This window comes from Haemorhous mexicanus, chromosome 6, assembly GCF_027477595.1.
Source record: "Haemorhous mexicanus isolate bHaeMex1 chromosome 6, bHaeMex1.pri, whole genome shotgun sequence".
Taxonomy (NCBI): domain Eukaryota; kingdom Metazoa; phylum Chordata; class Aves; order Passeriformes; family Fringillidae; genus Haemorhous; species Haemorhous mexicanus.
This window is the reverse complement of record NC_082346.1, coordinates 60,774,753-60,834,105: the sequence shown is the minus strand read 5'-3', so window position 1 is coordinate 60,834,105 and position 59,353 is coordinate 60,774,753. Positions and strand designations below refer to the sequence as shown.

The 59,353-nt window shown below is 40.2% G+C and overlaps 1 protein-coding gene across 2 annotated transcripts; it reads left to right on the top strand.

The window, feature by feature from the left end:
* The first annotated feature begins 16,852 nt into the window (after window positions 1–16,852).
* On the top strand, window positions 16,853–51,537 carry PPM1A (protein phosphatase, Mg2+/Mn2+ dependent 1A). Of its 2 annotated transcripts, none has more exons than XM_059850532.1 (6): window positions 16,853–17,168; window positions 31,128–31,979; window positions 33,700–33,817; window positions 38,813–38,921; window positions 41,554–41,611; window positions 43,879–51,537. In XM_059850532.1, the coding sequence occupies exons 2-6, from the start codon at window positions 31,146–31,148 to the stop codon at window positions 43,924–43,926; spliced, it is 1,167 nt and encodes a 388-aa protein (XP_059706515.1). In that variant the 5' UTR covers window positions 16,853–17,168; window positions 31,128–31,145; the 3' UTR covers window positions 43,927–51,537. The 2 variants fall into 2 exon arrangements, with proteins under 2 accessions (XP_059706515.1, XP_059706517.1); XM_059850534.1 differs by having other exon boundaries at window positions 16,856–17,168; window positions 43,951–51,537.
* The last annotated feature ends 7,816 nt before the right edge of the window (window positions 51,538–59,353 follow it).

The window sequence follows — 59,353 nt, the reverse complement described above, 5'->3', positions numbered from 1 at the left end:
CTGTGGCTGCCCCATCCCTGGCAGTGTTCCAGTCCAGGTTGGATGGGGCCTGGAGCAACCTGGGATAGTGGAAGCTGTCCCTGCCCATGGCAGCAGGGCTGGAACAAGATGATCTGTGAGGTCTCTTTCAACCCAAATTGTTCTGTGATTCTGTGAAAAGGGTAACCCACAGTAATTCCTGGCTCCTCACCAGATATGACACAAATGCATGCAGAGTTTATGTGGGACAGGACATACATCCTGTTCCCAAAATCTCACAGGCTCAGGCCCCTGATCTGTCAGCAGATGCAGCACAGGATGGCTCTTTACCACACGCAGCTGCTCAGTCTCTTCCAGCTCCACCAGCGAGCAAAGAATTCATGAATCACCTCCTGAATTACCATAAAATTTGCATTACAGCTTTTTGAGGCAAAACACAGCCCTGGTCTACCTTTGAACCTTTGGGCTCCTACTGATTTTTCAGCAAATCAGTCCAAAAACCTACTTCATACGACAAGGGAAATGTGACAGAAAATAAAAATACACCATCAACATACTTTGTTTCTGTAAATACCCCCAGTCATCAACCATGTCCAAATTAATAACTGTAACTTAAATGGTTGTGGTAATTCAGAATAGAAACAGGCCTCTGAAGGTTATAAAGGAATTCACAGAACTGTGAATGTTCACAGTTACACAGTTATAGGTAACAGCAATTCTTTATATTCCTCTGTTTTCTCCTGTTTTACTGAGTTGAGAACTATTTATCTTGTGTTAATGTAATTCACAGTGCAATGGAACCTTAATGTCTTAGAAAATACAAATAATATAAATAAATAGCAAGTAATTAAATTGTTTTCTTGTCTCATTTCCTACTTGTGCTAAATGCAGGGGGTGCACACATAACCGTGGAGCTTTGAGCCCAACACACCCAAACAGGCAGTATAAAGCTGGAAAAGGATGTAAACTGCAGCTGCACAATGTATTCCCAGTGGGGGTTTTCCCAGCTATCCCCAAAGACACAGGAATGCAGCAGCTGGGGCTGAGCACAGAAAAGATGAGTAGGAGAAACTCACAAGCATCTTGTGATTGGTTAGTGGTGAGAATTTATTGTGTTAACTCTGTGCTTCAACCCTTCTTTTACAACAAAGCTGAGTAAAATATATTTCTCTTGTTAAAAAAAAAAAAAAAGGTTAAATCAGGGAGGTTTTGTGCATTTGTACACCTGCACAATCTCCATCAGTTGAGATTTTATGTCCTGCCCTGAGATAGGCATGAAGTTCGTGCTTGGTGCCAACCTGAGCTTGGGAAGGAGAGCACTCAGAAAACTTAAAATGTCCTTTAGAAGGTAATGTCCATTCTTGCTGTTTTACAATTTATAAAAAGTAAATACACTCATCTTGTTAGTATGGTGTTAATGATATGTTAGTATGGTGTTAATGATAGGTAAATACATCTCAAGGTTACCCAGAGAAACTTTGGCTGCTCCATTCTTGGAAGTCTCCCAAGCTAGGTTGGGAGAATTCTTAAGGAATTGTTGGGAAAATTTTTAAGGAATTTTCTATTCAAGTCTATTCTATGAATTCTGAAAGGATCACATCATAGTGGAGCCCTTGGATTTGACCAACATCTTCGTTTCCAAGGAAGACCCAAAAAAAATTTCTCCTTGTAATGCCTGAACTTAGTTTCCACATGAGAAGCTAATTTTCACTTTGAAGAGGCCATCACTGCTAACAGCTTTTAAAAGTCAACCAAAGTCAACCTGATCATCAGCAGCACGAGTGACAGCTCTGCTGCACTTTGCCCCGTGGCTGATGCAGATGGCACTTTGGAGTTCAGCAAACACATTCTGATATCTGCACAATGCGCTTAACTCCAGCTGGGAAGTGCAAGAGCCAATGTAGAGCTGGAGTGCAAGGCCCTGAAAACAAAATCACAAGCAGTTACTGATGTGGGAGGTCACAGTCTTGCCCCACACCCTCTGTGAGCCTTGCTGAGGTTCCCCTGTTGTGTCGGTGGCAGCAGACACCAAGTCAATTAAACTCAGCACATAATACGATAACGAGCCTTCTTCTCAAGAGTTACACAAATTATATTGACACACTTAGTGTAAATAAAAGCAAGATAAGCTGCCTTCTGTCTCTAAAGCAATATGGCAGAAATATAGATTTGATTGGATTGCTCTTTCTACCTTTTTATTTTCTCCAGCTGTGCACTGTGGAGGAGACTTTGTGCAGAAGTAGAACTGGGGGATGGAAGGACTGAGAGCTGTCCTGCAGAGAAGTACTTGGGGATACTGATGGGTGAAAAATTGGACATGAGCCAGCAATATGATCTAGCAGCCCGCATTTTCCACCTCAGCTTTGCACTGGTGAGACGGAAGGTTTGTGTCCTGCTATGGATTTTTGGGACAAAAGAGGTGTAGACCTATTGGAGGAGGGCCATGAAAATGATCAGTGAGCTGGGGCACCTCTCCTATGGCAAAAGGCTGAAGGAGTTGCAGTTGCTCACCTGGGAGGAAAGAAGGCTCCATGGAGAATTTATTGTGGCCTGTTAATATATAAAGGGACTTCTAAGAAACACAAAGGTTACAAAAGATGTAGTGACAGGACAAGGGGCAACAGTTTTAAACTGAAAGAGGGCAGGGTTAGATTAGATATTAAGAAGAAATTCTTCCTTGTGAGGATGATGAGGTTGCACAGAGAAGCTGTGACTGCTTCTGCTTTGGAAGTATTCCAGGCCAGGTAGGACCAACCTGCTCTGGTGGAAGGTGTCCCTGCCCATGGCAGGGGTTGAAATGAGATGGTCATTCAGGTCCATTCCAAACCAACCATTCAGTGATTCCATAAAACGAGTAAATTTGCACAGATTTATGGGTGAAGTGCTTCCTCTTGGAATGTTCTCAAGGTGGGCCTCACGTGACTTGCTGCCAGCCCTGCTAATACTGTGACAGCATGGGTGTGAGTATTTTCCACAGTGCTGTGATGCAATTTCTTTGATCCACATTAGAGTGAATAAAGCTCCAGAGCAATTACCTGAGATTATTTCAGTGTCTGTGTAAAACATAGATTTGAAAAACGCTCTTACTTCACTCAATTATTTATGAGAATACAATAACACTAAAATGAACAGCAGTAAGTAGAGCATCCTCTTCCTCTATTTTCTCTTTCACCATGACCAAAACAGAATATAGGGAGAAAAGCTCTTTGCTTTTTTTAGGAAAACAAAACTTTAGGGAGGATCTGTCATAAAATGAATGCAAGTGAAGTAAGGCCATATCTCCATCCTATCTGCTTCAGAATGTAATCTGTGCTGTATGGTTTAGTGTTGCCTGAAGAGGAGACAAGCAAACACACATCCAGGCAAAGACAGTCCCATGTAAATGTAACAGAGTGCCAAAAATACTTCTTACATACATCTGTCTGATCAGACAATGGATATGTACCTTCCCTCTGTTGATTTTATTTTATTTCTTGTTTAACCACAAATTACTATTTCAGAAAATGTCATCTCTTTTGTAATGGCATTTACTGAAAACCTAAAACTGTATCCTAGGTAAGAATCATCCATTTGAGCCCTTTAAATGTGACAATCATTGTGATCTGATGTTGATTCAAGGAACAATTCTGCTGGCACTATGTCAATGAAATTTTTCCTCTTGCTTACAAACATCACAAGCTCCTCTGCTTTCTGCATCCAAGTTACCTTCTGGAGTTCAAGTCTCTGAGGTTTTCAGCACTTAAGCCTCTGCTTTCCTATCTCCCCTAATTCCCTCTCATTTCAGCTTTTAGCAGCATGTTGTTCCACCCTCATGTTTTTTCACACATAGCCCCTTCTGCCCTTTCTCAGGCAATTTAGAGACTTGAAGAAAATAACTCCCATCCTTTCTTCCCTCCAATCATTCCTTAATTTTGCTTATGACTTGCATCCATTTCATTTCACTTTGTTTAGTTAAACTTTTGTGTGCCAGTTCCCATCAATTTAAAACTTGAAGTTTAATTCTAATTACCACAGAATTATAGAATGGTTTGGGTTGGAAAGGACTTTAAAGATCACCCAGTTCCAACCCCTCTGCTATGGACAGGGACACCTTCCATTATGCCAGGTTGCTCCAAGCCCCATCCAGCCTAGCTTGGGGGACTTCCAGGGATGGGACAGCCACAGCTTCTCTGGGCACCCTGTGCCAGGGCCTCACCACCCTCACAGGGAAGAATTTCTTCCTAAATTCTAATCTAACCTCAGTCAGTTTAAAGCCATCCCCCTTTATCCCGTCATTTCAGGCCCTTGCCCGAAGTTCCTCTCCAGCTCTCTTGGAGCCTCTTTAGGCACTGGAAGGTTCCCTAAGGACTCCCTGAAGCCTTCCCTTCTCCAGGCTGAACAATTAGGACAAGATGAAATACTGTGTCCTCTATCCATTGGTAAAACAGTAAATACAGCTGTGAGCCACTGTTTTATAGTTCAACACAGCCTGTTCCCAAGCAGTAGATGGTAAACTAGAGACATTGCACTTTTTTTTGCCAGAGTAAGCTGCATCTGTACCAGTCAGTCAGACAGGGCCAGGGTGTGGAGTTGTACACTGTCATATGGTCATCCACACTTTCAGTCTCTTTCTGAGGTTCCTGGTATGGCTTTGCACACAAGCACTGTCCCCAGGAATGTGGGGTATGTCTGAGGGACATCAGCTGCACACACAAGCCAGGTGAGTCCAGCTGATCTCAGTACTAGAAAGCTCAAAGATTGCTTTACTTGCTAGCAAAGATGGAGCAAAGGTGATTACACAAGTCTTTGCAGCTATTTAGATAAGTGAAGTGTAAGTGTGAGTAAATCATTCTCTCCTCCTCTCTCCTCCTTACACTTCACTATTTGCTCCCTGAGGAAAAAAAAATGGAAAAATATATACAAAAATGTCTTATAATAATAGAGCGACACAGAAGAATACAAAACAGCAATATAAAATACATAGTGCTTATTCAGAGAGCCAGGACAAAAATAGAAGCATCTTCAGGCACAGAAGATGATTCCTGGGTGTTGGTCAGTGACTTTTTGTGGCATACCCTGGGCAGGATTTGCTCAGTATAAGAAGCAAGAGCCATTTTCCACCTTGTACCTGGTGTGACACTTGTGTTTGAAGCAGTAAAACTCTGCAGTGATCCCAGCCACCTGCAGCTCCACTTGGCCCTGCCCTTCTTCCCAATTTCACATCCATGACTTTTCAATTTGATTATAAACTGCTTGGCTTTGGGTTTTGTTTGCAAAGTGCTCTGTGAGCATTCACTGACACCTGCATTAACTGTATTTGTTTAAAACAGGCACATTACTTTTAAAGGACAACGTTTGCCTCCAGACAAAGAACTCCTGCACATCAAGTCTCCCCCCCAACCCAACAGGATATTTTATTGTGACTGAAGGGATCCAGATGTGTCCTTCACATAAGGGTGAACTCTAGTCAGGTCTGCCTGAGACCTGCACATTCCTCCAGACCACTCTATTTTGACTTCTCTTCCTGTTTATTGACATTAAAAGCACTTTTACTCAGAGAAATAATAAAAAGAGAAATCCAGAAAAACTTCAGCCTTGTTTGCAGGAGATGGGCCATCTATATGAAGATAAGATTTGTTTATTATGAAGGGACAGTGATGGAACCCAGAGTTCTTGAGTCATATTATCCATTTCCTTTTCATAACACACCTTTTTTAGTTTACATTAGGGGTGTGACTAAATCACCTGTGTTTATTTAAATAACAGAAATAGAGAACATGTTCAGGTAAATTGAAGAAAACCCCATTTGATGATAATAGCATTTTGTTTGTGTGACATTACTTCCACATAATTCTTTCTGATTATTCAAAAGAAACACTAGAAGAAGTCAAGATAGAAGTTGTTGATTCTGTTTTGCTTTAAAGGAACGGCTTTCTTGCTTTCTTGCTACAGACCAAACCATCTTCTCATGGTGAAGAGGCAGACAATATCACTGTTATTTACACTCTGATTCTTAGATCCCTGCTTTGTGTCTATCAGCTTGCAGGGGTTTTTCCAAGGTCACCAAATTTAATGAAAAGGTTTGTGTTCCCTTTCCACATCTGGAATTTTATATATGTATGTATCTCTACATACGTGTATATATACAATATTTATTCCATTTAAATCTGCTGTGATGACTCTAGAAGGTTTTTTTCCTATGTGGGCTCTCTCAGTGCAGTAGAACTGAAAGGATTATTTAAAGGGAACAGGGAAAACTTTCTCTCTTGCAGCATTGAATATTGTGAGTGAGGGGCAGGAGGAGGAAAAGGAGTACTTCCAAAAGGCTGATTCTGCAGAGTTTTACCTCACTGAAAAAAACTCCACCATGGGAGTGGCTAGGGGACATAAATTGGGAGCCTGCTCTGAATCTTTCACTGAAAGATTTTTTCTTCCTCCATCTCCTGACACAGAGGTAACTTAAGGAATAGCTTGTGGAGGGAATGTCTTCCAAAAAAAGATATTTCAAGGAATCAGTACTTTAGTAGCTGTTAGCCAATGATGGAATCATATAATTAAAATTTCTTTCCTAATTGCCAATTTTTTTTTCCTTAATAATTAGTACTACTTTTTGGACAGCCTCTTAATAGTGCAGTTTTCCTAAGACAGCTACTGTCCCTTCCTTTTCATAGGTGTATTCTGCTTTGGTTTTAATAGAGAACTAAAATAAAGTGGGGCTGTTTTGGGTTTTTTAACTAATATTGTTCACAACTCCAGCACAAATCTGGGATGGGCTTTGCTCTCTGGCTTAGGCCCCCTCTGCTGGTCTTCCCAAAGCAAAACACAAAATACCAGGGATTTTTCATTACCAACGAACCTTTTTAAGAGAAAATTCCAGATTTCTCTTTCTTAACCTTTTACTATCAGAGATTAAATCACAAGGAAGATCAGCTTTGGGGCTGTGAACTCAGCATAGGGGCAGTTTTTAAAGTGAATTCAAGAAAATAATTGCATAATCAAGCATGTGAACCTGTGGAATTTCTCAGGCAAAAAGTCCAAAAGTGAACATGGCCTAAAAAGCTGATCCCAGCCTGATCTGGCTCTTAGCAGCACCCTGTGATTGGCATTTTAATGAAGATATTGTATAAGGAGCTCGAGAAGCATAGGCTGCTGGGGATGGGGTTTTTCTGTGTATCTCAGCTAACAAAATCCAGAGGCTTCAGTCCTGCTCAGACAGCACATATTTGAAGGAGATCAACAGGTAAGGAGGTGGCTAAATATTAGCACCCATTCCAGCAACACTGTAAAACAGAGATCTGATTATCTGGGGAAATCCCTGGATGCCAGAGAAGTGAATTAAAGCACAGTGCTTTCTTAACCAGGTGAAGGACAGGACATGCTGGCATTGGGAAAAGGGAAGTTTGGTGCACCTGATATTCCAGGAGTTCCTTTCTGCTACCCAAAACTAAGAAAAAGAAGCCCCAAGACTGCTCTAACTAATACCAACACCTAAAAATGTTTCCTGCATTGCCCAGGATCAGGCAGAAAAGGGTGGTAGCACAGGTGTCAACCCAGAGATGTTCAGGAGAGTCACAAAAGACAATAATGGTTTATTTTGCATGGGTTTGCAGGATTTTTAATTAGGTTAAAAAGCATTTCACATGTTACAGCAACAGGCAAGGTTCTGGCCACGTGTATTTAAGTCAAAGCTCTTTAAGCAGCCTCCCTTTACCTGCCCTGGGTAAGTAAATTCATGAATGTTCTGGAGAAAGTGCAGTGGAGGCCAACAAAGGTGGAGAGAGACTTAGAGAGCTGTCATTGCTCAGCTGTAAGGGCAGAAGGATAAGGGAAGGTTTTATTGCTGCCTTCAATCACAGACTCTTTTCAGAGATACACAGTCATAAGAGACAACACAAATTATAACACAGGAAATTCTGGTGGGAAACAAAAACAAGTGCTCAGTCAGGTGAGATTTCCATTCTCAAAGATATTTGGGTTGGATATCAGGAAAAGGTTCTTCATCCAGAGGGTGGCTGGCACTGGAACAGGCTCCCCAGGGCAGTGGTCACAGCACCAAGGCTGACAGAGCTGAAGGAGGGTTTGGACCATGCTCTCAGGCACAGGGTGGGATTCCTGGGGTTGTTCTGTGCAGGGTCAGGATCTGGATTCCATGATCCTTCCAACTCAGGATACACCAAGACTCTATGGCTCAGCTGGACAAAAACCTAAGCAACTCCTCATTGGGCCTGCTTTGAGCCAGGAATTGAACCAGGTGACTCCAGAAGTTCCTTCCAACCTGAAATATTCCATGATTTTATGGTAAGTGACTACTGGATCATTAATCCAGCTTAACCTGATGGAAGTTACTTTGACAGTTCTAATGAGTGAATTAGAAATTTAAACCAATTCCAGACTTGCTGAAGTCAGTGGGAATCTTGAGCTTAACTTGAAAGGCACTGGATCAACTTCAATGCTTTTAGGATTCATGTTCAAAAAAGATACCAAACTTTGGTTTTATAGGTGACACAAAAATTGCCTTTTTTTTTTAAACTATGAGTTTCTCAATAGGTTGTCTCTGCAGTTAGATGAGAACTGCTCTCTTTGGAGTAGTCACAAATCCTGCCAGAAGGTCACCAGCAGAGCAGGAGTTTGCTCAGTGTTCTGGGGGGGGTGTAACTCCACTTTTCAGTTTGCACTTGCAGGAAAATTCCCATTTGCCAGGTGTTATTGGTAATGAGCCTCTTGTCTAACGTGGGTTCAGCTCAGTTCAACTGCTGCTTTCATGTTGAAATACTGTCTATAATAATTGAAATTTATGTCATAGAATGGCAATTCTGTGACCTCTGTAGAGTGAGCTAATGGTTCCAATCCTGCTTTCAGCAGACTGCTGTGAATTAGCATGGCCACTGCTTTCCCTTTTTCACCTCATCATTTTTCTTTGTAAGACAAGCTTTTTCCCTCTTCCTTCCTTATCTTGTCTCTTACAAGGGATCCTATTATTTATCTTCAACATGAAACAGAGGAAAGCAACACAAGGGAGTAATTACAACACAATAAATGTCAAGTACTAGCCAATTATTTTGATAATTCCTATGAAGGTGAAAAATGAAAAAAAGGCCAATGACTTTATAAAAATATAGTGAATGCCTTTACACACACAAAGAGAATGGAAACATAGATTTATCTTAATAAATAAGGGAGTCATATACTACAAAGAAAGAAAACAAGCAAGGAAACAAACTTGTTTCAAATCCTTAAAAGAAATCACATTCACAATCCCTCAAGAAGTAGCTGTCCTAATCCCTTGGATTAACTGAAATTTCCTGAGAAGGAAGGATACTTTTCTGGTTAGGGTGGAGACTTGGATTATCTCCAAATAGCATCCATGTTTTGAGTAATCCTCTGATATGAAGCTGCACCTTAAATGTTCTCCAAAAGAATGTATGCTAATGTAATCTGTAATACAGATCTTCCTTTCCTGATACCTCTGGGTTTAAAATGCACAACCAGCACTTTCTTTTCATATTGGCCCCTGTTGTTTTGCTGATATTTTGTTATGCACCATCCCAAACAAAACAGAACACCGGCACTGCAGGGTGAGGGTTGTCATAAAATGCTAAAAATCCAAATGCTAAAAATCCAAATTGCTGCTTGTTTTGCTTTCCTAAGAAAGCCAACACGTGGAACTTGTGATCTCATATCCATTTTTACCATGTCCCTTATGCCAGCAAACATGAAACAATGTCTTTACTTCTTAGTCATACCCCTTCAGCACCTATGTAATGAAACTAAATTTAAACTTTGGTTATCCTGTCAAATAAAAAAAGGCATGGCTGGCAAAAATCCAGCTCCAGACCAGGATTATCCTGTAAATCTTGGACTCTCCAGAATCCTTGGTATTGCAGAAAACTTATTTTGCAAAATACTGAGTAATGTTTAAATTTTAAACATCTCCCTGCCTTGGTTATTTGACTCAGACATGTTGCTTTTAGCTTAATTTAACTGTTTAATTGGCACAAAAAAAAGTCATCTGCTCAGCTGTGTCCCAGCTAACATCTTGTTAAAACAGACAACTGATTAAACACATTTATGTGAATGAACGTAGCAAAGCATAAGTTGTGTACAAAGAAGATGACTACACATTGAAAGAAGACAAGGACTGGCAAGACAAAAGGGAAAAAAAGGGTGTTTACAGAATATAAATCTTATCCTTTCATCCAAACTAATCTCCCTCACATCTGGAAATTTCAGTCTTTTTCAAATTTTAGAGTCTCTTGCCTGGATGTTAATAATCATAAACCCCCTAAGAGCATCATAAGACTCTCGATGACTCAGGATGAAGTATTCTTACGCATCGTCAGTCTCTCATGTAATTTCAGCTGTGATTGCTAAGCTAATTCTTAGGTTAAACACCCGGCAATTGTGGGCAGGCCCATTACAATTGGCTGGCTAAGAGCAGTTTTTACAGCGCGCTAATGACTGGGGGATTGATCCTGCCACGCCGAGGTCAGTGGCAGCTTTGTCACCGGCCTCCCTGCACGGACCAAGAGCAAACAAAACCAGCAACTTCTCTCACATTTTAAAAAGAGAAGAGAGTCTAATAAACAGAATAGGTGAAAGCCTGGCTGATAAAGTATTCTGGGTGTTCTCCACTTCGCAGCTTGTCTTGTAGCAAAAGAAGGTCTTGTCAAGAGAATCAGACTTTGAGAAATGGAATACCAAGACACAGGCATTTCTTGGTGTCCAGTGATGAAGATTAAATGAATTGTACCCCTCCATGCTGCAAGGAACTGTGGAAGGTATCCCTGCTGGAGTCCTGGTGTGTTCTAATCTGCCCCAGCCTTTTAAATACTTCAAATCAACTTATGCTGTCTCTTAATGTGGCTTTAAGCTGATTGATGGTTTCTGTGCTGCGGAGAAGCACAGATGGTCCCAAAGAGACCATATGTATTGTACTGCTGAGAAACTGGTGGAGAGCTCAGGGACAGGGGCCAAAATGCATTGGCGTAGCCAGGCAAGCCTTGCCAGCACTTCTTCAGCCATCAAACACGGTCATTTTGTCCCTTTTTCCATAACAAGTTCAGGACACACAGGCTTTGTAGCAAGGCTTTTCCATTTCAATTACCAAGACAGCAGAGATTCTAAAGGGAGGGGGGAAAATCACTGTTTAAATGTTTTTCTTCTTTCCCCTCATTTTTCATTTTCTTTAAAATTCCTGTAGACTATATTGACATTCTTTTTTAATTTCCCCATGTCACAGGAAAAGCAAATTTTCCTAGCCACTGGGTCTTCAGTGACATTTTGCTACAGATAGAAGGAACCATGTGAAATGCAGGTGTTTTGCAGATGAGCTCTGAAAACCTTGATAAACTGCATTTCTCTTCCTGAGCTGCCTGGATTTTTGTCATCTTTGGGCTTTTGAAGAAATTGGGAGATGCCATGCTTTTCCAATATTTCATATACAAAAAAGAGAAAAATGTAGGGATGACCCTTCTCCAATATTTTAGAATATTATTAATATTTGTATATACTTATTTATATTCATGGTAAATAGATTACCTTTATTCTCCTTTTAAACATTTATTAATTTATAATATATATTTTATATGCTTACATTTCATATGCTTTATTTTGTATTATGTTTATATTTATTATGCTTTATATTTTTATTGTGCTTATTTTTACAAGCTTTGTAATTTAATTATGCTTCTACATTGAATATCTTTTATATTAATTTTCAGCATAAAAGGATTTTGCTTCTGTTGGTATTTTGGTCTTTACTGTGCTTTGCTTTTGCTGATTTTCTTGAATTATAGGTTACTTCCATCAGCAAATTCTCCCTGGAAAAATAAAACTCATGACTGAGCATCACTTGCTTTCTCTTACAGCTAAAATAAGAAAACCACATTATGATGCCCTAATGATTTTGTACCTAATTTTGTAGTTTGAAAATTACCAGCATTTGGTTTTTAAATGAGGTCATAACTGTTGTTTTTTAAAGCGATCAGCAGAGCATGGATCCTGGTCTCAGAGGCAACAAAGTATGGCAGGTTGGGAAGCACTTTTCAAAAGTCCAGCAGAAAGGGAATTAAAACAAAAGTGCTGCAATTCAGGAATGCAGAATGTTTGTATGTGATGACCAAAATCTTTGTGACATCCTTCAGATAAATTCAGGTTGAATGCAGGATACACCCTAGGTGTGTGCTTTTGATGATTTAAACATCATGTGATTATTAATCATCACCACAGTGCCAGCATTTTATGGAGTTCCCAAAGGCACAGCTGTCTGAGCAGATCCCTACAGGTGTCATCACACCAGAGTGCTGCAGGAATAGCACCAGGAAGATGGAAAGCCTGCAGGGTAACCATCCATCTGGCTGTGAGATACCAAAAATAGGTGCAGCCCCCTGGAGAAGGGATGGGCAGGGCATCAGTACTTCCCAAGCCAAGCATGAAGTTATGGCAACATCCCACATATCCCTTTTTCCACATATCCCACATATCCCACATATTACAGGTCCCACATATCATTAATATGAAGATTGTTGTAGATAACCTCTAAGTATCTCTAAGGTCTAAGGTAATTAATTAATTAAATCTATCTAAAAATTAAGTATCTAGTCTAAGTAGTCATCTCAGCTTCTTCTGAACTCACAGAAACTACAGAAGAGAAAAAAGTCACCCTCAAAGGACTCACCCAGCCTGCTCCAGGCACTGACAAAAACATGACAGTAATGATCACTTGTCTCCTTCCACCAAACCAAGGCAACCTGGACAACAGCTTGATTATACATCTAATATTTAGATGAGGATTACCTGTGATACAAATCCTTTTCCAAACAAAACACCACAGTTTACCAACTTTTTAGGCTGTAGAGTAACTTGGAATGTATTATCTCCCACCTACATGAGATATTCATGGTAGACCATAAAAGAGAGGAGGAACAGGGACAGTAAGTAAGGGAAGCTGAAATGAAGGTTTCAGATGAGAGAAGTTCAGTTTTTTTCTCTGAGTAGTCAAGAAATCTAAATGGTGCAATACAACAGTTCACAGTTACAACAGTGATACTCCACCTCTACTCTGCCCTAGTGAGGCCACATGTAGAGCCCTGGGTTCAATTCTGGTCTCCTCAGATCAAGAAAGACAAAGAGATACTGGAGAGGGTCCAGCAGAGGCCACCAAGATGATCAAGAGTCTGGAGCATCCCTCTTATGAGGAGAGATGAGGGAGCTGGGCCTGTTTAGTCCAGAGGAGACTGGGAAGGCATCTCATCAATTCATACAAATATCTCAACAGTGGATGCCATGAGGAGGGTACCAGATTCTTTTTGGTGGTGCCCAGAGACAGGATGAGGAGAAAAGATCATGAACTAAAACACGGCAAGGCTTACTACCACACAAGGAAGAACTTCTCATGTTGACAATGGCAGAGAACTGGAACAAGCTGCCCGGGAAGGTTGTGGAGTCTCCCTCTCTGGAGACATTCCAACCCACCTGGATGCATTCCTGTGTCACTGCTCCAGGTGACCCTGCCTTGGCAGGAGGCTGGACTGGGTGATCTCCAGAGGTTCTTTCCAACCTGGCTGTTCTGTGATTCTGTAATCCTGTGATTCTGTGATATTGGTATTAAAAGTCCCTGTTTGAGGCAAACACAGACAGAACTGTCATACTTCATGATATACCTTACAATAAAAGAAGTTTAATCACTGGTATTAAACAGGAATAGTTAAAAGGGCTGTTGGGCAATCCAGCATGCAGAGATTACAGCAGGCTCATACAGAACATGGCCCCTGCAATGGAAGCTGATTCCAAAGTGCAGATCCATTGCCATGTGACCCCAGCAGCAACTGCGGCCCCATTTTCTCTTTTTATGGGAAATGATGTCACTGGGAACAGCTTCATCGGGCCAAGTGTGGAATTTTCTAAATTGAGTTTTAATGAATAGACAGGACAAAGTCATCCTCCTGCCTGCAATAACTGAGTGTGCACTGGTGACAAAAAGCTGTGTATTTAGATACAAAGGGGTTTATATTTTTTTCCATAAATACTCTTGGCAATTACCATCCTTCTAAAGACTTTTAAAAAGCTGTTACAGGAAACAGAATTAAAACTGCCCAAAATAATAATTCTAAAAATAGGCTGGGGAGCAGCATATCATTTTAAATATGACTATAATGCTAAAAGAATTTTCTTGTTCCAAACAGTGAAATATGATTCTCCTTAATAACTCATAAATGGTTTCTGATACAGAGTTGAGTTTCACAATGGTTCTTGTTACTGTGGTGCTAATGAGTGTGGTGACTACAGGTCCCAACCATCTGTATCACAAGTTGGTGTACAGCTAAAGAGAAAATAAATAGTTGTACACTGGGAGATGTAGTCTTATCAACTACAAATACATTTAGTAGAGGGATATTATATACACAGCTGTTTTATCCTAATTAAAAGTGATGCTTGAATTTCTTGTAAATATTTATTACCATTGACAGTGCAACAGCCCAAGCAAATCTAGGGAGCTAAATAAAAGTAATGCTTTAAGAAAATATTGTAGTAATTTGACTTAGTCCAATTTCCCCTGAAAAATGTATAAATAGCAAATGAGAGCAGCAAACTCTCTGCTGTCATTACATTCTTGCAGCTTAAAATGAGGGCATCGCCAAAAAGATACAGGGCCATGTTTTTATTCAGTTTTGTTTTTTAAAAAAGCACTCAAAACACGGATGTAGGTAACATGGAATCTAAATGAAATCCATGATTCTATATAATTTGAAGTGCTAGGAGAGTTTTATTAAAGTGGAAAAGAGGGGTGAAAAGTTAAATGGCGAGGGTAAAGAAATATGTCACATGTCTGCAGGAACAACTCTGTAATCTTGGGAAGAGAAGGATTAGGGCTTGCATTTAAATGTCTCTACAGGTCTGTTTCCATCAACAAATTTTATTGAATTTAACTATAAAGACCTGAAATTTCTAAACTAAAAGCCCTTAATAGTTACCAGAACATTGAGCAGGACTGAGCAGTGCTCAGCATCGTGATAAAGATTACAATTAAGCTGAATACAGGGAGATTGGGTCCAAACATTCCATCCAGCCACAGGATTCTGCAATCCTACCAAAACATGGCCAGTTCATCTAACACAGGAAAGCCATAGAGCAATGAGGTTTGGTTGTATTTTGCACAGCTCTTCTATGTCTCTGGGCAGGCTTTTGCTGTAAACTGCCCTCAGTCACTAATGAACTGCACTAATGGTTGCCGACAGTGGGAACACAACCTGCAATTGGAGGCCTCTCTGAACACTCAATTTAGGAATGCTTTGGTTTGGAAAGGACCTTAAAGACCATCTAGTTCCAACCTCCTGTCATGAGCATGGACCTTCCAATACACCAGGTTTCTTCAAGCCCTGTCCAGTCTGGTCCAGGACACTTCCAGGGATGGGGCAGCCACAGCTTCTGTGGGCAGCCTGTGCCAAGGCCTCACCACCCTCACAATAAAGAATTTCTTCATAATTTCCAATCTAAAACTACTCTCAGTTTAAAGCCATTAACATAGGTCTGTTTGCTGTGATTACTGTTAAAGATGGAAACTATCTAGACAACCTTGCCAAGCACCTATTTCACCTTTCCCAGTCCTCAGCACCTCTGCCTCTGTATTCAATTTCTTCTTCACATCCTCAAAGCTACCGTGCTTTCCTGATCCTCCCTTTGAAGCACTGCCGGTGCCCACTCCACCTCAGAAATCCCCAGCCACAAAGTTTAACCCTGGCTGGCTGCAATCAGCCATTCCTCCCAGAATCACCCCCCTCCCATCACAGCCTCCTTGAGCGTCCTCCTCTCCTCCTTGAGACAAAAGAGAGATTTGTCTAAAAGCTTCTCCTCTCAATTTGCTCCCCGCAGGCTGATGGGGGAGTCGCTTCATGAACACACTCCCATGTCTTTTGTCCACAGGCCAGCCTTCATCAAAGGGGGCTGAAACCCGTGGGATTATTAAACCCATTATGAGTTCATTACTGGTAATCCGCTGCTGATTTTGCCAGCGGTTGTTCTTCCAACGGGAAATCCTGCGGGGCTCCGATTCAGGCGAGTGTGAGTCCCTCAGGAGCAGAGGACAGAGTCACAGGCTGTGCCAGGTTGGACTGGAGGGATTTCTTCACATAAAGGGTGATTAGACATTGGAAGGGGCTGCCCAGGGAGGTGATGGAATCGTTAGGGAACGACTGGACATGGCACTCAGTGCCATGGTCTGCTTGATACGGTGGTGTTCGACTCGATGATCCCAGAGATCTTTTCCAACCCAAATGATTCCGTGATCCAGGGAGACGAGGCTGATCCCGCCAGCGCCTCGGGATCCACTGTACGCTCCATCGTCCTCAGGTGGGCTGAGCTGCCTCCGCCACCGCACCGAGACCGGGATCCGGACTGGAATCGGAACAGGACCGGGATGGAGATGTGTATCGGGATGTGGATCGAGATTTGGATCACGACTGGGATCGCGATTTGGATCGGGATGGGGAACACCCGCCCGGGCTCTCACGCCAGCCTCATCCCCTCAGGGCCAGGGGCGGGGCCGATGACGTCACCGCCCCGCGCGGCGCGGCGCGGGACCCGGGGCGGAGGGTGATGTAATACCCGTAACGGCCCTGCTCCGTCCGACATCCGGGTACCCTGCCGGGGTGCTGCTTTTTTTTTTTTCCCTTTTTTTTTTTTTTAGCTCTCTCTTTTTTTAATCTGAAAAACTCCATTTGACGCTTTTTTGGGTGTTTTAATTATTAGATTTTTTTAAATTTTTTTTTTAACGGGGGAGGGGAGGCGGCGAGGAGGGAAAGGGCGCGGGGGCGCGCGCGCGCGCTCCCGCCTCCCCTCCCCTGCGGCGTGCGCGCCTGCGCAGAGGGGCGGCGGCGGCAGCGCAGTGCGAGTGTGTCCGTGTGTCCGCCCGTCCGTCCGTCCGTCCGCGGCCGGCGCTCCGCGCAGCGCTGCGCGGGTGGGCGCGGAGCAGCTCCGGCGGGGGACGGAGACGGGGGGGGCCGGCGGCGGCGGCGGCGGAGGGGGCGAGATGAGCGCTGGGCTCCCCCTGGGCACAGAGCCGCCCTGTGAATGAGCTGAGGCGAGGCCGCCAGCCGGGTGCCCCCCTCCTTCTCCTCCTCCTCCTTGTCCCCCCCTCCTTCCCCTTCTCCCCCGCGCACCGCCGGGAGCGCGGCCCTGCCCGCACAGCCGGCGCCGACGCCGCGGCCGGGGGGGTAAGTGGCGCTGCGCAGTGCGGGGCCGGGGCGGGGTGAGGGGGCGGCGGGGCCGGGGCGCTGCGGGGCCCCGGGGCCTGTAAACAACCGGGGGCGGCGGAGCGCGGAGAGCGCGGGAGCTCGGCGCCGTCCCCGGCGGCACAGCTGGGAGCGGGTCGGGCGGCCGCAGGGAGGGAGGGAAGGAGATGGATGGGGAAGGGGACGGGGGCAGCGATCCCGCTGGGATGCCGCTGCCGGGAGCCCCCTGCGCAGCCCCTGCATTGCAGGCGCCCGCTGAGGGTGGGGGTGTCCCCGCAGCCCCCCGGGCACGGCGGGAGGACGGTGAGCAGCGGGGTCTGGGCCTGGCTCAGGTAGGAGCAGCAGCTTTCCCTTTCTCCCTGCCCCCTCCTTTCCTCGCCCGGAGTTCATTTAATAAAGGCTATAAACAGCCTCCTCTCCCATCGCTACCCTGACGCTCGGGGCACGGCACTGACTGGGGGGGGGAAAGTTGAAAAAAAAGAAAAAACAACAACACGCATCTATTTATAAAGCACCCCACCCTGGCGAGGGTCGGAGCATCAAGCGCTCCTCACATAGTGACATTGTGAGGCAGCGGGCGCTTTCCCTTGCCAACGCCTTTCGGGCGTTTAAAGTTTGTGAGAGATTTCGGTGCCTTTGAAAACAATGTCGTGAGCAAAGGTTGCGCTGACGATCTGTGATCTGTCAAGGCGTGCGTGGTAAAAGTCCGTGGAAGAAAATGCTGTCCTCGGTGAGAAAGTTGTGCGGTGATGTGCTGGGTAATTGGGCTTGCTTGTGAAATGCCAGAGGTTCTGAGCATAGGTCTAACCTTTTTGTTATATTAGATTGTGTTCTAGTAGCTGTGATACAACAGCTAGAGGTTGACAGTTTCAGGAGAATTGATTTTGCAGACATCTGTTCGATATGTATTTGTATTTATTTGGTACGATTAAAATATTTCTTAGTGTTGCCATGTGGATGGCAAAATTTTGTGGGTACAGAGCTAATGTTTAAGTTTACAGCAGCACTTGGGAAAAACTAAATTTTTTGAAGCTATATCATCTGTCAAATGGGAAAGTGCTGTGCACTGGGGTGGCCCCTGTGGTAACCTTAAAGGTCCTTAAGGTATTTCATCCAAAGGAAACTTTTATTTTTATTTTCTTAAGCAGACGTCAGTTTTAGGTCATAATAGCAGTAGCTGGAAAGAAGGTAGGTGATATATTTTGCTTAGATTGTGATATTTAGCATCAGAGTAAGCAGAATCAATTTATGAAGTAGAAGTTCTAACTCTTGTGATTCTAAGAAATTAATTTCCAAATATGAGCTCTTGTAGCACTTTCCTGAGTTGTTTGAGTGATTAGGTGGCTGAAGCAGGTTTTGTGAAGTACTGGTGGAATTAAGGCTGGATGGCTGCTCTTACTCAGGACCCTGAGTGAGATGCCAAATGACCAAGAATTTGGTCAATTCTTTTGCAATTTGTAGCCACATTTCTTCTTTGATAGCTTCCCATCTGTTGCTGTTCACATTTTCTTCTGTGAATAATATCAGAGAAAACGTGGGCCGTGGAAGTTTTGCACTCTACCTATCCAATCACAGCAGTGTTCAAAGGGAAGGTGTTAAAGGACCACAGCTTGCATTGGTGCACCAGCATTAGCTGCTCCTAAAGTTTTCACTCCAGGCCTTTCTGGGTCTCCCTTTTGTATATGAGATGGGCTAAAAGCCTTGCTGATGCATCATGCCAGATATTAATGTTTTCCTCACAGAGATCTTTGTTAAAATCCTCAGATAAACATGGAGAGAGTTTATCTGTCCTCTTGCTCTCCTCTGGCATAGCTATGTTCTCTCATATACAAGTATGGCCTAGCTCTGGTTTACAGGTCTGTTCCTCTGCTTGATGGTTGTCAGGTAAATCTCTCCCCTGGAGGTACAGTAGAAAACTATTCCTGTTTTCCAAGTATTTCTTTAACTGTCTCTAGGTATGCTTGGGATACTTTTGTTGAAAGTGAGGAGAGATGGAAATGCCAAATGACTGGCGAAGCTTGCAGGTCCAAACAAGCAGAACTCAGAGCAATTTGAATTGAAGCAGAATACTAAAAACTTGGGTTTGGTTGGTTTTTTTTTTCTATAAAATCGTGCTGGTTGCTTCTTATCTGGAGTGCAGCTTATACAGTGGAGTTGAGTCATTCTTGCTGAGGTAGCATTTTGAGAACTGTCGTTAAAATGCTTAGATATTTAACTCTGGCACAGTATAATTTGCAAACTTATGTAACTGGTATGTTTTTGAATGCAGCTGTCAATAAGAGATCTTATTGCACTTTTTTTTAGTGGAACTAGAGAATCTAAAGCAGCCGCTTTTACAAAATGACCTAAATATAAATTATTTAAGAAGAGCATATTTCTTACAAAAATGTTGACATTGCTACTGGCTTAATTTTTATGTGTTCAGGTCAATTCTGATGTACAAAATATTACGTAATTGTCTAAGCAGAACGGCATTGCAATTAAGGGATGGAATGATGCAGCTTGTGCTAATAAATAAACAAGGTTTAGAATGGGAAGTACTGTAAGATAACTGTTTTCATTTTGTCTCTGCAACCCAGAGACATTTTAAGGACTTGAATAGTAGTAATGTTTGAAGTCAAGACAGTAGTGGTTTATCATAGTTAAACCTGAGCCAAACTGCATTTATTCTTACTGTGGCATGTGGATCTTTGTCAGTTTTGCTCCTCTTTTCTCATAAATCGCACTTGACTTTTAGTTTTTTATTTAAAAAATTGATATATTGTCAGTTTCAATCTAAATGATGCAACTTGTAGTCTCATTTGTTCTTTTGGAAATTAATCTCTTTTTGGCTAATACTTGATTGCTGAACGCTTACTGATCTCTGTAGTTTTAATCACATAATCCAAATTTCAGTTTAGAATAGTAGGTTAAGAAATAAACTTCTGTAAAATTTACACATGCTTAACTACAATCCTCTTCGTTGAATGAATGGCAAATGGAAAGTATCAAGTCTGTGTATACAATATGTAATCCCTGAAAAAATGACAGTGTTCTTAGGATATTTAGAAGATCCAGAGAATGTGCATAAATGTACATTTTATAGTATTTTATGTACATTCCATTCACCAGTGCTAAAAAATACTTTTAAGGGTGGATTCATACATTTGAGCCATGATGTGGTTCAGATCACAGTGGAGATAACATTTCCTACTTGGAGCTTCTTTATGTTGCTCTCTGCCTGTGAAGGAACAATTTAGCATTTAATAAGATTTAATATTTCTAGAGTAAATCACTTGACTCTTAAAACTGGGAGGAATGTTTAGGCCAAGGGAATTGTGATCAGGGCAGGAGGAGAAAGCAAGGGTGATACCATGGGAGTGAATAGGCTGATTTTTGTTCCTGGGTAGAGGCAGTAACCACTGGGTGTTCCTGGTGTTAAGCTACTGCTGCAAGGTCTGCTTTTCTATATTTGTGTGCTAAACTCTGGTCTGTGTTAAACCACAAACTGAGTTACAGATTTCTGTCAAGTTGCTATCTTTTTTCTTATTTATATTGTTTGTGTTTAAACACAAATACCAGTACAATTCACTAATGGATATTTCAGCTGCCTCTTGGAGTCTACAGAACAGAGTGTGTTTATAAATATATGAAACAGTTGCTCAGATTTTTTCAACAGCTCGTCTCGAAAGGTGTTTAAATGTGACTAAAACAACAGAATAAAAACTTCTTTCACTGACAGACAGTTGCAATGAAGTACACTTCTACTGTTTAGAGTGTAAACTTTATAGCAGTATATATCTATATGTATCAAAAGAGCATCTAAGAGTGCCAGGAAGGAAAAAGCAAAACTGGCTAACCATGTTTCAATATTGAAATATAGAGAAATGCACTTTACAGAGAGAGGAAAAAGTGCATTAGCCTCTTCATTGTTAACAGGTTAGTTCTCAAAAGTAAGAATATTTTAGTAGATAAAAAGGTCTCTAAAGTCTTCTAAGATAATAATTTATGAACCAAACAAACTCAAGTGTAACATGACTTGTATTTTGATAGCTACAGTTTAAATAAAGCAAAGCACTTCAGTGTGCTTGTGGTGATATGCCACGTGCAGCTGAATTATGTGGGACTACTCAGATTTGTGATGTTGCTCTCATCTTCAATGCCTTGCTGTATTGTGACCTAGAGAATGAAATGTGCTCTCATGTTTGGGTCTCAGCCTGAAGGATATTCTGTGTCTGTGTGTGCAATTCATTTTTACTGCCAATTGTCCTTGTCATCTGAAATTCAAATGGCAGCCTGTATTCTTCTTGACCATATATCATAGCTATTTGTCCATTAAGTTCTATGGGTTTTTTTCCTTAGAAATGCTCTAAAGTGCAGTAGCCATGAGAACTGTGTCAACTATGCCTGAGCTCTTTGTGTTTTAGGATGAGTTTAAGGAATTCTCCAGCTGTTGAGTAAAACCCAGTCTTTGGAAAGGAGTGCAGAATGTGGAAAAACGTGGGCGGTTAAGCAGCTAGCATTAAATTGTAGGAAAATTTAATGAAGAAAGGATCAGTTGCTGTCAGTAAATAATTTTCTAGTTCCCTCAGTCAATTACAGTAAGTATTCGAACAGACCCTTGTTAAAAATCAACTGCTGCTGCTCTCTGTAAAAAACCATTCTGAGGCTGCAGAGCAAGGCCCTGTAAGCTTAGGAAATGCTGGCACTAGTGCTGCCTTGATTTTTGAAGAACAGATGAATTTGACAATGTCCTCATTAAGTGACCAGAATGTTTAGAGCTGTCATGAGCTCTGGTTTGGAGTGAGAGGAGCACCTTTGCTGCCTTGTTTATCATTGGCAAATAAGCTCTCTGCTGGTAGTGCTAGAAGTGAACTTGGCAATCAGTGTGCCCTCAGAGGAAAGCCTTCTCCTGAAAGCTTCTGTCTGCATAAAAGGCTAAGAACAAGGGTTGTTTTTTTCATTGGTTTCTTTTTTATATTTTTATGTAGGCTTGGGTGAAAAATCTGTATTATTGCAGCAGTCATCCTCTGTCCTTGTTCTTTTAATGAGATAGGAATGCTGGGGACGTGAGGGCAAAATAGCTTTGTAAATAAAAGCTCCGTGTGTGTACAAATGAGCAAACTCCAGCTTTTCCTAAGCTTTGAGGATTTAACTTCCAGGTCTTAATGTGCTTCTGGCATAGTTTTGATGTCATTTCCTTGCAAGCAAAGCCAGGTCCCAGCTGTAACTTCAGAGCATTTCCTATTTTATTGCCATTTTACTCCCATGTGTAGTCATCAGATTTCCAGTCTCTCCTGTATGCTGCTTTTCCTATATCCTCACTAGAATAGTGTTAATGTTGCTGAGATTAGAACCCCACACATGTTTTCATGTGAAGTGAAGGGTCTGGGAAGTTGCTTGTGTATTATTTCATAATATTGAGTGCTTGACTAAACAGGAAGTTTTGGGGCCTCCGTGCAAACATCATCTTCTAATTATTGGGCACATGCATACTGGTTGTGTTTTCTGAAAATAGTTTATTTTTATTTTACTCCCAAGATCTGTCTGTATAAACTTTATTTTCACTTGGGCTTCATTCAGCCAAATTGTTAAAATAAATTGCTTATAAGACAAACCATAAACAATTGGCTGGAGCTTCTTGTTGAAGTTAGGAAGATCTGAAGTTTGAAAGCTTGAAATAATTAGTTTTTAAAAGGAGCAGTGACATTGGTGAGCAGCTAGAAACACAAGAGAGGAAAAATTAAGGAGCAGATAGAGAAATGATTCCACGTGTTCTGTTTTCTTGAACTATTTAGGACTGTATTAACTAAATTGTTAAGATGTTTGTGGTGAGGTTATCAGTGAAACCATACAGCAGAGGGGTGGTGGGGTTCTCTAAGAATTTGTACATATTGCCACGGGCAACAAACAATATAAACTGTAAAAAAAAAGGCAGTTTCCTGAACTGGGAGTAGCTCTGTGAGTATAATTTTTTCCCCGTATTTCAGGAATAGTTCAATTAATACAGTTGCTGTTTTGTTGATTTTTAAATTACTGTTATTTGAGCCTCCCTTTGTTTTTGAAGTCTCAGCGAATAATCCCATTGGGACCTTTTCCTTGGAGCATCTTTTTCCTGGTTTATTTTAACACTTAGGTAAAACACTGACAAAGTGGCAGTAGCTTGACTTCAGGTGCCTTTGAACAACCAGAACAGTCATGGACAAAACCCATTCTGCTCTAGAGGCTCTTTACCCAATGTCTTCACTGTTTTGGGTAGGGGCAGGATGAGCTAGGACTCCTCAGTTGTCTTGATTTTTGTGAATAAATTTAGCTGAACTTGATTAAAAAAAGTAAATGCTTTTTGTTTGGTTAGGTTTGTTTTTTTCCTTTGACACAGAAATGGCAGTGGAATTATGTGAGCCTTCCTCTAAAAAAAACATTCCTCTGTGAATCTTTAACTTTTTTTTTGTGGCAGGTATTTGATTAGTAAAACTGACAGTGAATGAAGATATTGAGGCTTCAAGCTGTAAATAAGAGATCAAAAAAAGCAATTTATAGAAAAGAAGGATTTTAGCTATTATTTGATTAATTTGATATGTTCAGATTTGTTAAATTCTTGCACTCTGAGTGGCTTGTGCTCAAGCAGGAATTTTCACTTAGGCCCACAATGTTTAGGAATGGGGAAATGATCTGCAGTGATGAGAAATTACAGTGGCAGAGCACTCGTGGTATTACAAATACTGGAAAAAATTGTAATTCAACTTTCATGACTTACTATAGCTCCATTCTTCTGGGTTGTCTCTTTCTGTTTCCTTTTCTCCCTTGTTTTCTTTGTGGTGAAACTGTTGCTGTGTGGAGTTCTGTTGGAATGGCTGTGTAGCACTGTGTACTCCTTCTGTCATGAGCAGTTTGGTTGGAATCCTTAAATTCACTTGTTTGCCTTGCTCTTTCAAAAAAATTGAGTCTTACTGCATCTCATTGATACATAAACTGAAGCAAGGCTTTTCTTTCTCCTAAATTCTGTCTACACAGACTGCAGCTTCCTTGGATCTTCCAGTTCTTTTTTTTTTTCTGTTGTTTCAATGGGGCTCTGAATTTTGGCTGGAGCCTGCAGGAATTTCTGCACTGTTAACAAAGTACTTGTGTAAGCTTTTTGTCTAAAATGGGTGTCTTTTGTTTATTTTCCAACACTTCTAAGTAAGAAATCTTTGGAAAATGAAGTATAACCAGAAAGGTGCTGAACTCAGCAGCAGCATAGACATGTTTTCTGCTTATTAATGCTTTCAAGCAAGGACCTTGGCGTTTTCATTCTCATGCTGTTCAGACAGCAGCACATGAATTTATGCAAAGCTACCTCATTGATTTTCATAGTTCTTGTTAGTGCCATTTTGGATGTCTACATAATTTTTCAGAGTGATTGGGCTGCTCGTACTTTGATGTTGCTGTGATTTTTTTCTCTTATGCCTTCTCACTTCTAATTTGTAGTACAGATATTTAGAAAGAAGCAAGAATTCTGTCTGGGCCAAGAAATACTCACTTAACCATGTTCTGAGGGTGCCAGTCATGTTAGGATCCTGGTGACTGGCACTCATAGATGCAAGTTGTATCTCCTCTCAGAATCAATGTAGTGATTTTTCATTCCCAGCAGTGCTCTTGGTGATTCTGGGAAGAACTTAGTTTCTTCCATAACTGACCAGATTGCAAAATTAACTCCATAAAGAATTCTTGAAATTACATCACCATCTTTCAAACTTCTGAAGGAACAATTTGTTAGAGGTGAATTATCTCTTTCAATGTCCAGGGCTTCCTTTTGCAAAAATCAGATGACACATGTCTCTGCTGGAGAGAGTTTGAACCTCAGCCAAAATACACTCATATTGAGAAGCTTTTCATTTAACCTTGGAACAGGTTTAGTTGTCTGCAGGAAAGGTAGGTAGGAGCAGAAAATAATGGTTTAAGAAGAAGCTGAAACATGTTGTTGGAGGGAGGGTGTTAACTTAGAAATGGTTACCTTCTGTGCTCCAGAAGGCTTTAATAATCCTCTCCTAAATCCTACCTGCCCTGCCATACACACCACGTGGGATAAAATATTTTGCTGCTTAGTACAGGGAGGCATTTGGAAAGGCTGTCAGCTCCTAGCAAGGAGAAGGGATTTTAAGCAGAAGTTATGTTTAAAAAAACAACTCTCCAAACAACTTAGCTCAGTGAAATGGCAGTGCCTGTGGACCAGCTATTAAGAGATCAGAGCTCATAGGTGTTTGTATCAGAGGTGCAGTGGTTTGGTATTTTCTGCTGTGCTGTCAAGTTGTAATAGCTATCACTGCTGCATATTAATTACTGGGAGAGAGGGAGGATAAGTTGGGGAAATTTGGAACAGTTCTAACTTTCCTTCATACACAAAGAGTTATTAACTTGCTTCCTCTGTTGTTTTGGTTTTGGGGTTTGTTTTTTTTTTTCAGTCTGCCACAAGCCATACCTCCTACATCTGTTCTAAACCAAAAGTTCTTAATGTTATTAGACATTTTCTTACCCATATGGGTAGTTTATGTTCTTCCTTTTGCAGTTGTCTTGCTGAAGTAGAACACAGACTAGAGTTGCATCCCCAAGAAACAAATGTTCTGGTGGGGAAATGGTGGGTTAGTCTGTGTTTACTGAAATAGTCCCAGTTCTGTATTTTATTTCTTTTACATAAACAGTTCATGTCTCCTAGCTGCCATGTATTCCTGTGTCTGAAAGTACACATTCAGAAACATCAACTGTAATTTTTGGTGTTTTATTGATGTTTCAAAGCATGAGTGCCAGAACTCAGTCATATAGCCTCCAATAGCTTTTAAATAGTTTCATTGGCAAGAAGCTTTTTCATGACTTCATTCAGCCCATGACTGTGGTGTAATTATGTCTCCTCATCTGCGTGTTCTGTTTTATTTTAGTCATTCTTCCGATCCCTGGGATGTTCTTTGACATGTTGTTTGTTAAAATTAATTGATTTGGGGCATCCACTATGTACTGTCAGTTTTTCATTCAGGAGGTTGTAACTTCTGAAAATGTTTCCACGTTTGCACGATTACGTGCTGTCTGCTACTGCATCCAGCCTGCTTAAGGCAGAGGGAAAAGTACTGTGATTCAGGCTGCAGTTGAAGTGAACAAGCACCCTTTTTCTAGTCAGTAGCAGTCTGTATAATTTGGTGACTTGCTCTGTGTCCTGTAGTTCAAGTAAAGGTTGTAATCTTTCTCTATGATCCTCATTACAACACATGGGGTGTAGGGTCACTGAGAGAATTGTTCCAGGAAATTGGAGTGTGGGGGCATTTCTCAGCTTGGTTAGAACAAGTGCTTGTGACTTCAGTGTGGTTCATGTAAGCAGCTTATCCTAGTGGAAGGAATACAGCTTGAACATTGTTTAAAAAGGATTATTAATTTGCATATTGTTCAAGTGAAAGTTTCAGATGGGGGTGGTTAGTTTTCTGGGACAAAATGATCAAATCTTTGTCCAAATTCCTTAGAGAAATAAATTTGTATTTCTGTGGGGGTATGTGGAATTGCATTAACTGTCCTTTGTGAGCAATTTAGGGCTTATGTTCATTTGAAACTTCAGGCAAATGGACAAGCAAATAGCAAACCAGTAAAATTTATTTTCCTGTGTAGCATAAAGCATTACAGTTGTGCTGCCTGGATAGCACAATTTGAGGAACAAATGAAGGGGCAAAGAGATTTCATGCATTCCAGTGATGTATCTGTGGTTGTCCGTGGTTGTCCATGGCCTGGTATACTAATTACCCTCCTTTCTCTTTGCCACTCTGTTCTCCAGTTGCATCTACTTTCAAGGAGTTTAGCTACTGACTCTTTGGCATGCTCCATTCATTATTTCAGTTTTGTTTCTAATGCTGGAGTCCTTTGAATTTTGGCACTCTTGTGTTTTATCCAAGACCTTGTTATTTGTGTTGATTTTTCTAGGTTGTGTACAGTATTCTTACTTTTCTGTCTGCAAACTTCAACTTGAGCTTTCAGTGCACTTGCTGGAGAGGCTGTCCTTCAGTTTGACCTCCACAAAATCAGTTCTTCAGAAATTGTGGTTAAAATGCACTTGTAGATGCAGATTCATTTCTGTTCACAGAAATGAATTTTCACATCTAGTTTTGTTCAGATGCCTCTCTCTTCTTCAGAGGCAAAATTCAGAAACTTTGACTGCAGAAAGCTCTTCTCTTTTAGGACCTAAAACTAAGTCACTGATTTGGAAATGGTGATCCAAGAATCATCTTAGATTAAAATTGAAGCTTGCTTGGCTGATGGCTGTGCAGTTTAGCACCAGATGATATGTGAGAATCACCATTTATGAAGAAAATGTTGCACCTCTGACCTTTTTACAAGGCACTACCCTTACAATACTGTTCAGAATGGTCCTGCTTTAAGGAAAAAAAAAAAAGTGGTGTATTTTGCCACTAAACTTCTTTATTGAAGGGCCTTTTCTCTTACTTTGCCTTTAATAGGAAGAATGTCTGTCTCCTTCACTACATGTGTGCATCATTCAAGCCTTCCAACAGTTAAGGCTTCCAGGGTAGAGGACTGGTTCTGTCTCTTGCCATGAGACTGCAGTTTTCTGGCATGATTGTAGAAATGTGTGACTGGATTAAGAGAGTAAAAGTCTTTGGAGAATAAAGATCATAAAATGAGGGCTCCTCTTAAGAAAGATGACTAAAGGCATTAAGAGAGGCTGAGTTAAGCCGTGTTCAGGATCTGTTTTATGTATTGCATGCAGTCTGTTCTGGGTCTGTGTTTTTACATAACGAAGTCATGCTGTAACTTGGGCACTTGCACTGCTATAGGTTAATCAGATTTGCATACAGAGTTATGTGCTTAACCAAAGGTGTCATTCCAACTCAGTCACTGTAGTGCACAAAGCACCTCATCAAAGAATAACAAATGTGCTCATAGTTTAGGTAGACACCGCTGAGTGAAAGATGTTTCCGTAGATATGGACTCAAAAACAGGTCTAAAAGGTATTTTTAGTAGGAAGGAGGCATGGCTTTCTTATGTCAGCATTTCTCTGTGTGTGTCCATACCTTCTTGTAAAACTAAGATTCTTTTTGTTTATAGCTAAGACTCTTGAAATTCTTTAGGTTTTAATTACACATTAAGGATATGGGGGGAGTAGTAGCAGGTAGTCTTCAATTCATCAGAATTCACAGATGGCTCAGTTTTAGCTGACTGAATTTTTCCTGAATGAGAATTGGAATTCTGGAAAAAAACCTAAAGATCTGACACATTCATCCTATCCACAAGTAGATAATGCTTTTTCTGCAGATACAGTGAGGATTTTGAAAACCTGGCCTATTCTCCTGCAGGTTTAGGCAGCTATTCTGTAAAAGTCTGGTTAGCTGGAATATGGCAGGGAAGACAACTGCAGTCTGTTATTGCAATTTTCAGAGGGGGATCACTTCTTGCTGAGGGCAACTTCTGAAGGAATTGTTCCATGACCACACTGTGATTTTCCTTTTGCCCAGCTGTATTCTCATCCGTGATGGGCAATTCTCACCCCTGAAGAATCCTGGATCAACATCTCACCTACAAAGCTTAGCTTCAAAGACCACCAGCTTTCAGGGTTCCTTCTGGGAAGCGATAAGGCAATTTGGTACTTAAATGGAGAGTGATTTGTTAACTTAGAAGGTATACTAGCAGTTCTGTAGTTGTTAAAACTTTACATATATCTAATTTGCATGATAAACTACTGAGCAGGACAGGCAGTTTACAAAGCACAGCCCTGAATGTTGTGTGCATACTAAGGTGAGAGATTAGAAGAAAAATGGCCCTTTGTAGTCCAGATTTCAACAGTGTTTGTGGTCAGTGTAAATGTACCCTGCTCTTAATGTTTTCCTGTTTTATTTTAAATACAGCAATATTGTCAAATACCTCACAAAAGTATATTTGCCAGGGCAGTTTCTGCTTTTTGAGCTCTAAATTAAGGTGAAAAAGTTGAATATCTGCATTCTGTTTAATGATCTCCTCAACAAAGAGAACATTCAGTGTTAAACTCTGCTCCTATCATAGAATGAATAAAAAGTGTTATTCAGCAAAATAATTACCCACGTGATTTATAGCAGCATTCTGTAATTATTTTGATCACTCTGACTTCACTAGAGTTGCATGTGAAGATAAAAAAGTCTTAAGTCGTATTTTTTTCCTAGCAACTGCAGTAATGTGAACCTCCTGCATGTGCTTGGGACACAAGACACACGGTGCACACTGTTTTGTTGGTTAGTTACAGCTTGCTTGGGCATCAATATTTTGTGTTCACTTGAGAAGAGGCAGAATTCCAGAGCAGGGTTTGGGGTGAGGGGAAGCAGAGGTGAATCGCTGCTGCCATCCCCCTACCGCTGAAGTATGTGTTTTGTTTTTGTTAGCAAAGCATGTGAGCCAAAGAGTGCATAACCAGTCCCCATGCCTCACATTTGAATCGCTGTTGTGGTGAGATCAAATATAAACATTTCTTGACTGTTTATTTTAACACACATGTTTCAGAAAGGTTGACAGTGGCTGGAAGAGACAGTGTGAAGAGCTTTGTTGGATATATGGTGTCACTAATGGCTGATGCTGTGTTGCAGTGAAAGCATGCTATAAAAACGTGATGTTGTCACTTAGAAAGCTGGTCAGATATATTCCATGGTCAAGCTAAACATTTCTGAAACCCCTGGTGTACTGATTTTTCTGCTAGTGCAGCTGTTAGTTGGGGCCTCAGGTAAAATCTGTTTCTGAGGTTCTTTTCACAACTAATTTTTGTCCACAGTCTTCAAATAGAAAAGCTCATAGTTTTGTTTCATTACTTTGTATTGTATAACAGTGATTTGCAGACTCTTTGATGCTTCCCAAGGCATAATTTGCAAGTATGTAAAATGTGTGACCTATTTTGTATGATTTTTTAATAATGAATGCACAAATAAAGCAATGTGGATTAGAAGGGTGGGTTGGATGGTTAGGGTGTGAAAACCATGAAGATAAACCAGTCAGTTTACACTGCCTGCAAATATCACTTGTTCTCTTAAGCATGAATATTCACTGCATCGCATCCCAAGGAGGATGTGAAGGAGGAGAGGGTGTGCAGTGTATGGGTCTGGCTTGAATCTTGATTCACACAAGAATATACAATACATGTGATTTTATTTCCAAACAGATTTCCTCAGATTTGTCAGGGGCAGTTGTCTTTCAGTGAAGCATGAATACATGAGGGTTTTAAGTAAATCTGCAGCACAGACATCTGAGAAGCTGCTGCGTAATTTAACTGAAAATCTAAGGATGAGCTTTCACAAGATGGCTGAGCCAAACTAATGGCTTGCTGCTGCCTAAAGGGACAGCTGCTCTGTTCCTTCCCAGTCCTGCTGCTAGTTTATCCAGTGTTGCTTTTTCCTTTATGCAGACTATGGCATCCTCTTGGTCATTCTTGTAATTTATCTGTTTAAAAAAAGCCAAATAAGACTGAACCCAAAAACTCTGAAATCCCCTTCTTAAAAATAAAAACCAAACTAATCAGTTTGCTTTCATTTCCCCACCACTACCAGAAAAGCAGTGTTAGCAGGAATTTGTGGCCAGCAGGTAGGGATCTAGGGAATGCCAGTGTCCTGGAAACATTGAACTCTTTCATGGCTCAGTAGTTGCAGGGAACAGCCATTCAGATGTGTGCCAGTGAACAAGTCCTCTTTGAAACTGGTTTCATACATAGTTCTATTAGAGGCTTTTGTCAGAACCATGAATGACAGTGGACATAAATTTTTCAAGTAAAACAGCTGAAAATACAAAAATATGAAAAGTGCAGTTCAGCTAGTAGTAGTGTCCTTGTTTAAATTAGATGAAAGCAATGCAAATTTGACTGGAGAAACAGAAAAATCAGCTTTATAGCTGTGTATTTTGGGCATCTAAACATTACTTGTACCAGGATTTTTAAACAATATGCTTTAGAAATATCTTAATAATCCTTTTTTTCTTTTGTAGAACTGAAGGAAGGTCACCATGGGAGCATTTTTAGACAAGCCAAAGATGGAGAAGCATAACGCCCAGGGGCAGGGGAATGGGCTGCGTTACGGTCTGAGCAGCATGCAGGGCTGGCGCGTGGAAATGGAGGATGCGCACACGGCTGTGATTGGTTTGCCAAATGGACTTGATGGATGGTCGTTTTTTGCTGTTTATGATGGGCACGCTGGATCCCAGGTTGCCAAGTACTGCTGTGAGCATTTATTAGATCACATCACGAGCAACCAGGATTTTAAAGGGCCAGATGGGCCACCATCTGTGGAAAGTGTAAAGAACGGCATCAGAACAGGTTTTCTGCAAATTGATGAACACATGAGAGTCATCTCTGAGAAGAAGCATGGTGCAGACAGAAGTGGGTCAACAGCTGTGGGTGTCATGATTTCTCCCCAACACACGTACTTCATCAACTGTGGAGACTCAAGAGGTTTGCTTTGTCGAAACAGGAAGGTTCACTTCTTCACACAGGATCACAAACCAAGTAACCCGCTGGAGAAGGAGCGTATACAGAATGCAGGTGGCTCCGTCATGATTCAGCGTGTGAATGGCTCCCTTGCTGTTTCAAGGGCACTTGGGGACTTTGATTACAAATGTGTCCATGGGAAAGGTCCTACAGAACAGCTGGTCTCACCCGAGCCTGAAGTTTATGAAATTGAGAGATCAGAAGAAGATGATCAGTTCATCATCCTGGCTTGCGACGGTATCTGGGATGTTATGGGAAATGAAGAGCTGTGTGACTTTGTAAGATCCAGACTTGAAGTCACTGATGACCTTGAGAAAGTTTGCAATGAGATAGTTGACACCTGCTTGTACAAGGTAGCCAGACTTGAGAGAAGGAGTTTACTGTGCTTTCCCTATTAGAAGTTTATGAGCGAGCTAATAATAACTTTGCTTCCAGTCTATAAATATTCAATGATTTATGGTAACATGACTTTGACAGTGATGACCATGTTTCCTACAAAAATGGTGATAGAGGGGGAATGAACACACAGCAGAAATGTTTTTCTGGGTGGTTTTGGTTAATTAAGAGGTTATAATCATGTAGAGATACACTGTGATCAGTGGAAAGCTAGAAGCTAATGGGAATTTATGTGCAAGCTAAAGACAATAACTGCTCTTTTCTATTTCATAATGTACTTTACAAAACCTCAACTCTTAAGACTTAATCAGGCTAGAGAGTGTATTACCCCTTCCTAATCTTTCCTTGCTTTCTTGGGCACATAGTATTAACATTACTGTCATATTTACATCAAGATAAATGCAGAATCAGTGAACCTTGACTTCATATTTTGAAGACCTGGCTTCCTAAGTTAGTTTTTATTTTGGTTTAATTACTGTATTTCTTATTCACTGTTGTGTGATTCGGTTCTGAAGCCAGCTATAGTAGATGGAGACTCTTTGGTTTAACAAAATTATGTAACTTTGTCTGCATTAACTTCTACTTTGTATTAATAAGTTGCAGTGTGATGCAGTTACTGAGTTTCATAGCTTGATACTTATTTTGCAAAGGCAAACTGGAAGTCATAGAGCCAAAAAGCCAACTTTTTTCTAAAGAGACAAGACAACATCCCTGCTCTTCCAACATGGCTAACAGGATCATTGTTTCCCATCTGGAAAATTGTAATTGCTCTCCAGCACCTTGGCAGATTGATGATGGTTATATTTTTGGTTACTATTTTTCTTTGGCAATCCTAAAAGCAAATACCAGGAAAGGAACAGTGGCTTGTGGATGCTGTAAACTTTGCAGGAGCCAACTGTCAGCACCTCCCCATACCCATATACTGCTGTTTTGCACACTGGCTTGTTCTTGATCTTGCTGACATCAGTGGAGTTAATTAGTGTTAAAAGTTAAGCCTGTGGATGCATGTTTGTAGGCTAAAGCACAGGAGTATTGAAAGTAAACCAGTTACTTTGCATAAGCAGAATGTATTTGTATTTTTAAATATTCAAGTATTGGGGTTCCTTTATTTGGAGTATTAAATGTAAACATTTTTTGGGAAGATCTGGGTACCTTACAGCTGGTTTTCTAACAAATTCTCTCACTTTCAACTTTTCTTGTTTTAAATGAAAAGGAGAAGAAAAAAACCTAATAGCTGTGATTTTTAGTGGAAGCACTGTCTGAATTTAGCACCTTCCTGATTAGTGCTTTGAGCAGTAATGGTTTTGTTCACCCATTCAGCTGTTTTCCCAAAATGATTGGATGGCACTTAAAACAAGATGGAACACAACTTTGTAATTATACGTCACTCATTACTAATGTCAGTTTTTAGATGACAGTGGGGTGTCTGTAACTGTCTCCATGTAGTCTTCAGACCATAAAAGTGGGAAGCAATGACTGAAGAGTTGTACCAAATGAATGTGCCTGGAATTCTCTAAGGGGTACAGGGAAATTAATTCTAATGATAATATTATTCCATAATAGTGAAAGTTGGATTCTGATACCATATGATTTGTGAATTTCTGTATTTAAAATGCTTTGATGTCTGTTTAGCCTGGTGTGTATACATTTCTCAAATCATTTTTTCTTTTCCACCAGGGAAGTCGAGACAACATGAGTGTGATATTGATCTGTTTTCCGAATGCACCAAAGGTATCACCAGAGGCGGTGAAAAGAGAGGCAGAGTTGGACAAGTACCTGGAAAGCAGAGTAGAAGGTGGATCATTTAAAAAAAAATAAGTAACTTTGTTTCTAAACAGACCCCTGGCCCCCTTCCCCTCCCAACAATTAAACCCTTAACACATACAGGCTTTTTAATAGACCTTCAAGTGCCATTGGCCATCCTGTGTACCTCTGAAAAAGGCACTCATGTATGTCCTGAAAAAGTTCTGCTATGAAAGTCAGCAACCTGTAGCCCTGAAAATTATTCAGGATGGCAGAGAATTCATTTATGCCCAGTGTTCTTCCTGAGTCTGTTGACAGCACTAACTTCAGACCAGTGAAGCCTGGTTCCTGTCACATGGAATTAAAGAAAATAATCAGAATATCTTACAAAGTGTCTGTGAAGATGGTAATTTGAGTGCCATTTATAGTTAAGTACAAATCAGTTAGCTGTAATGTTTTATTATCCAGTAATAGTAGGGTTACATCTCGATTACTATGATCTTTAAGCACCTGCTTACATATTTACTTATTTGAAAGTACATCAGAAATTTTTCAGAGCTAATGTTTAAGCATTCATGACAAACAAAAGCTGGGAACTCATCTTACTCTGATAGTAACTTAAAAACTTTTCTTTAAATTTAGTATTTCAGGAGTTCTTAAACTTTAAATTGAAACTGCGAGTCTGGGGCTTTTTGGATCACATAAAATGATATTTGAAATCAAGTAGATTTAAATAATTTCTGATTAAAACTGCATTTATAGTGCCTTTTGATATTTAAAGCCAACTACATCTTGGAGTTTGTTTCTGAAATCTGAGACATGCTGTATGCATTATTTGCATAGGTTAAGTCTATTTTTGAAGTGGACTCCTCTATATGTTACAAGTCTAGTTATGTGTGTGTATACTTCCAAGAATCCTTAATAGCACACAGGGCACGATAGGCAGAGTTCTCCACAGCGATGGTAGCAGTGATTAGTAAGTTAGAGGAGTACATTATGCACTTTTTTCCTCCTTAACTTGCATGATGGTAACACAGGGCAGCTCCAGAAATTTCACAGAGAACTTGCCTGCATGGGAATTTTGGGCTCAGACAAATCCATGTGCAGTTTTAAAAGCACTTACAACCTGTGTAGGTGCTCCTGCAGAAACTACCACATTTTTCAAAGGCCTCACTTGCCAGCTCTCAGCAAACCGCATCTGTTCTACTCCTGAACAAATGCCCAGGCAGACATTTCTGTGTTTTAATCCCCACACTTGCCTGAGAGGAGAGGTTGGTGCACAGTCAGTGCTGGTGTGACTCTCCCTGGCAGCGTGGCAGGAATGTCCCAGTGCAGTCACACTGCGGGAGGGAAGTGTCAGCAGAGCAGGGAGCAGGTTTGCACCAGGCGTGTCAGGAGCTCACAGTGTGTGCCCACCCACAGATCTGCTGAAGAACAAGTGTGCTGTACATTCACACATTGATTCACAGCCTGGTAACTCTCCTTATCTGGGCAAGTGCTGCCTTCTTATCTTAGATATTGTGTCTGAGCTCAAACAAACCTGTGACCTAGAATATGAAAATATGATGAAGCCAAGGCTGCATCTTCAGCTGGCCTCATCATACCCCAGGAATGTTACAGTGAGGAAAGCTGGCATTTTTGTACAGCTGCTTCATTTTGTAAAGGAACAGCCTAAACACTGGACCTGCATGTGGTTATGGTACATACAAGGAATTTGGCTGCTGGTGCTTTGCATTTATACAAATAGGAAATTTGCAGGAATGATCAAAGTGTGATAATTGCATAGAGGCAGAAGGATTCTGTATGTAGTTATAAAGCACTTTAATACTAACTTAATGGGATGATGTCTGAACAACTTGAGGAAATATATTGTACTTCCTCTCAAGGGTCTTTGCTTAATTTTTAGAGTTATCCTCAATCTTTTGTCTGTTGTTGCACAAAAATATTATTTAAATGAATGAATATTTAGTAAACACTACTCAACCCAGCAGTGATTTGTATCAGCTGTTTGCAGAATTTGGCCTTTTAGAACTTATGCATGAGGAAAGTTGAAAGGCCTGAACCAAGGCAGAATTTCAAGAACAGGAGTTGATAACTTTGTTATTTAATATATAATTAACTAATTCATGTACCATTGCATTGTTTCTGAAGTAAGTGGATGATGCCTTATTGACTAGTAAGGTAGGACTGCTGCAGCATCTGAAACTTTATACACTACAGTGAATAATCTTGCTCTTATCTTAGGATACTATAAGAGTGGCAGTGCTTAACTTTAAAAGCCTGATTTTTGGCTGAAGGAACTAAAAAATATAAAGAGTACTTTTAGAATGATCTTACTAATCTGTAATATCAATTTAAATTTAAAAGTCATTAAAATGGAAACTTGGTCAAAATGCATATTACATATTTTTATGCACTTCAGTACTCTGTGAAGTCCAACAGGTAATGAGAGTCGATCCTTTTGAATGTGCATTTTTTTTCTGGTTGTATTTTTATCCCCTCGGCCCAGAATATACCTTAATACTGTTAAAAACTAGTGCAAATTTTAAGACTGAATAGGATTTAATAACGATGGTCATCTTGAATAAGGAGAGATGATTCAGATTTTAAAAAAAAGTAGAAACTTTTCTACTTACTATGTCACTTAAGACTCTCCTGATGTGTTTGTGGTCCAGATTTGTAGCTGCAACAAATAATGGAAGAAGCAGCAAGTGTGGAGAAGCATCCTTGTGCCATTACTTGCAATAAATCAATGTTACTCCTAAAGTATCATGTGAACTTCATGGTAGAAGTAATCAGTCATTCCAAAATGTGTTGCTATTATTTGCACTAATATATGTTATCAATGTGTTGACTCTAAAAAGAAACTTGTCTAAGCTTTTTTTTTCTGTTCTCATTTTTTTTCTACATTAAACCATTCCGTAATAGATATTCCCTGGAATATTTATACCTATGTAGAGATAAATAACTTTAAGTTAGCTGTTATATGTTCCTTCCCTAATTTTCACATAAACAAAGTTCTGGCTTTTTCTTAAACTTTGTATGGAATTCCCATTTTTTAATCCTTTATTTTAGGGTTGTAAGTACATTTTTCCAGTACTTGATGCCATGAAAATGTGTAGAAGGTTTAAAAGTAAATTAAAAGACTGGGGGGAGGGTTAAAGGTGTATTGAAACAAGATAATTCCAATAAATTAAACACAGCTAGCAGACCGACTCCATTTGTTGTGTCTTCAGTGTTCATTCAGTCTGTATCTATAGTTTTATCAAAATATAAATGTATTCATTTAGTGGAGACTGTATGTTAAATGTACTGCAGTTACAGGTTGTGAAACTGTGTAGTATAGGTCAACTATAAATTCCTTATTTTTGTACAGCAGAACTTTAGAACTAGCACAATGTAGCATATTCTAGATGTTCAAAATTGCACAATAAAGGAACTTGGCAAACCAAATCTGAGATCTTGGCTTCTTATTCAGATTTAAGATTCATAGATTATTCCTTTGCTAAATGTAAGATGGTAAAATGAACTTTGGCTGTAGATTTTGAGGAAATGGCAAGTTTTTGAGGTGTCTCTGGTGTGCAGTGTCATGTATTTAAAATTTAAGTTTTGAAGTAAACAGCTTAAAGCTTTGTGCTGCAGAGTTTGATGCTGGTTGAGAACTAGGCAGTGTTTCCACTATACCTTGCAAATAATTTACACAGCCTGACTGCAAAAGAGCTGATGGTTTTTGTAAACACACACAGCCCTGAAAAACCATTACATACACCAAAAGTAATTCACAATTGTTTTTTAGGTTTTGTTTATTTTGACTAAAAAGGACTGGATATATGTTGGTTTTTAAAGCTTTCAACGTGCCTTATCTCACAAATTATAAAATGGAAACTTGGTATGTTCTTCTGGAATTTAGGGCAAAATCCAAATGCTTGAGTATTTTTCAAAAGTGGTCCTGATGAATTCCAACTACTTTCAAACTGTGTAAATGCTTTATTAGAAGAACAGTGTGCATGCACATACATGCATGTATAGATGTGCACATATGTACACATTATTGTATGCATGTTGCAGTATTCACTTGAGGATGAAAGCACCAGGTCTTAATGATTCACATGTTTTGCAACTTCTGAGAGCTCATGTTTACTGAGAAATGAATGAGATGCATTTTAAAAAATGTTCTTGTTCTTTAAATTTCATAAAATGCCTGTTTAAGGAATGGCCATTCATACTTCTTCTGGTATGATCTTGAATGTCTTGAATTCAAATAAAACTGTGTGCTTTTGACTTGAGGAGAAAAGTGAAAAAAGCAAACACCAAAAAAAAAAAAACCCCAAAACAACCCAAACCAACCAGGCCCAAGAATAAAGTTAAAGGATTAATGTCTTGACAAATGTAGCTGTGGCTACAACACAGATTCTCTTCCCCCAGAAGCTGGAGTGGATCAGCTTTTAGTTTCTGCTCTGAATTTAAATATCTCCTGAGTTGAGGATGGATCTGTCAATTAGATGTGATGTCCCTGGCTTTTAATTTATGTGTAATAGTCCTTAAAATTTGCATGTTGCTGTAATGCAGTGAGGTACAAGTATTGGTTAATACACATACAGCCATGGGAATTACTTCTGACATGTCTAACCTTTTATTTCTTGGAAATACTATGTTATCTGTGATGGCACCAATATTTTATCTTGTGTTGCAGTGATAAAGGTGATGCTAATATCTGCCCCATGCCTTGGGAAGATATTACATCTTCTGTCTAACGTATAGCAGGAAAGCCATTAAAGATTTTTTCCCCACTGTTACTAGGTAGCTGTGTATTTCTAAAACCAAGTCAGCATGTGAACAGCAGTAAATCTGTGTCAAATCTGTTACAGGTTTTTACTTATGGAACCAAAGTTAACAATTACCATGTTGAGTACGGTCTGTCACTTGAATTTTTTTTTTTTTTTAATTTATTTTTAATGTTAAGCTGCCTTTTTATAAAACTGAGTGTTTCAATCTTTTGAAGTTAAATTTGGACTGCACTTACAAAAAAAGTACTTCTGATTCCCAGAGATCATAAAGAAGCAGGGTGAAGGAGTGCCAGACTTAGTCCACGTGATGCGTACGTTAGCAACTGAGAGCATCCCAAACCTCCCGCCGGGGGGGGAGTTGGCAAGCAAGTGAGTTCACATCAGTGTACGTGTGGGGTTTGATTTAAATCACAGTGTGACTGCAAGGCCACTCTTAAAAAAGTTGGGGGGCAGGGAGGGAGGAAGGGCACCAGGACAAAAGGTGGTGGTCTGTTCTCCAGTTTTTATTACTCAGTTGTTCTGGATGAAAAGGACAAGCCTAAGAATGGAGTTGACTATGAATCATTGCAAAAATTAAATGTCATACTAGTTTTTGGGAAGGAATGAGGGGTTTTTAAGGGTGGCCTGAGTGTCTGTTTTTTGTAATTAACTGGGGTTTCTGGGGGGATGTTACATTTGAACATGGGAAAATAATGCCCAGACTTGAATTACTTGGGTTGAAGTGTTACACATTTCAACAAGAAGTGATATGCATAAAATGTTTTGCTTGGCAGCTTTCTTTTCTTGTCTGTAGCCATGTTGTAATTGCTTAAAAATTTGCTTTTGTTCCTCTCTGCTTGTGACAAATCTGAGAGATAGAAATCTGTCAAAAAAGAAAAGTGGGAGGTTAAATTTGTAGCTTTATACAGCTGACTTTGTCCTTGAAGGTTTCAGTGGTGATGCTCTGTGGTTTCTCAAATATTCAGTCTTTAAGGAAGCCATGTGCTCAGCTTGTTTGCACCCCAAACCGAGTACTTTTTGATTCAAAAGATTCTTCATGAACCTGTGCTGTGTTAAAAAGGATTGGGCATATATGATACAGAATATTTTTGACCTTTCAGAGTATGATTTTTGTATTGTTACACCAAAATGTCAAGACTTCAGGCACATAATTGAATAAATTATAAATTTAAAAATTGAATAAATTATGAAGAGATAAATTGAATAAAGTATGAAGTGATAACTGTAAAGATGGCTTCTAGAAAACAATTTTGTTCCTGTAGGAACTGTTTGACTAGGAGAAGAAGAGATGGCAATTTAAAGTATAATAGCATCTATTTAGGATGGGCTGCTGTACTGTTGAAGTATGAGTGAGTCAGTTTCTCATGAAATGCAGCATACAAATTGATTTTTCTTCATCTCCTTTGGCTGGAAGTAGCATCATGGCTGTGAAGAAATGCTGAAGTGATGTGACCTCAGCAGGATTTTGTGTCTCAGTGATGCTAGTTTGAATAGAGACTTAGAGAAATATTGATTTAATTGGATGTTTATGTAACTTAAAGCACTCTTGCCAATTTGGAAGGAAAATAATGCTTTCCAAGAAACCTGCCTGTATTTAGAATCAAAGATACCTATTTCTTGAAAGATATGGGAAACTTTCCAATCCATTTATGTAATGCACCTTGTGTGTAGTTGCTTGATTTCATTGCTTTAAATCCAATCTCTTCTTTCATGCCCTATAACCATTCACTATGATGTTTATACATGGTAGTTCCTGACTCTTCAGTGTTGCAGGATGATTACAAAGCTTGCCATCTGCTTTTTTTCTTCTCTTGCACTCCTTTGTGATTGCTCTGCATGCATTCATCAGCAGTTTAAAGGTTGCTCTTAGAAGTTTGTTTTGCACCACAATCTGCTATTTCTCTACTTGGTTCTGCAGAAGGGGATCCAAAAGAAAGTTGCATTTAAAGTCCAATATGTAATTTCTGGTTTTTACTCCCCTCTTTCCTTCCTGTTCTCCCTTCAGAGTTTTTTCCTTATATACTGGGAAAGGCATAGGCAGCTTCTTCCTTCAGCCTCACATTCACTTGTGTTTTGGTTTTGGGGGTTTTTTTATTACCTGTTTTCAAGGGGGTTTTTGACTCTCAGTTTTTCACCCTATGTTAAAAGAAAGAAATAAAAATCTTGTTGCTCATTTGCATGTTGATTGCAAATGTATTCATATTTTATCAATCTATTTCTTTTCAGTTTTCTATTACTATTAGAAAAGTCAAGAATCTTAGAGATGAAGGGTAATTTCAAGCTATCTTTAGTATGCTAAGCAGGGGCCTTTTTGAAAGGAGATAACTGTAAAAATGCTTGAATTTATTTTTTAATTTTTTTTTTTACCACACAAAATTTATCTCAGTCTGAAGATAGAATACACAAAACTGCAATTTGTATTTTAATTTTTTTTTTTTAAGAAAAAATTGCAGGAGAGTATTGGCCATGTCATTGTACAAGAATACTGTTCTAGATCTATTTTTTTCATGTTTGCCCATGGAAAGTATTTTTTAGAACATAACACAAACAGAAATGTACTTCAGAATGTCATTTTTTTTGTGTCCAGAAAATAACACAACAATGTTCCCCTATGGAAGTAATACATAATGCATGCCATAATACATGGGACACTACTGCAGTGGTTTTTGGGCACACAAATGACCAGGACATTCAGTGTCCACTGATTTTTTCTGCTGCCCTTTTTCAAAGAGAAGACCTGACTGTCAGGTTGTGCCCTTTTCCTGCTGAACTCCAAGGGATATTCAGCCTTGTTTGTTTTAAGCCTAAAGGTTTTAAAGGATTTTTTGGAAAAAAAAAAAAAAAAAGGTTTTAAAGTGCTAACTTGCAGTAAAAATGGTTCTGTGAATTTGAAATCTTCTGAAGTTTGCATTTAAAATAAAATTGGGAATTTAGCTTGGGGGAAAAAAAAAGAAAAGCACAGCCTTAAAATCTTGTGGGTTTTTTGTTTCCTTTGCTCTAGACGGAGTGTGATTGAAGCTGTGTATAACAGACTGAACCCCTACAGGAATGATGATGCTGTAAGTATCTTTTCTCTTACATTCTCTTTCTCCCCACCCCAATTATTTGAGCTGTTTTGTAAAGAAGGATATTACAAATTCCTGTTGAAGACCCTTTCCCCCAAGAAAGGAATAACACTCTTGTGCTTTTTGGATTGTGTTTTGTAATTGTTTTCTGCTGCCTTCTGCTGATCATCATCTCAAAACTCCAGTAGGGTTGATTCATTTGTCCTCTGGAATTTCATTATTTCAGTCCTGCTTGGGTTTCCAAGTGCTGCCAAATGGTGAAAGAGTCATGGGGAGCTTTTTTCCCCCTTCTTTATAGGAGACATTTTTTCCTAAATATCTAGAAGAAAAATGCTATATCTAAAGGTTAAATTGATGTGTTAAGAATATATTAGTTTACCAAATGGACTGTGTAAACACTTTTATTCTTAAGCTTAGAGCATCTTACAGCAAGCAAACACTTTGGGTTCTTATATGTCACTGCTGAGGGAGACATCAATCCACTGTCAGGATGAGGGGAAGAAAAACCAAACAGTGAACATGAGCATGATTCCAGTGGCAATTTGATCACCAGAAACAACATTGTCACTGAAAATACAGTATTTCATAGAGCAGTTAAACTGATCCTTTAACTATCAGCAGAAATTTCTTCAGTGCCTGGATGTGACAGAAGTGAAATGTAGCCAGACATGAAGACTGTGCGTTGGCCTTACAACTGTGCACTAGTTTTATTTGGCAGCCTTTGTTCTATTTTTAGAATTAAAGTTCCTAAACAGGGGCTGAAAGAGGATGCTTTACCTTCAAAATACATTCTGTAGTATGTTGCTGTTCTACAAATGTACAGTACACAAACTTTGTGATCATGTTGGCAACTGGGATACAGAAATTTGCATATGGAATAGTTGGCAAGCAGCTCCTGCATTTTTACTCATGCTGCTTTTATTCTTCATTCTTGAAGCAACCATTTTGCTCTTTCATATAATTGCTCTCCTTTGCTACTTCTGGTCTTGAAGGAAAAGCTGGAGGTGGTACTTTTGCAAAGGGCAATTTCAGTTTGTGTTTTTTTAACTACACCTCCGTGCCAACTGTTCCTCTCTGGTTTGCAATGAATTCTGTGTGCAAGTTTGAATGAAGGGTGCAGAACTTCAGTGCTAAGAAATTATCATGTGTGGCATTGCTAGAGACTTAATTAGCCTCTCTCCTCTCCAAGGAGTCACTAAGGCAGTGCTTTTGAAGAGAATATTTCTACCTCCTGCAGCCTCAGTAATGATGGGGAGGTGTAGCTGTGGAAGCATCAGGATGAGCTCTTGTAAAAGCCCATCCTGCCCCTTAATTGCTTAGGGAAAAGGAGCAGATGATGCTGAAACCACCAAAGGTGGTGCACAGGAGCAGTTTGCCCTGATTGCTGTGCTGCTGATTCAGCTGTTACTTCAGCTGCAGAGCTGTGGCCCCACTTGCTCATGGTTAACCTGTGAGCCCACCTGATGAGGCTGGTAGAGAAAGCTGAATACAGAGCAGTCTAAGCAAGGGAAAGGGAAACAGGCCTGATACAAAGGCAAATGGATTAAAAAACACTTGGTAAAATTAAATACTGATTAAACCAGGATTTGGTTAAACATTTGTCAGGTTTATGGTAGTTATGCAAAATCTGCTGTTGCCTGTGGGCCTAAATGGAATGAATTTTTGGGATACTCAGGTATTAGATAGGTTGAAATACCAGCTGGTGTGACCATACAGTTATGACTTGGAGCACAACATGCTTCTGCTTTCAATATTTTTTTTTTTGTTATATACATTTATTTTTTCCCCCTTGCAGTTTTATTACCATCCAAAATTACAATTTCCTTCAGTTGCCTAAACTACACTTCTGTAACCTTAAATTAAAAGTGTTAAAATAGCTCTGAGTTATAACAGGGTGTCACTTGATGTCTGTATCTTCCCATGCAATGAGGGAGGGCTGAGAAGACAAAGGATGATAATGGTGATAACACATGACACGAGCACATCCTGCTCTTTTCTCACACCTGTGAGCTGAGAGTATCCATTTTGTTTTCCTTGTGACTACTCAGGAAATAGCTAGAAAGGCTCTGGAAATGCTTTTGAGTAACATGCCTAGGATCTTATTTTCAGGATTGATGAAACACTCGGTCATTTTTTGAAATTTCTTGATTCTGATGTTTGTTAATTAAGAATATGTGGGGTTTAGATACTTTTGAAAAGCTGTTTCTGAAAGGGGAGAGAAAAGAGACTCCTGAAATGATTTAAGTCTTTACCCTTTTCAGTCTGGATTATCCAGAAACTGCCGCAAGGATGGGCACTCCAGACTTTAAAGGGTTCCTTCTTTTTTCTTTAAGGATTCTGCCTCAACTGATGATATGTGGTAAAACTGCTCATCTAGCTGTGGAGTTCACCTTTCATCCTGCAAATGAAAGTGCAGCCCAACCTCAGTGACCCTTCTTAACATCCATCCTCAACCTTAATTAAAGAAGGGAATATGATGTGTTGGTGAGAGTGACTACAGCAGTACAACATCTAGCCCAGGAACTGATCTTTTTTGTAAAACAGACTTCTGTAAACGTGATTTCAAACCATAAATTCATGTTGTAAATCAGACTCCAGCAATTTATGTTGTATGATTTTGTTTTTGTAAAGTGCAATTGTCTTTGTACAAATGCTCATATTTAATTATGAACCGCTTTAAATCACTATAAAGGTTAGAAGAAATGTTTTGGCTTGTGTGATGCAACAATATATATCCCTTTTAAAAATCATGTTGTGGTTTTGGATTGCAAGGAGCAGCAGCCTAGCCAGCTAGGTGCTCAAGAGGTGCACAAAACTGTTAAAGATAACTTTTTGGTTGATATGAAAGCTGAACTCATGGGCAACCTACCAGAAATTACAGTGTGTGAATTTCGCTTGGCCATGGAAAAATAACTTAGGAGTAGTGCACATTCTTCAACAAACATACATCATTTTCTTGGATGCACTCCTGCTCTCACGTTGAGTCGAAGGGATTTGTAATTTGGAGTTCAGTGGGAGTTAAATCATGCCCTGTTAACAGTATGCTGTTCATACATGTACCAATCTTGGAATTAGAACACCTTGGTTCTTTGCACCTCTTTTTTCATTAACCCTTACCTGAAACTACTAATCACTGAGCACGAAGACAACTTTCTTCATAAAGTAGGAGTCTGCAGCATTTTTACAATCCTGATTGGCTGGGTCTGCTGCTGTTCCAAGAAAAATACTCTTGAATTCCATTTTATCAATAAAGCTTGATTTAACAAACAAGACATTTACCCATAAATGTGTAATTCCTTCTTTTCCTGCCTTTTAAAATGTCAGTGCCATTGTAAATGATATTTTACTTGTGGAAGAATATTTTTCTTAATTGGTAGCCCATTTTTAAAATGGGAAGGATTTTGATTATTGCCCAAGACATAGCCATATGCTAGAGGATGATGTGGGATTAATCCGTTACCCTATTTTTTACAAATGTGGGTTTTTTCAGGCTTTTTGGTGTTGGTTTTTTTTTCTCCTCCCTACTGAAGATGTGCATTGGTTTGAATTTGCCTACTGTTTGATAAAAATACATTTGTCAAAGCCTGACAATCTTTAACATTTTATGGTGTGTGTTTTTAATTGACCCTCTTACTTAGAATGAGAGACTAGTGGTTAAACAGTACTTGTGATTTGAGGTATAGCATGTTGACAATATTTAACTGTTTGTTGTTTAAAATTCTAATTTAAAATTTTATAAGATAATAAACTAATTTGATTTAAGCTTAGCTTTCTCCCATTGAGCATACGAAAATTAAGTTTTCAAGTCAGTCGTGTTTGCAAAACTGCTGTTTTGTGCACCTTGTATTGTCTTTTTGGTTGAGAATATTGTATTTAATATGTAGTTTACTCATTTAGTAGGCAGATTCCTCAAAAGGAAAATCAGTAAAACAAGTAGATTGTAACATTTACTGCAGTTAAACAGAATCAGAACTTGGTGTATAATTACTTTTTGATAGGAAAATGTAGTACAATGCATTTTGCTATATTTGTCTTTCCCTAACTTTGACATATACATATTTGTATATATAGCCTTAAAACTAATGCAGAGTTAGGGAACACTGAACAGTGAAAAAGTAACTTATAGTGTCTTGGAACTAAGTATAGTATATACCAGCAAACTTTTCTTTTATCCCTCTTGTCTATGTGGGGTGCTTAAACGTAACTTCATTGTATTCAGTTTGTAATCTGTTCAAGCATGAATGAAGAAAACATAAGCACTATTTGTATTTATAAATTTATAGCAATTTTTGCTTAAAGAACCAGTTCCTTACCTACCTATGAATAAATGCTTAAAATGTCTAATTTTGTTGTAGAGTGCAAAACTATAATGATGTTAAGTTATAGCTTCACAGGCACCTAATTAACGAGCATATTTAATAATACATGGCGTATTAGTGTGAAAAGCTAAACTTAATTTAGGACTAGGCAGATGAAGTTCTGTCCTTTTTTTTCATAGAGACTAAAGTTTAGTTTTGGAAACTGCAAAACCTTGAACTGGACTGTGGAACCTTTGAGTTTTAAACTATAAAAATCGGAAGCAAAACTGTGGTGTGAAAAGCCATACTTCAAACCATAATCACTTAAACTGTCTCAGTGACAAAGGAGATTTTTGAAGCCTCTTCTGATGAGATCTCCTGAAAGTTAGGAAGAAAATAATTCTGCTGTTGCTACAGGTGATGTGAGTAGGTTTGAGGGTAGTGGCAGAAAGCCCGTTTCAGGCCTTTCTCTCTCCCGCCTACGTTCAGCGTTTCGATGAGCTCAGAGCACTGAATTATGATGTATGCATAAACACTGCCATTTTAGATACAGACTTTGATTACAGAATAAACCAGTTAAGTATATAAAGCATCCTAGAAAAGAGGCAAGCTGTACTTTTTTCACTGCTCTGAAAACAAAAAGGCACTTTTGCACCTTTGTGCATCTCCTTCTTGCACCAGAAACTTTTTTTTTTTAAATGCTAAAAACATTAGCACCTCAGGGGCAAGGCAGCAATCTTTATTTTGAAATATTGTGTGCTATTTATTTCCCTCTTGGAAAAAGATTCATGTGTGACAAAAATGAAAATTGTGTGATGTTAACAGATGTATTTTTAAATACATGTTCAAATAGGATGGTCCCGATTTGCTTGTTTTTAAAAGGAAATGACATTTGTAAAGCTACTTTGCTTCGTATGCCATGCAACTTTGTTTTCCTTCTACATTTGACAGCTTCACTGGCTACAGTTTCTGTGAGTTTTGTTATAGTCAGATTAAATGTTTGGCTGATCGTTCTGGGAGAATACCTGTAACTGCTTTATAGACAACTGTTCCAAATAATTCTCGCTAATTCAGCATTGAAAATATGTTCAAGACAGAAGCTTCTAAAATGTGCTTTAAACCAGTGTTGGATGAATTAAATGCAGTGACATTAAGTAGGATCCTAGGTTTGCAAGGCTTTGTAAATCCTTTGTATCCGTAGAGACCCCAGTACTCTGCTGGGGCAGGAACAGAGCCTGAGCCTTTCAGCTGGGCTTGCTCTCAGCTGGCCCAGGAGCAACACCACCACAACCTTGAGGCACAGCCATCACTCAGTTAAACTTTGAGCTGGAGTCAGAATTGGAGAGGGAATTTCATCAGCTTATGGTTAAACTGCTCTGAGCTGTGGCAGGCGTAGGTTGTGTCAGTGAGGTGCCTGGTGAATACTGAGCAGCAGATGAGTCATGGGAGCACTTACCTTGAGAGTTCCTGCAGGTGCCAAAGCTGTTCTTTTCAACATTTACTTGTAGCAAACTGACTTCAATGTCCAGTACATTATATATTGTAAAGCTGGTGCTGTCACTATATAGGTTTATGTCTGAGCCATTTTGCTCAGTTCAGGAGTTGGAAGCTTAAGATGATGGAACAAAATTAGGGATCAGTTTTCACTTTAGTTGGTTCCCTGATAAGAATCCCGCCTTAATTTTATACACTGGGATAGGAGACACTTCCTACTGCATTCCATTTTTAGTAGTTTATGGTCTGAAGATGTGGTTTCATGATCTTAGGCCAAGACTAAACCATTGCTCCTAGTTTGCCCCTACTGCCTTTTTTTTGTGCCAGTGCTTGTCCTTAAGTGGGTGTGCAGTTAGGAGAAAGAAAAAACACTGTCCTCTTGAGCTGGGTAAATTGATAATCCAGCTGTGGGGTGCTGGTGCTAGGGAAGAATGGAGAGTGGGGAGACAGGACTGAGAGCAAAGGAATGCTTGCCCCACCCCTCCTGCCACAGTTTGGGAAACCACACCCAGATAAATGATGGCCTGTGTAGGGAGCATCAAAGCCTTTGCAGATCTTTCCCCACTTAAGACAAACATTTTACTTTGATAAATATTTATTTTCTTTAAACTGGAACCATCAAACTTCAGTCTCAATGTCTTGTGTGTGAGTTCTGTGCTGACAGCCTTCCTCTGTGTTCACATTCTCTGGAGGTTTGGAGCTCTGTCCTGTGGGAGAGACAGCATGGCTGCCACAATTAGGTTAATGATATGGTTGTTAGAGCTTACCTTAGTTCAATGTACATCAGGATTTCATCATGCCAGGATGTTCACCTCCATCTCTGCCTGCACCTTCTTGAGCTGCTTTTGTGCAGAAATGACTTGGTGTGTTTCAATTCCTTGGTATTTAAATTTGGCCATGTCTGAAAGGGGCTGACCTTTAGGAAAGCCAGTGCCCTTTTCCTCATCTTTTGTTAAATAAAGTACTTGATACAAACCTGATGTACCTTGCATAGGTTCAGAGACAGCAAAACTGTAGAGCTGCAGGGCTGTACCTGACATTCTTGTGTAGAAAATGAATTGTTACTTGGTGCCAAGCTTTACCAGCTATGAAGATAATGTCTCCTAGATAATGAGTGTGGCTCCTTGTTATTGCAACTACCTGTGTCTGAGGTGATCACAGCTGAGCCTTTATGGGCCACTTCAGGGTGTAAACTCTGCATCTGGCTAGAGAGGTTTTTTGACTCTCTAAGTGGTGAAAAGAGGCTCCAGACATGAATTTCCAGGATGCTGTAGCACAAAAAAATGAATCTGATTCCTGCTCTAAGCTGTAAGAAAGGAGCAGAATTTAAAAGTATCGCTCTGTGGCTGAATAATTTTGACTGACCTGTCTGAAATACTGACCAGAGACTCCATTTTTCTGTGAGCTTTTTCTCTGGAGTGCTTGCACAGTCTGCAGCTTTCTGCAGACCCAGGTGTGCACATCTGAAGCACTCTGTGGCCTTATTTTGCTTAATAACATTGCTTTATAAATGAGGTAGCAGCCACCTGGGCTGTGGCATGTGTTCTCAGGAGGTCAGGAAGCTGTAGGAAAACTTGAATCTTCTCTTTAGTATCATGGACCACTAAATGCATTCAAGTAGAAAAAAAATTAGACACGTTCAAAGTTGAGTTTACATTGTCTCCCATTGACAGTTTGTTTCTAGAAAAATGCCAACTACTTCTACCATTTACTAAATATGTGAAAAAAATGTCTGGAGCTTTAATCTCCTGATTGTGTCACAGTTGTTGACTTGTAGTTACTTAGGCTTTGTGCATATTCCTCATTTTCTCTGTGTTTTTGTTTGGTGTTCCTTTTGAGTAGCAGTAACACAGCTCTTTCTTTTCCCCATCTCTTGTACACATTCTTCTGAAGTCTTTGCTTCCAGGCTAAGGGAACAGGAGTGATATTGATGTCTTAGGAAAGTGTTTCAGGAGAGGCTTGCTTTAAATGCAATGACCACAAACCCCCTCAACTTTTGCACCACAAGAGTTGGGAAAGTGGGCTTAACTTAAAAAATGCCTTTTATAGAACCAAGAAAATCTGAAAGTGTCAAAACTTGGGTAGAAATGGGATGACAGGTCAGGTTTCTAGAGTGGTTTAGGCATAGCCAGATTTTTACACAAAACTTGAACTAATTCCTGCCCAAGTACTTTTTAAAATATCACTAGGCACCTGCTTTCTTATTTTTTCTTTCTTTTCCAAAATGGGAAGAATAAAACCAATGATCCTCACTACTGTGTGACCAGCCATTTGTCTGAGGGCTGGGTGCTGTGTCAGGCAGTACCAAATTCCTTTTTGCTTCCTTGAAGTGTTGGCTCTGAAGAGCTTGGTGGGAATGTGGGGTTTTTCCAGGTGGACAGGACTCCCCATGTGTGTTGTGAGGAGGCCTCTGGAATTGAAGGAGCTGCCACTGTTATTTATTTTGAGAAATACCTTTAGGAATAATGAGAAAACAGACTGGCAGGTCCTCAAGCATTCAATACTTTTATTCTGTTGATGTCTGTAGAGCAAGGTCCAGAGTTTCAATTCAGCTGTTGCTGAATTCCAGCCAGTCTGAGCAGTGCTAATACTGGACACCCAATTTCATTTTCACTGTTGGGAGTTCAGGCTGGATCACAATATTTCTGTTCACACTACAGGGGAAAATTAGAGTCAGATAGGCTTGGGAAAGTCAGGCACAAACTTAACTGTACTTCCTGCTGACGTTGATGGAGCTTTTGCTCACAACATACAAATTCTGCACAGGTTGTTAGAGCCTTAACTATCCCACTTCTCTTGGAATGAAAAACAAATGTAATTTTTATTCAGTTTAGGTTTTGAAAAAGCTTTTCAAAGCCAAAGGGAAAACAGTGGTAATGTTAAAAAAAAATGTTTGGTTAATCTGAGATAATTTCTTAATTCTTTAAATGTCTAAGATTTTTTTCACTTTTAAAACCTCAGAAGAGCACAGTTTAAGAGGTTTGATCTTTGATGCAGTGCTTTTAGCTGCAAACAAATGAAGTCAAAAATGACGTGTCCAGGATGGAAAGACAATGAGACCTTGAAAATGTAGGAATAAATGTGCTGAATTTACATAGAATTATATCCATGTCCAGTGATGGACTCCTGAAAGGTTGGAACTAGATGATCTTTAAGGCTCTTCCAACCCAGACCATTCTATGGACCATTCTGTGAAAGGATCTTTGACAGTGTTTATAAGGTAACTTTTTATTCTTGCTGAGTGTTGCCAGACTGAGAAGTCTGCTGCAATTTGGAATTTCCAGCCCTTTAAATTGGAAACTGGGCATGGCACACCAGAGCCCCCAGTGCTGGGATGCTGTTACCCCATGTTCCATGGGATAATGCCCTGCAGCCCATGGGAGTTGGGGTTTCCCAGCCTGGTTTTGCTGATGACCTTGGGCACCAAGAGTTAAATTGTATTTATTAACCACATCTAACTCTTTGGTGCCAGGAATCCACTTTTTGGAGTAAGTGCTGAATTATGCAAATGTTCTTGGCAAATGGTGCTGGGTATTTAACTGCTTGGAAATCTCAATTACTCGTGACCAAGAGTTGATAGGAGACAAAAGCTGAGATTCTCCCAGCCAGGGAGTGCTGCATATCTGAAAAGTGTGAGCTTTGACTTCCAGGACCAGCTGTTTGATAAATCTTTGTAAGCAGAGATTTTGGGTTCTAGCATCTGTCTTGTTCCTAAGACCACGTACAAACATGCTGAATTAGAGAGTTTTCACCTGTCTTCTCACAGAATTGACTCCACACCATAAGAGTCTCGTTTGTAGTGACATGCTGTGCCTGTCTTTTTAGAAAATTCATTACCTCTTTATATCTATTTTGTGGAAAGTGTAACTTTTTTCATTGATGACCTGTATAAATGTGTGTTACGAATGGAGAGATTTAAGCTTGAAAAGCATGTTTGCAGATTACACAGCTTCATTATGGAATTTATAAATTTAACAGAGTAATATACAAGAGCATAACTATTTTCCTTAAGTAGAATGTATAACAATATATAATAAATTATTCTCCACGTAGTTCACCCACTATTTACAGTTTTACACAATTCAAACTGTGTGTTTACAGAAAGTTCAATAAATGTATATTTTGTACTATGTACAGATTCCTGGTCCCAAAGAAAAATGTGTGAACTTAGTTTCTAACTTAACTTTTGAGATTGTACTTTTTTTTTTCTTTTTTTTTTCTTTTTTTTTCTTTTTTTTTTTGGTTTGGAATCAGTTGAACAAACCGCGTTACGCCTGTCGATGGTGGAGGCTTGCATTGGAGTAAACGGGAATTGGAAATATTTCTAATCTACAAAAGTGATTCCACTAAATAAAACAGGCAATTACATCGTGTGTGTGTATTTGAGTGCTGCACAAACCATCCTCACATCTCTGTTATTGTCCCAGATTTACAAACTTTCCAGGCCTCCTTCAGTTTTCTGGCTCAAGGGAGTTAGATTAAAATGAAATACTGAGGGCTTACGGTGATCACTTTTTAGTTACAATTATTAAACTCCCTCCTTTTTGCTGTTTTTTCCCCTTTCATGTTGAAATTCCAAGATAAAGCTGCATGTGCTTGGCTCCAGTCCCAGCATTCCCCAGAGGCTGCCTGGTCTGGGGCTTTCAAGAGAACTAGAGATGGATTAGGATGCCCAACTTCTGGAATACTTCAACACACAGGAGCAAAATACACTTGTATCTTTTGCCCTGATTTGGATTCAGTACTGTAAAAGAAAAGCTAGACCTTTGTAATATCATTTCTAAGAATTTAAGGATGCTAAAGGCTGAAATTAATATGGTTTCAGCCTTTATGATTTGAAGGAAAAATGAGCCTGGATGTAACCAGCTCCCATTTGCCATATGTGGAAATTTTTATAGACAGCTGGAAGGATTCTGACATGGATTAAATGAATTCAATCTGGGGAGGGGGCAGGAGGGGATTCTGCTGTCACCTGAGACCTAGAGCAAACTTGTCTATTAAAGGAACTTAAAGATTCAGCCCCATTCCTTTAAGGATTAAAACTCAGAACCACTGAATTGTCTAGGAAAAGAGAAGAATCTTTTCTGTGGATTAAAAAAATGGAATTGCTATGATAAGATTGACTATGAGCCTTGGTTCACATTAATGGAGCAGACTTGGGAGACAAAATATATCCCTGTGTTTCCCAGCTCAGAGTATAAAAAGACTGGTTTATCCTATCTGACTGAAAATATGTATTTTAATGTATTTTTCCTCAAAACCAAAGAATAATAACCTCTGAATAGCATTGTTGGTTTGTTTAAATGGGTTTTTTTAATCCTGACATGTAATAATAAATTTGAATGCCATCCAAGCTGTTTAGATAGAAATATTAGGCCAACTGCAGATGTTCATTGTGGCTAAATTTCATGAGGTTGCATTTATGTGAGCTAATTTAAAAGAGGCAGAGCCCTGAAGCCTGCTTAAGTCATTTCACTCATTTCAGTTTTAGTTTTCAGCAATTTTTAAGAATACAGGAGATTATTCTAACAACTTCTGAAGGAACAGAGGTGAATTTGGCAAAAAATACAAGATCTTCCATTTGCTGAAGGTTTGACTTGATCAGAGTCTTTTCCAACCTTCATGATTCTGTGGTAGAAATAACTAAGACAATTATCCCTGCAAATACACATACCCAGGAGAGGCTCTGGGACATGCTCTTGGGTCAACTTGTTGCTTGACTCTCATTTGTGAGCTTGCAGGGCTGGAAGTTTACCAATATAATGAGAATTCCTATCTTGGTGAACTTAATTTGTACATACCAATTTTAGTGCAAACTTTCCTGTGTTTTTACTGGAAGTGGGAGAGCTCAAAATTATCTGCAGCCTTTCAAAGATCCTGCTTAGCCACAGCTGTGGGAGAGATTTATTCTCTTTTCCCAATTAGCAGCTTTTTCTGGGGTACGTGCTCTGCTTGAAGAAAATGCTTAGTGCAGGTTTTAAATCCTATTAAACAGGACTGAAAACTTTGTGACCTATAACTTGTCTGGAATTAAGGGTTTGCTGAACAGACATTTGAAACAGGGAGTTTATTTGAACAGTAGAGCAGATATGAAGGAAATACAATTAGTTCTGTGTTTTCTTGTCTTTACCTCTGCTCCTTAGCTATAGAAATGTTTGTGACCCTCTCCAGTGTCCTGCTGATCTCTTTGTAGGTATCACCTTGCTGGAGCTGCACCATGGCTCTTCCCTCTCACTCTGAACAGAGCGCCAGAGTTTGTTCTGGCTCGTGAGCACCAAGTGGAACTCAGTGAGAACACTCACCTTCCTCTGGAATTTCAGTCCTGTCCCCTACTATAAGAAGGTGGCAAAACAATTCAGGGTATATTACAAACATGAAATAAAGCATTTTTTTAAAAGGCTTTTAAGGTAACAAAACATTTTCTGTTCTGTTTTGCAAAAAACCTGTGGAGTCTCTGGGCCAAGAGGAATAGGATTATTTGAATGAGCCTATCCTCCACATCTTTTGAACTGTGGGTTTTTTTTTTTCCTTGCATTTCCCTCTTATCCAAATTACCTTTTCCAAAATGCCAGAAGCCTTTTGAAGTATTATTTTAGAAGAGTAATTTATTCTTCTGGTGATCATCCCTGTCAGGGCTACAGGAGGAGTCTGTTACCTGAAGGATATGAAGTGACACCGTCAGCTTAAATCAGTCTTAATCCTGAGAATGTTTTAGCTTGTGTTGTAAGTATCTGGAAATGTGCTCTTCAGAGTGGTTTTTGGATCTTTGTATTTGCAGTTGTTACAAACTTGGGTTTTTTTTATTTGTGGGATTTTAATGCTCACCTACAGCTGTCTTAGCAGACTATATAGAACTGGAATAGGAGAGCAAGTGAAGTCACCCCCCAGCTGGTTGTTGTCAACTCCCAGTAAAGAACTGGAGACTGGTCAGATGTCAGGAATCAGTTTCAGGGAGAAAATAAAAGCAAAGCAGAAGGCTGATTTAGAAGGCTTTCAGTGACAGTAATGTCAATTAAATGTGCAGCATGAATTAAAATAATGTAAATATTTAATTGCAGAAATGTATTGACCTAATGCTTCCACACTCTTAAAGCTCATGGAAATTTCAGTATGAAAACTTATTGTTCTGTAAGGAAGTCTTGATAGATGACAGCCCAATGGGCCCTGTTTCAGATATTAGGCTGAGGGTCTCAGTGTGCTGCACCCAAAAACCTCAGCATGGGCCTGAGTTCAGTGCCAGAATAAACCTGCCCCAGGCCACAGCCCAGCTTTTATTGTCAAATAGCCAATACTGAGCTTTCATATTAGCATTTGATAAGGGGTGTACTCTCCTTATCACCTGGTTTCTAGATAGACTGTAGCCTTTAGCCTGATTTTTATATTCCCTTTACCCAGGGAACAGCTGCCTCTTGCCCTGCATGCAGTGAAGCACATTCCTCCTGCCACCTCTGCTGTGATCCCTTTGACTTTTCTCCCTTGTCCATCTCTTTTTGGCCTGAAGCTGCCAGACTATTCTGTAAAAGTCTGAAAATCCCCTCAGTGTTGGAAACTGTGTCCCCTCTTGGATCTTCTGTGCATTTTCTAGCAATAGAAATAGTTCTAGGAACAGTATCATTGTACATGGCCCCACCTGGCTGCACCCTCCCTCAGGTAGCTGTGGGGAGTGATAAGCTTCTCCCCAGTTCTCTGCAGGCTGGACCCTCTCCCAGGCTTTCAGGCACTGCTAAAAAGCCAAACTGGGTTTCCTGCAGGCAGGTAACTCCCACCATGGTGGGAGCACCCCTCCCAGCCCATCTGGGCAGGCTGTGCCCATTCCCACTGGGTGTATCCCTGCTGGCAGAGCCCTGCAGCATGGGCTGAGCATCCACTCCCAGCTGGGGCCAGGCAGCTCCTCGCGTGCTCAGGAGTAAAACCCTTCAGATGTTTGTGTGCCACAGATCTCACAACTCATTTCCTCTGCTGCTTCTGCTGCTCTGGGGGATTTTCTGAGAGAAGAAAGAGAAACAACAGCAGACACAGTTGCACAGTCTGTGTTAGCTGACGCAAAAAAGATTAATGGAGCTGCTTCTGACCCTTTTTGATTTTTTTTTTTTAATTTCAGTACTGCTTGACTTCAAAAGTTTTTTTTGTACAATTTCCTGGAAAATGTTTGTCTGGTGAACTGGTGCTGCTGTATCATGTTCTCAGTGTTTGAAGAGTGTGTGGTTTTAAGTGATGTAATCCCTGTGCTCCAATGTATGAGTTCTGTGGAAGTAATGCTCTCCAACCTGACTCTCAATTCACTGGATCATAGAATTGTTTGCATTGGAAAAGGTCTCTAAGATCATCAAGTCCAGCTGTCAACCCAGCACTGTAATGCCACCACTAACCCATGTCCCCAAGTGCCTCATTCACACATCTTTTAAACACCCCCGGTGTTGGTGACTCCACCCCTTCCCTGGCAGTCTGTTCCAGTGCTTGACAACCCTTCTGATGAAATTATTCCCTAAAACCCAATCTAAATCTCACCTGGCACAACTTGAGGCCATTTCCCCTTGTCCTGTCCCTTGTTCCCTGGGAGCAGAGCCCGACCCCCACCTGGGTCCATCCTCCTGGCAGGAGCTGTGCAGAGCCAGAAGGTCCCTCCTGAGCCTCCTGTTCTCCAGGCTGAGCCCCTCCAGCTCCCTCAGCTGCTCCTCATCAGATTTGTGTTCCAGACCCTTCCCCAGCTCTGCTGCCCTTTCCTGGACAAACTCCAACCCCTCAATGTCCTTCTTGTCCTGAGGGGCCCAAAACTGACCCAAGGATTTGAGGAGGAGCCCAGATGGAGAGAGCAGCCTCAATGCGTGGCACTGAACCAAAAACTTCACCAGTTCTACTCTAATGAGGATGATGGAAACAATTACCAGAAGCAGAGTGTCTGCCCACCAGTGACACAACCAAACTCATTTTTCTGTGTCTGTTGGGAGCATCGAGAATCTAAGGGTTGCCACTTCTTTGCTACCCAAATCACCATTATATTCTCCCCAGAGAATGACTCAGTGGGTCTCTCCTGTGTCTGTTCTGCTCCCTGGCACCAAACCCCATCACTGTGTGTTGGTCACAGCTTTCACTGGCTGAGCAGAGCAGCTGTAACTGGGCAGGACTTACAAATCCTGTAAGTGCAAAAAAAGCAGACCCTGGCAATTGGGCATACCAGCTGAAACTCGCCCCATTTCCCCAGTGCCAGTTCTCCTGTACTTGTAGCCAGAGAAAACCTTAAGACAAAGGCACAGGGCAGCCCAAGCCTTCAGGCCAGCTGTCTCTTTTGACATGTATTTCACTAGGCAGTTGTAGTTCCTGAATTAAACACGTTCTTTGTCTATTACATCCTCACCCCCAGCACAGCTGGTGATGTTTTTCCCAAGGGGAAGAGGAAAACTGGGGTTCATCTATTTTGATCTCATGGAAATCAAAACTTTTTGCAGACAAAGCCCATGTTTTCATCTCCTGGCCTGAGGAAGGGTACCTGGGAGGGGCTGTTCCCATCGTTATCCCCTTTTCCCTGCCACCACGAGGATCTTGGGCTGGGACCCCTCTCTGTGTGAGCTCAGGGAAGATGTGGCTGTTTTCTGTGGCTGTGCAGGGAGAGGGTCATTGACTCCATTCAGCTGAAGGCCTTCTGTAATCGATTTTCAGAGCAGTCTGAGGTCGTTGCATGCTGTGCCCTACGGCATCACAAGGATTTGTACATTGTGTGCTCTGACCTGATTCTTTTTCCCCTCTCTCCCAGCATCCTGAGGTAGATCTGCCTTGCTTTGTTGTCCCTAGCACGCGTCTGGAGGGGGTGGGGTGGCAGTGATTTGATTTGATTTTTTAATTAATGCCCAGAAATGTACATGCAGCATCAGCTTTTGACTTTCCACCACCCAACCTTTGGTGTCATTGCCCTGAAGTGCAGCCCTGGTGGGGCATTTGCTCAATGTCTGGGCCTGCTCTGGAGCACATTCAGAAAAAAAATATTTATGAAGCCACAAGCCATGGGTTTCTAAGATGTAAAAAAAAAAAAAAAAATCTAAATTTTGAGTCATGCTCCTTTAGTTCATTGCAAGAGCCAGAGATACAGCTTTGCTTTGTGTAGATCCTTGGTCTCAGCCAATTAACTGAGCCTCCAGGAGAGCTTTCTTTGTCATGGCAGTCAGCTCAGAATATTTTAATTTGATACCTGGAGCAGTTAAAATGTTTATATGGATCTGCCCATACATGTGGCTGGTGCTGTACAGTCAGGCATAAACAGGAGATACCAACCCCAGCAGAAATTTAGAAACAAAAGAACTTCACTCAACATTAAGTGCAGGGAAAAATTTGTGGTGAAAAGCACCTTAGAACAGCAAAAGAAGATGTTATTTCTCTAGTTTAAATGTTAATTAGTTAGATTAATATTTGCAAATATTGCATACTTATGGCTAATATTTGATTAAAGTATGAAAGGAGGATAAATACTTCTTTTAATAAAGTTTGGCAAACAAGCTCAACCCTGTATAAATGTCAAATACAGTCTGTGTTTAAATGAAGTCACTGCTGTCAAAAACAGACATAAAAAGTCTCAAGACATTACCCAAGCAAATCCATGCCTACGTTCCAGCCTCATTTAGGAGCACAATCTTTAATTGCAGAAGTGCTTTGGAAAACTGTATTAGGAATTTTCTCCACTGGCAAATCAGCCATTTTCTTTGCAGAAGCAAACAATGGAGAAGTGACCTAAATACACACAATTATGCAGGAGATTTTGCTTTGGGGCACAAAATGGAATTGTATGAAAGTTAATTTGGATTTCAGACTGAGTCCCAACTGCTGCAGAAGGGAGAGTCAAAGGAAGCTACATTTGAGGGGTTTTTCCAGCCAGCTGTGAACACTGAACTTCCCTGCAATAATCTCCTGTTAATAAATGAGACTTGTAAATGCTTGTGGAACAGCCTCTCCCTCACTACTGAAGTTTTCTCACCCATTTCCCTCCTGTGCTTCAGATAATTGTCTGTGTGTTCTCAGGGAGGAGTCCTAGGAGAGGATGGCCTCGTTCTCCTGCTTAGTGGGGAATGCTGGGTCTGGGATGCTGCCACGAGGTCTGGCTGCTGCTGAGCTGAGCAGTAGGAAAAGCAGCTGATGTGAAGACAAGGTCCAGACATCTCAGCAGTAGAAAACTGGAGAGAAATCTGAGGGTCAAAATGCTGTTCTTGCCTTCTCTTTCTCTTTGCAGACAGGGTATGATTTCCAGAACAAAAAGAGAGAAAAAAGGTAATGGAAACCAAAACAGTCCCATGTAATCCATGGGAAGAGGCCAGAACTGTCTGTTCATCTCAGCTGATTATAAAGCAGAATGATGAAATAGTAGCAGAGGAAATGAAACAGAAAATCAAAATAGAAAAACTAATAGATTCTAGAAAAACAGATAGAATTAATAAAAAGTTAATAGAAAATCAAATGTAATAAATAGAAAATGAATAGACAATCCAAAGCTGGTGGTCTCCTATATTCATACAGGCTAAACCCATAGTCTCTGATAAAAAGACCCTTGCATTTTCAGTGTGCTCAGAAAATCAGGGTGTTGCAATGTGGTAAACTCACACCTGTGGTCTGCAGTGTGGTCTGCTGAGCAAATTCCTTTTTGCAGAGGTGTCAAAGCCTTTCCATAAGAATGATGTCTCCAATTCTGCTCCTGGGCTGGAAAAATCCTCTTCTGGGAGAGCCAGGCAGAGTGAGGCAGTGGGGAGGGACTAGCAGACAGGTTGTTGTCATGTCTGGGATCCAGGTGAACCTGAAAACTCCAAGAATGCTGCAGTGCAGCCTCTTACCCATTTCTGTGCTCCTCTAAGGGTCATTCTAGGGTGAGCTGGGCAAACCCTGGAAGAACAGGCAAAACCCTGGTGAGGGCTTCACATGGAATAAGATCCTCATCCCACTGGTGAGCCCATTTCCTGCAGTGCTT

What these genes read in the sequence shown, in the direction of transcription:
- PPM1A (XM_059850532.1), top strand. Translation starts at nt 31,146, where the DNA reads ATGGGAGCATTTTTAGACAAGCCAAAGATGGAGAAGCATAACGCCCAG. An exon ending in TTGACACCTGCTTGTACAAG is followed by an intron (nt 31,980 to 33,699) that starts GTAGCCAGACTT and finishes CTTTTCCACCAG; the next exon opens with GGAAGTCGAGACAACATGAG. An exon ending in CCTGGAAAGCAGAGTAGAAG is followed by an intron (nt 33,818 to 38,812) that starts GTGGATCATTTA and finishes TCTGATTCCCAG; the next exon opens with AGATCATAAAGAAGCAGGGT.